This window comes from Ictalurus punctatus, chromosome 23 (assembly GCF_001660625.3).
Source record: "Ictalurus punctatus breed USDA103 chromosome 23, Coco_2.0, whole genome shotgun sequence".
Lineage (NCBI taxonomy): Eukaryota > Metazoa > Chordata > Actinopteri > Siluriformes > Ictaluridae > Ictalurus > Ictalurus punctatus.
The window spans coordinates 14,250,503-14,322,591 of record NC_030438.2 but is presented as its reverse complement, the minus strand read 5'-3'; the positions used below and the strand labels follow the sequence as shown (position 1 = coordinate 14,322,591).

Sequence of the window (72,089 nt, the reverse complement as noted above, 5' to 3'; positions counted from 1 at the left end):
ACTACAGGTGCACATTGAGACTAGGATTCTGTCGGACATGAAGTCGTGTGAGCGAGAGGTTTTTATTTTCATGCAAGCTTGTGCTATGAAGCTCACAGGACAAACAAAAACCATGTTCATTAACATTAACATGAATGTGTGACATGAAGATTCCTGCTTTGGCCATACCCACTTCAGGTTTAAATCAATCAGATACAGATATGAATATTTGGAGCACTAAACAGATACAAATACAGACATTTATAAAGGCAGTGGTGGATCCCAAGCATTTACTGTATATCAGCCATTGAACAAATATTAATCTTCACAAAATCAACTCCATGGATTTTAAATTCTGTTGAAATACTAATTACCTCCTTTGTGTGATCAATGATTTTTGTTTAATTGCTATTTGACAGATATAAGCCAATTCCATTGATTTGCTTGCCTTTCTAGATAATGCACAATCGTGGGGCAGCACACACTTCCCCATTTATATTACATAGAGTTGTCATGCTACCTAGTGATCAACATGAGAACTGCAATAAGTGCTAATAGAGGCCCACTGAGGCAGGAATCACACTGTCCTATGCTCCGAGCAGCAGTGGACAGGACAGTTAATCAGTCCCTCCAAGATTTAGCAATTTTGCGATCACATAGGTTAATGCAAAATGAAGCAAACTCCTCAGTATTCAGAGGAGCTTGCAATTTTTAAAAATTACCTCAAATTTTCCACATATTTGGGACAAGACGTGTCATGTGACAAGACAACACGCATTCGGCGAAAGCCATATTTGATTCATGTGCATCACACACAAGTACAACTAAAAGGTCTCATTTACCAACAAGCATCACTGGATAGACCAGGCAAAACAATTTTGTGCAATTGCAATTTTGCCAATTCAAGTAGGGTTTCTTGCAGGAAAAGCACAAAAATCGCCACAAATTTTGAAAACATCTACAGCAAAACCAAACATTTTTGGCTGTAACAATCACAAAAACATTCTGCAAAGTCTTGTACATAGAGTTGTGAGATTGGGCTAATTTAAAAATACAGCATAACCACCAAAATTTTGTTTTATAGAAAATAATTTTAATTAAATTTATTGCAGTCATGTGTCTATGATGAATAAAACCAGATCTTTTGTCAGATATGTTGCATAACTTGTAAGAAGGAAATGGGAAAGTAGTATTATGGAGTGGTTAACGTCTGTACATCAGAAATGCGTGTGTACCATTTTGACCTTTTTTCCCACGCAAGAAGCTATAGAAGACAAAATGAAAAATGTGTCTCCCTTTTCCACTGGTGAATTTTTTTGGGGTAGTTTCAAGTCTTTTGGTGTGGATTTTGCGATGTACTCAGGCTTGAAACTACATCCATTATTGAACACAGTTGAACAAAGGTGCATCTAAAAATGCTCAAAATAAGACTCTATGCTGGATGACTGTGTTATCGACTCTCAACTGCCTGTTACAAGGTTACTCTAAAAATTCACTAGATAGTAGCCTATAGTCAAGTGTGATAGTCTCTCTTAGGCAAGTTTAGAAAGTAAATAAAAAACATTACTGAATTGTTGAAATATATTTGTTTCCTGAATTTTGATCAAATGCTGTTTTCTTCATTTTCATCTTTTTCCCTGCCAGAATTCACCCTCTGTGACAAATGGCAGGCTTTCCCAGACTGCCAAACAATTTCCAAGTGTAACAGAAATATTCTGCATGATTTGTATGACAGATTTATCATACTTTAATAAATAACTAAATATGCTAGGATTTTTTTAAAATTCTCCTACATTCTCTGAGGAGACGTTGAATGTTTTTAGGTGTAAGTAGACACCACAGTACATCAAAAAAACTGTTTATTCTGTATTGTACTGTACAGAACTGTAGTGTACACTGATTATGCAATATTTCATAACATTCCACCCCTAGTACAAATACATGTTGGTGTTAATGGTGAATAAAAAGTGTAATAGCTTTACTGTACGTGTCCACACATACACGCACACACGCGCACACACACACACACACACACACACACACACACACACACACACACACACACAACACACACACATCAGGTGCAGCAAAGTAAGGTCTATTATCATAAACATTCATATTGAATCTAGTTGTCATAAGTCCACATTGTGTAGTTTAATATAATTTTGCAGCAAATCTTAAGTGGAATGAATCTCATTAATGGTAATGCTTAATGCATTTGTATTAGTTATATCTTTGGTCCTCTCATGTATTGTATGTACATTCTTGTTTTTCTTGATTTGCAGCCACACAGGCACATGCACATGAACATTTTTTTTCTCTTTTCTCTAATTTTTCTGGTGTCTGCTATTTAATTTACTGTATTTCCTTGTCATGTCTCTGCTCTTATATACTGTACATACTTACCTGTTATTTTCGGTAACAAGTTATAAATTGTAAAGTAAAATTATTTCATTTCTTGATATTCTGTTATTAACATAAAGGGAAATTATTTTTATTGAGATTTGACATACAAAGGTTTTTGAGTGTGTTTATGCAATTAGGCCACCTTCTGTGTGGAAAAATCTTTTATTTGATGTACAAAAATGTTTTTTATCCTCGCACCTCCAGAGTTGGGGGTTCGATACCCATCTCTACCCTTTGTGCGCACAGTTTGCATGTTCTCCCCATGCTTCGGGGGTTTCCTCTGATTTTTCCTTTCTTCCAAGAGTTTTATGCTGCCCTGTCATGGTTAGTTGGCTTCACGTGTCTTGGAGGAAGCACATGTTACCCACATCTTCACCCTCCCTGGTTGGTAGCTCTCGAATAATAGACAAGAGTTGGCTGGTGGGTGGGAATCCAGTTTAGGCCACACAAACGTGTTGGGTCTAAGTCCAAATACTGATACAGATACAAATATTTGGAGCATTAAATAGATATAGATAGGGGCATTTTGTTATACCCTTAAATCACATCAGCAAAATGTACCCAAAAGTAATTCTTCCTTTTATTTGTCACCGGTCTCTGTGTGTGATTATCGTATTATACTCTGTGCAGTCTATGCATATACACCAATATAATACAACAGATTGTACTGACCTTTTACATTCTTCACAATGTTTAAAGAGTATATTCCATACATCATATTTGGTTGAACTTCATATAAAAATCTCACAATAATCAAGAATCAAACACTGAATTACTGCACATTAATTGACAAAACATTAATCCTTAAATGCCTGCTTAGAGCATCATGCATTAACCAGCAAGTTTACTTTGGTATTTGCACTGCTCAGCTTCTGTATTTAGGGTATTTGTTTGCTGTAACTTTTGTTCTGGTATGATCTGTGGAGGTAAAGGTCACAGTCTAGCGTTATGCTTCACACAAACACACAATGCATTCCTGGGAGACAAGTTAAGCTGGTGGATAATTGGCTCATTTCCTGGGTCTTGTGCTTCTTTCGGTGATCGATTGGCCCCCAAAACCCGAGACAATGAGCAAATCCAGCTGTAGTTCCTTGACACATACACTCACACCCCACCCCCCACCCCCCAAACACACACACACACACACACACACACACATACACACACACACACACACACACACACACACACACACACACACACACACACACACACACACACATACAGACAGAAAAAGATTAAACAGATCATCTGCAGTAGGAAAAGCAATATGAGATCAGTTTTAGAAATAAAAGCTATATAAATCTTAGGAAGCACGGATGTTGGAACAACTCTAAGATTACTTATAGAAATAGTCATATGGAGGAAAAAATCATTTTGAAATTTTAAAAATGAGGCTTTTGCCAGAATGAAGAAAAGGATCTCAGGTGTAGTCACCTACATACTGACTGATATGTGTTTTTTCATATCCTTAAAGTGCCGTAAGAAAATCACTGGCAGATCAAAATAGCAGTCCTTGGAGCCTCTCTTTCTCACACCTTGTGTAACTTTGTCATTTGATATAAACATGTCCAATTTGATCAGTTTACATTTGACTGATTATACATGTTTGCTTGTGTTGCTTGTGTGTACACTCTGTCAATAGTATTTCCACACTAATACATCACAATGAAGGTGCTCTTCAGAAATCTTAATTTAATTTTACATTCTAATATGTACTGGGATGCCTGGTGATAAATAATCGAGTATTGTTTAAAGAATATTGCCTCAATATTTATGGTTTGAAATGAAATCTGGTCAGATAATGACTCTTATCTTGAATCTCTTCAAAGATTCCGTTTGTGAAGATTTCATCTTACCATTGAGAGGTCTCCTAAGGGGCATTAAAAATTCCTAGCATAACGTTAATTCTTAAAGCTTATTCATAGAGCTGCTGAGAGGGACTTTTACTAAGAATTTCCTAAGTTAACGGTGATGGTGTTGTTAAGACCGTTGCTACAGATGATGGCATGTTCCATGAATGAATATCAACGGTAATTGGCTGAAGCGGTAGCGGCATACATGGTAAACATTAGATTCTCAGAGATCTTATATACTGGGGTGTAGAGACTAGGCCAAGACAGGGAACAGACATAACTTAAGAACAAGCCTAAACTAAGAGCGAGGACAAATACATAAAAACATTTATATTTCAATTTACATTTAATTTACAATAACAATATAAGCATTTTTAAATATTTTTTTCATGTAGTATGAAATCAGTAACACTTCCATATTAGAATCTTCTTCTTCTTCTTCTTCTTCTTCTTCTTCTTCTTCTTCTTCTTCTTCTTCTTCTTCCTCTTCTTCTTCTTCTTCATTATGGGATGACATCCCATAATGCAGACCTCTACAGCAGCCAGTTACTGGCTGCGTCCGAAATCACGTACTACCCTACTACACAGTAGGGTACACCAGAGGGGTAATATGTCTGAATTCTAAGTAGGCGAGAAACAGTAGGCGAGAAATACCCGGATGGTGTACTGCTTCCGGTGAGATTTTGCAGTATGCAACTGATGGACACTACATGAGTCAAAAATCCCATAACTAGTCTGGACGAGCTAAAAAAAAAATCACGGAAGACAGCACATCGGCTCTTTTTAAGTATTAAACCTTGGTTAAACAGGACGTGTTTAACAATACCTGAATAAATCGTTAACTTGTTGAAGGTTTAAACAAGAAAACAGTCACAACATTTGAAACCTTTTTTGTGATCTCCATCATGCCTTAGTCGGCCAAGCTAATGGCAAGGAATTTACTTCAGCCTGTTAACACTGCCCACATTAAATTAAACTAATTCAATTAACTTTCCTGATGTGCACTTTGCCATTAGTGTGGTTGCTTTATTCTGGTGGTCCCTGTAAGATTTTTGTGTCTTTGTGTGACGATGTCAAAGGTCACATGACAAAGGTAACATGGCGGATGTAGTATGTCCAGGATTGTATTCATACTATACACACATACTGTTTAGTGCATACTGTTTCAACGGCCATGCAGTAGGTATAGCATTAAATGCCACAGCCACTGTCAATTTTCAGTTCTGACAAATTCTGTAGTATTGATTCAAATTCAATTGTTAAAGAGGGCATAATTTTTTGATGTCAAATATCATGGATAATATTTGTTGAGTAATCGATCACCAGTAGTACTACATTATTTAGCAGGTGATTGAAATACTCATCCAACTCAAAAGGATATCAATTTAAAGCTTATTTTCATTAAATATATAAATTGCCATGATTTTTTATATGGTTCTCTTCAGAGTTTTGTACAGGTTTAGAACCTGATTTTAGTGGTAAAATGTTTTGTGAATTACTCTTAGACTGAAGTTTCTGCTAGATCAGCCATTTATTAATTAATTTTAGCCTTAGGATTCTTTGTGAGTAAGGCCCTGGGTTTTTATTTGTTGGTGAAGGAATCTGTGGAGGTAAAGGTCACAGACTTCCACCATGTACTCCTGGGAGACAACTTAAGCTGGGGATAATTGGCTCATTTCCTGGATATTGCACTTCCTTCTGTGATCGATTGGCCCTCAAATACTGAGACATTGAGCACATCCAGCTATAGGTACAATACAATACAATTAAATTTTATTTGTAGAGCCCTTTTAACAATAGACATTGTCACAAATCATCTTTACATTAATCCGGATATAGATTTCCTGCTTGTAGTTTGAAACAGTAGTAAGTGTGTTGAAAGTGTGTTGGTCCAAAAGTCCAAAGGTTACGTCAATATTTATGTTTGGGAAAGTTATACATATTCAGAGTTTGGTTACGCAGCTGTTTAAGTACATTTTTGGGGGTTCTACATTCAGATTATGCAAATCACCTGCATGTAGTTCACACCTCCGAGGTTGCCAAATAGGTTTTTTTTTTTAAATAGAAGCCCCGGAGATAGGGGTTTTAAATAGCACTTGTCTTTAAGCATAAAAAAAAAAAAAAAAAAAAAAAAAATCAGCGACCGAAGTAGGAAATACTTACTATCAAATGTACTACGATGTAACAAAAGCAAGATACAGTTTTAAAAAACTGTTTTTGGGAGGTGCAGATGTGGGACCATCCAGAGCAGCAGAAAGTGAGTCAGAAGAGCAGAAGCTCTAAGCAGAAGGATGAATCAGGGTGAGAGGAGCCACAGCAGGAGACGTCTGTCAGGTTTTATGAGATAACAGATTATTAGGTTTGCTCTTATCTTACAGTGTTAACCATGCGAGGTGCCTCTCTGGTTAATACATTATGTATAACATTTAATATCAACTTTCACTCAGTGTGTCTCTGTGTCCAAACGACTAAGTGCGTGTTTGTGTCTGACAGGTGTTGCCCCATCTGGGTGTGTGTTAATGCTGTAGTCATCAGCTTGTCCATAGCTGAGACCAGATGGCTTGGCTCTTCAACCCAGTGAGAAAGATAAACAACATCACAGAGGACACATATGGGCCAAACACACTGCCATGCCATTCTTACACGGCTCTCTCTTACTTTCTGTAATGAACTTTCTCACTCTAACTCTATCTGAAAGTAAGTTTGTAGTATCAGAAGTTAGGCAAACTCTGCATCAGCTATGTGATAAGCACATACTACATGGATTAAATGAATTTACAGTTATGCATTTATTCTTTCTAATATATTTGGTGCATTCTTCTCTTTTATAGCAAATATCACTGAGCTAATTATGCAGAAGGCATGAATACAGTTTACCAGTGCACAATGTCAATCAAGTTGTGTAATGAAAAATATGAGCCAATAAAAAATACCAGTCGCTGTGAAATAATGCAAACACTGAGGTATCAAAACACCTGGGGGCAGAGAGGTAATGCAAATCAGTCATTAAGTAATACATGTACTAATGACGTGAGTAAAGATGGATTAGGGATCCATCAATCGATATGTTATAATCGATTAACTATGCTCTAATCGATAAAAAAGCTCTAATATCAACATCTGATACATGATATGTGATGTAAATCTGATACCATGATACTACAGTATGTGATGTAAGTCTAGTCACATTGTCACACTAATAAACAGACAACAAGACGTGACAGTGATGTGGGTGTGATTAATGATGGCAAACAAAGCAAAGCCGACTACAAACTGTACTCTGAGAAAACATCTTCCTACAATACAAGTAACCTGACAAAATATCTTATGATGTTAAAACCATTATCTTTATTAGAGAGATGGCAGGCAATCTGAGCACACACAGAGCAGTATCAGCGAGTCTGATCAATAAAAATAGTCACAAGATGCATGATGTGAATTATGAACACAAAAAAGTATGGCGTAGAAAGTGAGGGTACAGAGTAATGGTCTCACATGAGATCACTTCATTTCTGTAAGACAATATATCTGTAACACAGACACATTTCCTTTCCCCTTGCTTGCCAGAGTCTACACCCTTTTGCATTGACTTCCTGGTTTTTGCAAAATGTTATTTAAAATGCCTTTTTTTATGTGAAGGAGAACTTTGCATATGCCATGTACACTGTGCTAAAGTTAGAAAGGCTGTTAAACCATTTTTGTACATCAAATACAAGGTTTATCCACACAGAAGGTGGCCTAATTGCATAAACACACTCAAAAAGCTTTGTATGTCAAACCCAATGAGTCTAAATGCACTTTCACACCTATTAGTCTGTTTGCTGAGTACAAATTGATACTCTTGGTTTTTTGCCATTTGGTTTAGTTGTGATTCACACTGCACATAATGAAACAAGCCTAAGTGGTATAAAAATGATTTATTCATTGGTCAGAAATACTGTGATGAAAAACTGTACATAAACCTATGCCAAGTGCATGTAGAAATCACAAAATCATCTGGACATGAAGAACACAGATACTGCAAAAAGCTGGCACAAAAAGAAACAAATAAAAGTTCCGCTAAACTGAAAGTTTTAAGTTCAAATCTGACTGTTAGGCTTTTGAGAAAGGCTCTTGACCTTATGATTGTATTTTGTCTACTTTACATATTATAAAGCAAATTAGGGGAGGGTACTTAGCACACCAATAAAAAATAAAGATGAAAACAGAGTAAAAGGGAAAAGTAAAATGAAATAGAAGAGGAAATGAAACAGGCCAGGGAAATTTAATTTCCCTCTGGTTGGGGGATGCCAATAAGCACCACAGAATCCTGTTCCTGCACTGACATGATAGGAATTTAATTTAAGAGCCACAGGGATCTCTCTCTCTCTCTCTCTCTCGCTCTCTCGCTCTCTCAGCTCCATTGGAATGGTGCCCCATCTCTGTTCTGAATGTTTGCACAGGCAGTGAAAAGCAAAGGGAAAATTATTTAAATTCCTGGTCCACTTTAACAAAAAAATCCACATTTGTATTACTATCTGTATGAGGACCTTACATTGACATTATGGTAACACTTTAAAATACAGTTCCTTAATTACTGATACATTAATGTACTGTACTCTTAAAGCGATAGTTCACTCAAAACTGAAAATTTTGTTATCAATTACTCACCCTCATTTCATTCCAGGCCATAAGACTTTTGATCATCTTTGGAACACAAATGAAGACATTTTTAAAGAAAGCTGGAAGATTTCAGTCGACCCCCATTTACAGTCCATGTAACCACAACTTTCAAGCTACAAAACGTTCATAAAGGCATCATAAATGTAATCCATGTGACTCCAGTGGTTTCAAAAATCAAAGTTTTTGAAAAAAAAAAAAAGAACGATTTTCCTAAAAGCTGTCAGATATTCATCTTTGTGTCCCCACCAAAATACAATTTAAAAACATGTCCACACACATTATAATTGGGCTTGGGAACTTTTTGGTGACGTGTTGAACCATGTAGTACTGTGTGCATGTGGATGGAGTGACTTTGTTATTTTAGTGTTTTTGTCAATTCAGGAACAATTTTGATTTGATAACAAAATAATAATAATAAAAAATAACATAGATTAGATTCTTTTGCAAAGACAGATATGTAACCAGTCCTTCACTCAGTACTCAGGTGAACACAGGCTTAATGTCTGTCGATTCAATTCTTAAATAAAAAAAAAAAGAATAATGGTCACATCAGCTCATCTCCCTCTTACTCGTCATCAGTGTTCACAATTCGTGTACATACTGAGGTATCACACTAATTAACGCCACAACAGGTGTGCTGCATTACTAACCATGAACATGTATTAAAATAATTTTTTGGTACAATCTCTGATAGTTCTGTTTTGTGTTTTTAGCTTAATGATGGCCTCCTTCACTTGCATCGACACCTTTTTGAACCACATATTGCCAATTCCCATGAACAACTCCAAATGCAAATTCAACACTTGGAATCAACTCCAGACCTTTTATATCCTTAATTTTTCATGAAATAACGAGAAAACAGGCCACACCTGTCCATGAAACTGTGTATCAGTCAATTGTCCAATTACTTTTGAGACTGTAGAAGTGGAGGGAGCTAAACAGTTAATTCAATATTTTGTTAAACCCCTTGAATCAAAGCTGAAAGTCTACACTTCAATTACATCTTGAACGCTTCAATTCAAATCAACTGTGGTGGTGTACAGAGGCAAAATTAGGAAAATTGTGTAACTGCCCAAAAAACTAATGCACCTGACTGTAGGTTGCAAGCTACAATACTGGATATACAGCTAACTGTCTAAATGTCTGCCACTCTGTCCTTTCTCCCATAATTAAATTATAAATCACTCATAACGAAGGCTGCATAGTGATGGAGCATTGCAATGTTATTAAATAACCCTGGCAACCCTGTCTGTTGGTTATATATTTTCAAGAAACCATGGGGAGATACCAAGATCTAACATCTGTTGTTTGAGCCATGGGGATGTGTTAAAGTGACAAATAGACCTTCATATTCTCCCTCTCCCATACATCTGCAAGTCTAAATTTAGATTTCTGATCAAGTGGAGGAGAGCAGTGAATAGTAGGAGGAAGCAGCTGACATGTTTCATGAAAAGAGGATAAGTGATTAAGCCCTTAGGTCTGCATGTGTGTGTGTGTGCGTGAGTGTCTGTTGGAATATGCATGAAATCACTCAGGTTAATGGTTCAGGGGCACAAATGAAGATTTATTGGCTCTTTACATTAAATCTACTCACATAGACCAGCCCTTGCCGTCAGAATCACAACCATTATTTATGTTTATTTTCTAAGTTGAATCTTACAGAAATATACTTGCTAAAATTACTTTAAAAATACTCCTAACTGTAGACCGTTTGTCTGACAATATACACAGAATTCTGTTAGGTTGCATGATTATGAACTTTGCTATACTATGATTTGCATGAGAATGAATTTTACTAGTACACCAGTTTCTAAGTAATCTTTTCCACAACTAGTGACATAATTAAAGTAAAAAAAGGACCACTATTTTTAACGCAGTTAAATACTGATAAACAAAAGCACACTGCACACTGGCTACAAACTAAATTATGTAACATTTTTGCACTCTTTAAGGACCTACCGATTCTGAAAATGCACTCGTGGACAAGGATGAAATGCGTCCTCCTTATAGCTCAGTGATCGGTTTTATGATATGGATGCTATGTCTACAGCATTATGCAATGTCTACAGCAGCATCTGGCACCAATCTGGATTGGTGTCTGTCAGCTGATACACATCACTCTAAACCAGTCAGTTATCCTGGTCAACGTCGCAGTTGACCAAAAGTTCTAAAACGAAATATGAGAAGCACAAGGGTTCATACTTTATATGTGGAGTGGTGATGAAGTGGAACTACTGCTTGCACTTGAAGTGGAACTGCTGCAAGGTTGCACTTGGGTCTTATCCAGACTCTTCGTTTGCAGTGTGGTTTGTAGCGCCAGAGTACATCATGCACATTGTATTCCTGGACCTCTGCATGAGGGTATACTAATAAAACAAAGTGAAATTAAATTACAAACACATTATCAAATGAGGAATTACTGACCACAAAGTAAAAACATTTTCAGCAGCCATGAAAAGCAGAGCCCTTGCACATTCATATGCTATTCATTGGTGCTGTGACACTGTTTATGTGTGGATGGGAGGCCAAAATGCAGAGAAAGTACTATATTTTAGTTTTTAAATATATGTATCAACAGGGCCAGAGATCAGCATTTTAACAAGTGTGTGTGTGAGTGTGTGTGTGTGTGTGTAGTATGTGCATGAGCTCCCATATGTGTTTAATTTGAAATTCTTCTCTTGTTGATTAAACATAGCATTGTCTTTGTTTATATGTGCAAAATTGAATCAGGTGTAACAGCAAAGACTCTCTTAACCTATCAAGCCTGTATATGTGTGGTGAAAATAGTTGCATCTTGGCTTTCCTCAACCTTCAGTCCTCAATTCTTCAATCTGACCTTGTTGTCATAGGAACTGCATTGAAGTTCTCTATGCTGAAAATGGAGCTCTGTGTGTTTGAGCTCAAAGTGTTGCATTGATAATAACAGACTATGACCCACTGACCTCGAGAGTCTCTTTTTAAAAATGCAATCATTATAGGAACTGTCAACTTTTTATTCCATTAATGTTAGTAAAGCATATTATTCATATACTTTCAACTCTCTCTCTCTCTCTCTCTCTCTCTCTCTCTCTCTCTCTCAACAGGACTATGCTCAAAAGGAGAAAGCCATAACCAAAGCTCTGGAAAACCTGAAGGCCAACTTCTATTGCGAGCTTTGTGACAAACAGTACCACAAGCATCACGAGTTTGACAACCACATCAACTCATATGACCATGCACACAAACAGGTAAGCCCAACATGACTGAGGAATTCAAAGGAAAATACCACACGGAAATACATTATATACGCTTTATGACCAAAAGTATGTGGACACCTGACCATCACACCCATACTGTATGTGGGCTTTCTCAAAACTGTTGCTACAAAGTTGTATGCAAACAAATGTCTAGTCTTTGTATGCTATAGACTTAAGATTTGGCACCAGTGAACATCATGTTAATGATAAAGATTAATATGCAAGTCATTCAAGCTGGATTTTCCCTTTAAAGTAGGAAAATGAAAACCCTGGGTCACAGCTTATTAATTTCCGAAGACCTAACCCACTTCTAACAGAATCTAGCTCTAAATATATATTTTTTGCAAGTAAAATCTTGGATATTGTTGTTGTATAACAGCTTTAACGGAAGGTATGAAGTGTGGACTTTTATACTCAACAGGGTTTTTTTTTTTCTTGGATATGCAAGTGTGCTCTGTTTCTGTCAAAGGTTTTGTTCTATATCATAGGATTGGTGTTGATTTCCAGCAGTACCAACAAGACTATTACTGGAGTTTGCTCTCACTGACATCAAATTGTAAATTAGTATTGTTCTATTTGTAAGATTTTAACATTCATAGTTTACGGGAATGCTTTATGAGTAATAATTGTAGAGCTTCTGATTGATATTATTTATCCTGCATCAGATTTTGTGTTTGTGTCTCTTCGCAGTTGGTTCTGGGCAATAGGTAAAAATTTAATGTTGTGGCAGTCTTGTGAAATAGAGAATGTAGACAAAATAAATAGAGACAGAAGACATGTGAATTGTAAAAATGAAAGTAGAGCAAGAGCTACAAATTCAAATATGTACTGTATTCAATGCAGTGCATATAAAATCCCATAGAAATCCCAATGTGTATAAAATGTGTTCCTGTCAGCAGGAACATTAACTTTAGAAATATGAATTGACACATTGGTGTGTCACATTTCTTATATCTCACAGGAAGTAGGTCTGTTGAGTCACTGCATTATGAATTAAAAGTTATATAAGCACAACGTTAATGTGACATGTGGTATTTTAGCTACTGGTGACTGAATGACACACACACACACACACACACACGAGAGAGAGAGAGAGAGTGACAACTAAAAAGTAAGTGGGGGAGAGAAGTGGAGAGAAGTGGGGAGAGATGTTCGAAAGTTTGAAAGGAGAGAAAGAGGAGGAGAGTGCTCATTACAGATGGCTGCCTTTACTTGTTCCCTGTGGGTTCAGACACATAGATGCATTTTCCTAAAAATAACTGCTATTAAAATTATCATCACCTCAAATTAATATTTGGTGAAGCTCCTCTGAAGAGAATAAATGCCTCCTGAGCCTCCGCAATTTTATGTTTGGACTTCTTAGTTTATGCTACAGGATCAACATGTTTAAAATTTGTAGGCTGAGATGCCCATTGCAAGACATTGATTTTGTCTTCCTGCAACTATTTCTGTGTTGATTTAAATGAGTTGTAATTGTATTGAACTGTCTATTTATAACCAAGTTGTAACCTCCTGTCAGAGGCAACCACAGTTTAGATTGAAATCTCCTGGTACATAAGAATATTCATGATACAATCTATCTTTACAAAAGCCCCTAGATCAGTAGCTGCACAACACTGTGTTTTTAAACAGTATGCTTTTCCCAATTTTTGCTAAACATGGTAATAATCAGTGGCCAAAATCTTTGATTTTGATCTCATTTGACAGGGAAAAGGTGATGTTAAGTCATGTTGTATACAGTTATACACATTTGGCAATAAAATCATAATTGATGAACGTGGTAGGAGGAGGGTTTCTGTTATCTTGCCTTGGTTGGTTTATACTACACTCAGGTAAAATATTAAAACTATAGTAGGTCTTCGGTTTGTCCCTTTGGGGTAACCCTTAAGGTTTTTATGTAGAATTTTACAACACAGTGTTCCGCATTGTTGGTAGTGGAAGAGAGAAGTAGAATCTGTTTAGGAAACAGAGTGATAAACCCTTTGTTGTGTATCATTATGTAAGGTATTTAAGTACCTGTAATATTTTTTTAATTAAACTGTAATTTAAAAAAAAGTATTTCCCATTAAATCATTTTATTTTAATTTCTCTTAAATATATATAATATAATATTATAGTATAATAGTAATTTTAATTTTTACCTACTAAATTACTTTAATTCGCTAACACTAAATCCACTAACTTAAACTTAAAACCCCCCAAAATTAATAGTACACAACTTATAGCCTTTGGGAAAATCTACTCAAAAGATCAGAGTGTGTTAATCTCAAACACTAATGGAAACCTACTTAATATAATTACTAGATTAAAAATTTAAGATGTAAAATATGAAAATTAATAAACATTGTGCCTTTTCAAAGGCATTAGCAATCAGTATCAGAGCATGAAACTATACGGTATAAAATACAATTAAATATATTCACCGTAAACTCTCTTCAACACCAGTCTGAAAACAGGGAGGAAAAACAATCAATATATAACATGTTATTGTTATTATAATATTATAACATGGCATTCTGACATTGCCTTTTCAATGATACTAACAATCATTAGCAGTGTTTGAAAACCCAACTGCATAAATGACACTTGAACATGAGAGTGAAAGATCAGGCTGAACATACTGCTTGGCAGAAAATTTATCTGTACCAATGTACTGACTGTTGTGAACATGTGCATTCAAGCTTGCTGCTTGGTTCAGTCTTTCAACAAATCATTTTTCAAATTCAGTAGGCATGGTTTCAGTGGTTTATTATCATCCAGACACATCAGTATTTTTTGGATAAGGTGAATGTGTGGATGAGTTTCTTTGGATACTCTAAATTGAATGCATAGATCAGGCCAAACAACAATAAGAATGCATCAGGCAACCTGGGAAGATCACTCACAACAATACCCCCCTCAACTACAACAAAGATGCTGTCGAGGCTGAAGATGAATGCACCAGTAGTCAGGAGAGCAACAGGAGTGTCAGTGATATCTGGCTCCTCTTCCTGCTACAAAATACAAACAATCCAATTATGAGGAGAGCTCCAGAAGTTGTTGTACACTGTGTTAAGATAGACTTAAAAAATTAAAAATTATAATATAGTCATTTTCAATATGTAAAATTCTGGAAGATGTATTCAAGTTTACTTTATGTTTAGTTTATGTTCTTTATGATATGTTTACACTGTATTAATTGATAACACATAGGGCTGGACGATATAGACTAAAACTCATATCTCAATATTTTTGGGCTGAATGGTGATATACAGTATCTCACAAAAGTGAGTACACCCCTCACATTTTTGTAAATATTTGATTATACCTTTTCATGTGACAACACTGAAGAAATGACACTTTGCTTCAAAGTAAAGTAGTGAGCGCACAGCTTGTGTAACAGCGTAAATTTGCTGTCCCCTCAAAATAACTCAACACACAGCCATTAATGTCTAAACCGCTGGCAACAAAAGAGAGTACACCCCTAAGTGAAAATGTCCAAATTGGGCTCAATTAGCCATTTTCCCTCCCCGGTGTCATGTGACTTGTTAGTGTTACAACGTCTCAGGTGTGAATGGGGAGCAGGTGTGTTAAATTTGGTGTCATCGCTCTCACATTCCCTCATACTGGTCACTGGAAGTTCAACATGGCACCTCATGTCAAAGAACTCTCCTTGAATCTGAAAAAAATAATTGTTGCTCTACATAAAGATGGCCTAGGCTATAAGAAGATTGCCAAGACCCTGACACTGAGCTGCAGCATGGTGGCCAAAACCATACAGCAGTTTAACAGGACAGGTTCCACTCAGAACAGGCATGTTTCGACCAAAGAAGTTGAGTGCACGTGCTCAGTGTCATATCCAGAGATTGTCTTTGGGAAATAGGGTCTGATGAGACCAAGATAAACTTATTTGGTTCAGATGGTGTCAAGCATGTGTGGCGGCAACAAGGTGAGGAGTACAAAGTCAAGTGTGTCTTGCCTACAGTCAAGTGTGGTGGTGGGAGTATCATGGTCTGGGGCTGCATGAGTGCTGCCAGCACTGGGGAGCTACAGTTCATTGAGGGAACCATGAATGCCAACATGTACTGTGACATACTGAAGCAGAGCATGATCCCAGCATGTGTTCCAGCATGATAACAACCCCAAACACACCTCCAAGACAACCACTGCCTTGCTAAAGTAGCTGAGGGTGAAGGTGATGGACTGGCAAAGCATGTCTCCAGACCTAAAACCTATTGAGCATCTGTGGGGCATCCTCAAACGGAAGGTTGAGGAGCACAAGGTCTCTAACATCCACCAGCTCCGTGATGTCATCATGGAGGAGTGGAAGAGGACTCCTGGGGCAACCTGTGACGCTCTGGTGAACTCCATGCCCAAGAGGGTTAAGGCAGTGCTGGAAAATAATGGTGACCACACAAAATATGAACACTTTGGGCCCAATTTAGACATTTTCACTTAGGACTTAGGGGTGTACTCACTTTTGTTGCCAGCGGTTTAGACATCAATGGCTGTGAGTTGAGTTATTTTGAGGGGACAGCAAATTTACACTGTTATACAAGCTGTACACTCACTACTTTACGTTGTTGCAAAGTGTCATTTCTTCAGTGTTGTCACAATAAAATGTATAATCAAATATTTTCAAAAATGTGAGGGGAGTACTCACTTTTGTGAGATACTGTACATCTCAAAATTGGTTATGTGGGTTAAATGCTCAGTTGTAAGCCAACTACATGTGAGGTGTCACAAACACCTTTATTTAAAATTCAAAATAAAGTGCAAATACAGGCTTCCTCTTCCTGTTTGAGAATACACACAGCTGTGTTAATATAAAAATGTAAATAAAATATTACATAAACATATACAACAAAAATAGTCACATTTCAAAACTCCTTCAGTTGTTAACACAATAGCAGACTAATTGAAAACAAAGTAAACATACAGTTGTCCTTTCCTGCTGAACAAGATAAAAGCTTTGAAATACCAAATGTAAATTTAAAAAATCTTTATAAAATATAGTAAATAAAAATATGCACATCTCTGAGAATACCTCTTCCGTTGTTTAACATACTTTAGCAATGTGGTAGGCTACTGCTGTCATGTCAAGCCAAACTAGCGACTCCATTTCCCAGAATGCACTGTGAATTATAAACATGGCCGATGACTACAACTCCCAGTGTAACACATAGACACTTGTCACCTTTTCATAAGGAATAATCACACACACCTGTTCCTGATCACAATCAACATCACACCACACTATAATAGAGACTGTTCAGGCACTAGGCTTTTGCAAAGTATTACGTTCAGTTGATATTTTCTCTGTCGTTTACCAAGCCTTGAGCTCATGTTGTTAGTCTGGTTGTTATTCTGGTTTTGACTCTGTTTCTAGTTTCTCATTTCATGCTTTGCCTTGCCTATTCATGCCTGTTTGCTGATCGCATGACCTTTGCCTGTATTTGTTTATGCCTTTTGCCTTGCCCTTTGGATTACCTGTTCTTAATAAAACTCTAACAGCACTTGCATCCGTCTCAGCCTCCTTTACATAACAACCGCCTCCGTTATATCTCACCATTTGGCACTATTCTTTTCATAGGGCACACCCTTAGTACAGAAGCTTGTAAAGAGCTTTGTTTTGTGGCAGAAGGTTTTCCAGTCTAGCTTGCAACAGCACAGCCTCCATGAAGTTTAATACATTCTTCTTACTGTAGTTTATGTCTCTGTTGTAAATTGTGAAAGAGGTTTGTAGTTTTTCCAGCACATGTTGCGACATGTTTATTGCGCTCTCTACATATTACGTTGTTCTGATGCTCATCCGACCTTTTAAACCCAAACCATTTCCAAATGATTGAGCCATTGTTTTTCTTCTTACAAGCCAGCTCACTGTTGCTATCTTGCCTTGTGGCTGTGTCGTCCTCCAGGTTGCGCCAGAAAATGTGAGCGAGAGGGGGCAGGGTTAGGTGCAGAGTGTGAGAGCGGAGAGACGCAAAAAGTTGAATAAGCTTAAGTAAGTTTTAATGCAACATACATCTATCTATATCTTAATGTTTACAATATTGCCTTGTCCTCTATCGCTTTTGAAAATATATCGATATATCTCCAAAATGAAAAAATGAAAATCTGCACCCATACCAGTCCTTTGCAGATAAGATTGCCTGCGCTGTTCTACACTGATATAAACAGTATCACACATTAAAACACAGGCATTAAAATATGTGTGGGTGGGATTTTGTAATAAATGTTTAAGGATGGGCAGACTAATAAGAGTACAGTCATTACCTGTGTCTCCATTTGTCGGGCTGGCCAGCTCTTCAAAAAGTCCCTCACCAGTAGATATCCCTTAACAATATCTTGTTGGCTAAGAGCAAAGTTTGTCTGCATGATAACTAGTTCTCTCAGTATTTTCAAATTCTTGTACGATTTGGAGTAGCCTGCTTCTCTCCTCTTGGAAAACTGGGATGGAAGTTAATTTCAGAACGTCTGGCTCTTTTACTGTTGGAATGGGGGTGCTCACTCTCACGGTTGTTTTTGCTCCTCCTCTCTGCATTGACAGATACCTCTGCACACCCAGATCTTGCAACTTTGTACGATAATTCCCCATCTTAAACTTTAAACTGACTTTCCATCCATACCATCCACTGTCACTTCCAAGCTCTCTGAGGCATGGGTGTGCTTAGAGCTTCAGCTGCCTTTGCCACTTCCCTGTCATTTGGGTATGGTTTGAGGCTGTGCATTTTTTTCAGTCATATTGTTAGAAAATCTTTTGAGGATGTAGAAAATATCAAATATAAACTTGATGAGGATGGGAATAAAATGTGTCTTCACACTGCCACAGCTATGTCCTGTTTCAAGCACTCGGGAGAGTTGCCACAAGACATCCACATTGACACACGATCAGATAGCAAAGTCTCTCAGTTTATTAAAAAAGACAAGAGTTTATATATCAGACAATCAGACAGTCAGGTGCCTCAGCAACAGTGTGATCATCGTTCAAGGTAAAAACAACAGGCCATAGGTACATCCCATACTAGGTGCAAGAGAAGAGAAATTAGGAGAGAGTGACACATACCTCATTGTACCCATGGGTTGTCGAGGAAACAAGAAAAAGGTCACAGTGTTCTCGAGAGAGAGAACGCACACAAACTCGTAAGCTAAAGTAAGACAGTGTGCCATATTAATATTTCTCAATGCCCTCTTAGGTCCCAACAGGACCTGTGCACGCTCTCTGGTGAAAGGCAGCTTAAAGTCTCCACAGAATTAGTCCTTCCCTCACAAAGGAATATCAACATATGCATAATTAGTAAAAGAGGAAAGAGCCCTGTGCGTTAACAGAGATACACGAAAGACTATACATGGAGCAAATATAAGAGCAGGTTATTTAACAGAAATGAAGCCCATGATGATGACATATGATGACAGATCCAACCAGGTCCATTGTGTACATCTGAAAGGTTGTGAGCGATTTCTAATGAAAGAGAGCAAGCAAGGTTAATATTACAGAGTTGCAGACGGCTCTGTGTTTGTTCTTGAGTCGGCAATGAAAGTACCGGAAGACACACTGTTCGCATGATACTGAGTGTCCAAAAGGAGTATTGTAATGATATGATTTATAATAAACGAGTAACACTTACAAGTGACTTATTCATACAGAAAAGAATGTGAATATGCTCATACACAGAAACCTATATGTGTATGTGTTAAGATAAGATGAGCAGAGGCCCCCTAAGGGCATTTTGATTGTGAATGTTCCCCTTTCTCAACTGTTGAGGATGGGATACTGATATCGCTTCAGTCGACTGGTGTGGATCCACTGAGGCTGTGAATTTGCAAGCTCGGTGGTTAGTGTGACTGCTATCACCTTCAGTGATGGTTCAGACTTTTTACTAGTACTGAGTCACCTGGGAGGAAATGATGAGAAGGTTTCTTTGTAGGTAAAGGGAGAGAAGCAGAGACATTATCATGCACACTGTTCAATTTTTCAATCAGAGCTTGAGTATAATCGCCGACAATCATGTCCAGGTCTCCTGTATAAGAAATGCCAGGGTTACCTTTAGTCCAAGGGGTTGGAAATGTCCTGACCATTAAGATCTCGAAAAAGTTGTGATTTAGGATGTGGTGTCATTCTGATTTCACAGAGAACTGCTGTGAGCAGATCTACCAAATTTGACATGAATAAAATTAGAATAATATTAAAAACCCCTCTTTGTGCGACCTGTGCAACACCGTGAAAATGGCACACAAGAAATGGTAATACTGAACTGGGCAACGCAACGCGTCCATTGGAGCAACTAATAATACCATCTGAGGCAGAATCCTAATGCCAACATCATGAGGTGACCACGCATACGTGAACAGGGAAAAAGACAGTGTTATGCTCAATGTAAGGTGACGATGAGCCCTCTTTGGCAGCCCATTTAGCCACGTCATATGTAATTGGTAAAATAGTTAGGTAGTGAGTGGCACAGGGAATAGTCGCATAGCTAGAACAATGCTGTGCGGTCATGTGTTGTGTTTGGATGTTAATAACAATAGAGATTAACTGGGTTTGCACATGTAAGGTAAGCAGATATGAGAGAACGAACTTTTCAACATCAGAGTCGAGCAGAGCAGAGGATGCTCCTGAGCGCAAGCACGCCAGAATGCCCTGAACCACAGGTTCAAGGGTCTTGGACAGATAAGGTAATGCTCCTGGACCAGGACCCCCGTGGCCATGTGAAAAGGATACTGATAGTCCGGCAGACCTAGAGCTGGAACTGAACTCAGAGACGGCTTGAGATAACAAAATGAATGCATCATCTCTTTAGTCCATGTAATGATGTCAGGTTGATCTGTGAGACAACATTGCCTGAGCACCTTGTCATGATGTGAACAGTCAGGAACGTACTGATGACAATACTTTATTAGTTCAAGGAAACTGAGCATACCTCATTTCATTGATGGAGGTGAAACATCAAGAATAATTCTCAGACGATCCGCAGAGAGATGACATTTGCCTTTGCTGATGAGAAAGCCCAGATAACGCACCATGGTGAGGCAGAACTGGAGCTTTGAGAGAGAAGCTTTGAACCCGCATTGTGCCAGGTGTGTGAGGAGCTTCACTGAGCCATTTTGACATGTGTCAGTGTTAACAGCTGATAATAGTATGTCTTCTGCTTACTGCAAGAGGGTTCACCCTTCTGGGAGAACTAGTGAAGAGAGAGCTGCATGCACATTGGCAGAGAAGATGGCCGGAGAATCAATGATCCCCTGAGGAAGGTGCGTCCAGATGTATTGTTGCTTCTTAAATGTAAAGGCAAAAATAAGCTGCGTCTGCTTGCTCACTGGGACACAAAAAAAGGCACTACAAAGATCAATAACAGTAAAATGGTCATGATTGCAATAATAACATTTTCCAGGCTTTTTTGTTTGCCTGAGTGACGATGATTGGGATTTAGAGCAAAAACGAACATGGGCTTAGCTTTGCTCTTACCACCATCAGCGAAAGCGCCTGCAGATTCCAGATTGGCTGAATATTATTCAGGCAGGTGTTAATGAGCAAAACAGAGCGCATCACAGATAGTTTTAATCTCTAACAAGTTGGGAGGTTGGACGCGCACATCTCTTTCTGATGGTATGAACAGAAAGGTGAAGTTAAACAGTGGTGTAGTAATTCCGTGTTAGGAGGGGCCTGGCTAGGGCCATGACTCTGGGAAGTACTTCTGGTGTTGATTTCAGTTTGAGTCTGGCTAAGAAAACCTTTAACTTCCTGATACAGAGACGGAGCTCCGTCAGACTGCGACAAGATTGCGAAAGCTTTTTTTTAGATGCCTTTTGCTCGTGTGGAGGAAAATCTGAGGATGATGTTACCGCGGGGCAGAGGACAAGGATGCCTTTATCGGTTTTCTTAGGTTTTGAGTCGCTCTGTTTCTTAAATACATTAAACCACATATCCGTCATCTCTATCCATTTTTTTCTTTTATATATATATATATATATATATATATATATATATATATATATATATATATATATATATATATATATATATATAAAATGTCATAATACGAATAATGTCATATAATCACAGTCCCACTTGGGATCATCATATTTGTCAAAAACCATAAGTTTGGCCATATTTAAATCATTTTCAGTAAAAGAACAAAAGGTTGCACAAAAATCTCTGATTGTACGTCCTATCGTTTGGGGTGTTTTTGGACTAGCCACTCCCACCCATGTCTAATAATTTACATACAGAACTACCAACACGCAAAGTTACTTCAAAACATAAAATAAAAAGAAAATCAAGAATGCCATGTCAGTGTGAGTTTCAATGAAATTACTGAGTTACAAGATCACAAGGGTTAAGTGCACAGTTGTTGAAATCTGACCAACCTCTCACTGATCAGTGAGGAATATGAGAATATTCCGCGCATGGCTGGCAAAATCCCACAAACCTCTCACTGAGACATTTTGTTGAATCACATGGTAACAGAATCTTTTTCAAGACCTGTGTCCACGGAAGCACCGTAGACAGCGTGATATTTCAACCTACAGAGTTTTTGGAATCACATATGCACAGCATCTTTAAGACAGACTGTGTTCACGGAAACACCGTGAGCCAAAACGTGATATTTCAACCGATAAGGATCAGTGAGGAATGAATAACCACAGTTTCTTTTAATTGCTCCTTATGTTAGTCATGTGTCAATAATTCACATTAGAATTATCCCTATAGAAATATTATAGGCAAGGTTATGACAGCCGTAATCACAATTGAGATGACTAGAATTCCCACATGGAGGCAAACCTTTCTATATAATTAAAGAAAATATTCTTACCTCCACCTGGGAATCCCATTTCATGACACCAGTAAATTGTTGGAAAATCTTTTGTGGATGTAGAAAATATAAAATATGAAATTGATAAGGATGAGAATAAAAGGCGCTGCCACACTACCACAGCTATGTCCTGTTTCGAGCGCTCGGGAGAGTTGCCATAAGACACACACACACACACAAAAACACACACATACACACACACACACAAGGTCAGATAGCAAAGTCTCTCAGTTTATCCAAAAAGACAAGTGTTTCTATATCAGACGATCAGACAATCAGACAGTCAGGTGCCTCAGCAACAGTGTGCTCATTGTTCAAGGTAAAAACAACAAGCCATTGGTATATCCCATACCAGGTGCAAGAGAAGAGAATCTAGGAGAGAATGACACATTCCTGTGATATGGGTTGTTGAGGAGACAAGAAAAAGGTCACAGTGTTCTCAAGGGAGAGAGTATTCACATAAACTCATAAGCTAGAGTAAGACAGCGTGCCATATTAATATTTATCACAAATTTTCCAGGATGTTGTGCTTTTGGGATCTTGTCAATTTCAGTGTCTTTCCAGAGCTCTCAAAAACTCAGTTTTCTTCTTCAAGTACATGTTCCACTTCAAAAGAAAAAGTGTGCACAGGAAAAGAATCTGTCCAATTCTTCTGAAGCTGTTAAAGGTACATGCGTATGTCTGTGTCAGAACTTGCAGTTGAAGAATCATCACGTTCTGATCTCATTACTTTCAATGTGTCCTTCTCCGGCAATTCCTCAATGTCCACAAGGATGCTAAGCTGCCAATCAAAGTTAAATTTATAGATGGAAAAACTTGGACATGAAATCTATGGACGAAGAAAAAGAGCTATACTAGGTGTGTCTCGTCCAATAGGCATTATCTTCTATTAATCATGTAAGCTACCAATGGGAATATGTTATAAGAAGTAATCTACTTTTCAGGGGAGTAATATGTATTGTTCTGTCTTATGAGCAGTCGTCCTTGTGTGTTGTATGCAGAGAGAGGTGATGCATCATTGAGTGCTGATATGGTGTGAACTGTCAAATTCCCAGATAAAAGTTCATAGGATCGCAGGTGTTCAATGTAGTATGATGTGTTCTCGACAAAGAAAAATGACCTGGTTGTTTACAAGAAAAATCTGTTCAATTTTGCAAAACTGAGGCAGTTCTCACTCATGTCCCACAGACACAAACATTCCTACATCATAATCGGTTCCATCAATGTTGACCCTTGATGTGCTATAAATCATTTTGCTGTCGGTTTTTTTGTGCAATGTATGCCTTTGCGTTATCAGGAATTATTGAAACCATCACAGAGGACACATTATGTCTACTGGTGAGGTTTAAAGAATGATGGGGCACTGAGATAGTATGCCACTATGTACTGATGTCTGCTTGCTAATATTTTTAGCACATTCTTAAAGTTTTGTGTGTCACAAACAACACGCTTAAAAAAAAGCTATGTTTGCCCTCAAATCTCATTGTCCAATGGTAGACAAGTGGCCCAAAGCAGTATATAATTTCAGGGTAATGTTCAATGTAGTAATGTTTAGGACGGAGTGTGAAATGAGGAAAAACCTCCTGCAGCATTTGTCTATGGTCCTGTAAAAGTTGAGGACAGCACCAACTCAACTACCTCTTTCAAATCCATGAGTACTGCCCATGCACCATCTCCCTCTGAAATTCTATCACCAATGATCAAAGGGAGCGGTCTAAGCAATTTTCATGACCATTGCCATGAATTGTGTTCGGTCCAGCATGTCTTTGGGATAGGCTGGCATTTGTCAACCTTGTCTGTGTGCTGGTATGGAAATGACACAATTCTTTTGTTTAAATACTCAAGAGAAAAGTATTTGCAACAGATCATCTCCCCAATACCAGCTCTAAAGGCACAATGTCCTCAAAAAGTTCATGTAGGGCATCAGGTTGGAAACCAGTGACTGTATGAAAATACTCTAAACTCTGGTTAAGGATGCAATCTCCTTGAACACCACACTGCCCCTGATCCTCCCCATGCATCACAGCATGCACGTCACAGTCATGGCTGGCTTTTGTCCTAAGACTAAATTCACACTTCCAACTACATAAAACTAAATTTGGTCTGCACAAATATTTGCCTCTGAAAGACTTTGTAAAACATGCTAACGCATGGGCTGAAAGATAATCAGACACACACATGATGGTACCCTTAACTGCCTTACCAATGGACTCAATGACTACACTACCTTGTTCAAGAGTACAAATGTCTTGTAACATAGGACTTGTGCTCTTTCATAGCCAAACCTCTGAGTGTCTGAAACTTTACACATGCTGCTAACTGAACCACATGCAAGGCTGATCTGTATTTACTAAAGAGATCAGCAGATACCCAGTACACTGCACTTAGCTTGTAGATTTACGTTGACGTGCAAAGCGGATTTGCATTTCAAGATCATCGGTGTACTAAATGAGAGGTAGTCTTAGCTCCTCTGAAGAAGATAATTCATTATCTTTAAAATACGAGCCATCTTGTTGGCTCACATACTGACCTTTTTGTGCTGTCTTTATTTCTTAAATTTTGTCAGTATGTCTGAACATTTGCTGGATCATCTCAAGAATGGAAATGTGCACTGCCATATGTCCTGGCTCTAGCACATATTGTACAGGCATTACTACAAGGTAATTTTTCTAGATGAAAGTTTTCCATCTCTTGGTCGGAGATAGCGTTTTGCCTTTAGCTGTTGCACTGGCAAAAATGTTACTGTTCATAACAGCACTGACTACCTCATCTAGAGTTGTTTCAGTAGCAAAAATGTCATGACTCTGTAAGGCTTCTTTAATAGTCTTCTTGATCAGGGGTTGGGTCAGTGAAAATATTTGAGTCAAATACTCTACTATTTCCTGATTTTCCATGTCAGATATGTGAAGAACAGTTTGCATCTTTAGAAATAATGATGCTAAGTTATGTTGCAACTGGGCCCTCAAATTTTCAGTGTCACATTGACTGTCAACCTCAGAAAGATCATAGAAGTCTGTGCTCTCATATTGAGCATGTCCTTCATCAACACAGTTAGCAGAAGATGTTAGTGGAGCACTGTCATTCTCTGCTGACACAAAATTATCATCAAAGTCTGAACTACCTAACATACATGTTTTCTATTTTTGTGTGTGTTAAATGATGAGTATACATTTGTGCGGTAATTACAGTTCTTGAATGGACATGCTACCATCTCATGCTTTCATAAATTACTTCTTTTGCCCGGGTATCTAAGTTTACAGAACACAACTTGCACTTCCACCCCACTGAATCATCTGCACTGAAATTTAAATAACACTTTTTTTAGAGTAAGCGGCATTCAGTTCAACATTAGCACTGCACCGATAAATTCAACCCACTGTTCATTACAACAGTGTTCGTAAAAACTGGCTTAATTTTCAGCAGGGTGTTGCATTGTCCCTTCAAATGTGTGCAAGCACACATATCTGCTAAGATTTCTTTGCAAACAATGGAGTTAAATTTGCTTAACATAAATAACTCTTTAGAAAATCTGCCACAACTTATGATTAGTTTAAACCGTAATATGGGCCAAAATATCTACCCTTTCATGTGAAAAATGCATCTATTATGACATTTTAATGGCTCCTAATCTTGCAATGTAGTATTTTTTTTTAAATCTCAAGTGTGTCTAGTATTATTGATTTGACTTAGTATAATTTTGATTTGCAAGCCGATTCATATTAGCCTCTCATATGAGGCAACCAGTCTCTGCAATAGGAGGCCAAGGGAAACCTTAGGTACATCACTAATAAAATCAAGCATTCTATTACCAGCAGTATTTAAAAATACATCATACTTTTTTTTTTTTTTTTAAGATTGAGGAAATTCCACTCCACTGAATATCCACTTGAGTCTAAAAGATGGAACAGTTACAACAAATATAATTTATCTATGGAAGCTTGTTTCGGCCACAGAGGAAAAAATAAATTAATAAACTAATTGCAACTTTATATCTCAGAATTGTCTAAATCTCAGAAATTTAGACATGTAGTTGACATTTAGTAAGTTATAAAGAAGTTAGTCACATTTTAGGTACTGCATCAAGTAGATTTCTAAATTGTAAGTAAAATGTCAGTATTGTGAGATATAAACTCAAAATTGCAAGAAATAAAGTCAGAATTGCGAGATTTAAACTGATAATTCTAAGAAAAAAAAGCAGTTGTGAGATATAAACTTGCAATTGTGAAAAATAAAGTTAAAATGACCTTTCTCCCCTCTATGGCAGAAATAAATTTCCAAATTTATCACAAATGAAAGACTTACCACGCAACAGGTTAAATAACACCTCGATTGTGAATGTATTTCCTGAATCCCCAAATACTCTTCTAACAAGCTGAATTAAAAAAAAAAGAATCCCACCTTGAACGTGAAAAAAAAAGAGATTTTTTTAATCTGTTTCTCGGCTAGTCTCTGTTTTTCTCGAGAAAAATGCCTGTTTTGAAATATTTGATATTTCATATTTTTGATATTTCATATTTTTGATATTTCATATTTTTGATAATAAACTGTTTTGAACACTGAAATGGATTAAAAATCTCCTTACATCCTCCAGAAAAAAATAATTTTATCCAGCTTGTTAGAAGACTCTTGATGGACGCTGCCTTACCAATTGGCACACATGCTCATTTACTCTCACTTATTATGAAATAAGTTATAAACCGATGCAAACTGAAGGCTAACTTTACCTCAACAACTTACCCAGATAATTAATTAGCCATACCATTTCATTACTGTGGCTGCCAAAAGAAGGTGAGCTAAATGTTAACAGTAAAAATTGAAAACCATTTTACTTACTAGAGGAGAACGCTTATTAAAAGCAGAAGTGCCAGACTTTGGAAAATAATGACTGTTGACGGCTGAAAGGTAAAGTCTGCAGTTATTTCAAAATTCATCCCACCTGCTAAAGGGTAGTCATCTTGATCTTTTGGAATTTGGATAACGTAATGCCCAGAAATGCAAAACATAAATACGCTGGTGATGTCACGCCGCGTGAATTTGGACACATAAAATTATTATGTAATTGGCAATGTTACTCAAAGAAATATACTCAAATAAAATTAAAACATCATTACTTGTTAGGAAAACACAGAATTTTGTTGTTGGGTTAACTAAATAATTGGTTTTGATTGCTACACAATAGTGTTTATAAGTTAGTAGTATTGTTCGGGATTACAGTGTAGGTGCTGAATTGAGATTGCTAACCTACACTATAGAATTTACACATACTGTGGAAGTGGAAATGATAGAAGCAGATACAAGGCAAACTGGAAATAAATAAGTGTTCATGAAACCTATAGACTATGGGCTGTCAACTGATGGACTACAGTCCAGCAAGGTATTTCAGTGGGTCAAACTGAGGCACTTCTGTCTGTAGTTCAGGGATTCTAGTTTTCTATACATGAAGCAGCTTAGCTTCTGTAGCAGATGTTGTGGTTTATCAAATCACATGCATTTACATAAATTATTTATCCTGAGGCAGCTCATTGGACCAGAGACTAGCTACAAGGACAGAGACATTAGTTCAGAAATGGGACTTTTACATACTTATTCATAGATTTTTCATATAGCTGATAGCATGCTTGTTTTATTAAAAATGTTTTGATGGAAGAGGAATAGGAGTGTTTAATCTCCCTATTTCAAAATCAAAATAGATGTCTCTACTTTTTTTCTGTGTGTGCTAGTCAAAAGTTCTAACATGAAGCTCCACTATGCAACAAAATATGACCACTTCAAATTGTTTTATTTATAGTCATATACTACCTGTTAATGGTAGAAGTATTAAAAGGAAGAATGGTTGTCATTCATTCATGTTAGTTGCTTATCCTGACCTTTGTAAACTGGACCTTTACCAATTTTATTTACCTCTACTCTAGAAAATTCAAAATTACTTGGATAAATTAAAGCCAAATTGTTCAAGTAGAATGGTATACTATATTTAAAGAGCATCTATTATGGTTTTTAAATGTGCCTAATTTTGTTTCAAAGGTCTCATACATTAGGATTGCATGCAAGGTCAAAACACACTTAAATTTTCTCATAATTTACATTGCAGCATTACCTGTTTTACTCGTTCAAGGATCCTTTCACCCTAAACTCCTCCTTTCAGAGCGGCTACTCAGCTGTACCAGTCTGTTGTGATTGGTCTACAGCTGACAGCACGTACTGGAAAGGAACGCCCACCACCATATCCGAGTTAACCATAGCCGCGATAATGTAATTTTACCTTACCAATTTGAGCCCAAGTCCAATAATGATGCATCGGAAGATAAACCCGAACCACCATCGCAAGCGTGACGAGAACAGGGCATTTCTCAGGGGTAAGTTTATATGTAGTTTGGCAATAACGTGATTTAGCTGGTTAGCAGAGGCTAACAGCTAACAGGCTAACAGCTGTGCACTGGCTGTACACGTATACAACAGTATAAATTTGAGCCCGAGTCTGATAGTGATATATCGGAAGATCAGCCCAAACCACCATCGCAAGCACGACGAGAACAGGATGTTTCTCAGTGGTAAGTTTACATGTAGATTGTCAATAACATGTGTTACCCGGTTAGCAGAGGCTAACAGGCTAATAGCCGTGCACTGGCTGTACAACACAAAACCACGGATTTGGAACACACAGTAGAAAATATATACAAAAGTAATTAATCATACTTACAGGTTGTGATCCAGAGGCGCAAGATGGTCCAAATAAAGCAAATACTGCGTTGACTTCAGACAGATTTGAGAAGCAGTTGTCGGTGAAATGACGGGAACACAAACGAAGGTCGGAGTTGAAATGCTGTGGTACATTTTTTCCCCCTCATCCTGATGTTTGATGTGAACATTATCTGAAGCTCTTGACCTATATCTACATGATTTAATGATTTACACTGCTGTCTGATTGGATAATAACATGAATGAGCAGGTCTTCTTACTAAAGTGGCCATTGAGTGTATTTTATATGTTAAAAAATGGTGCCGTTTAACATGTATAATAAGTTTAATAAATATCAGATGGACCTATAGCAGAATTGAAGAAGAGCTACTGGAGCATGAAAAAAAAAAAATGAGGCTAACTTTTTGAGGCCCTTTACTTGTCTCTGTATCAGGAAACAGTTAAGAGAAATGTAATAATGTGGGTGATAATGTTGCTATATTTTCTAATGCTGTGTAGCATCTGTAATTTGAAGGCCTCTATTTTTAAAACTGTCTTGTTTATAGGAACATCTCCAGATTTAGAATGTGACTTTCTGAACTTGCTTTCAATATCAGAAAACATCTGGTTTGTGTGGGTAGTACAAAATAATAATGATTTTAATTGAGACACATTGCATCAGCCTGCCTATGCAAACCCAATCTATATTAATTGTATTATGTATAGTTTATTATACATGTAAACCTACCATATAGACCACTTTGTAATATGCAGTACACTTTAGCTACAATAACTGTAGCTCAGTGATGGCTGGCCATTCTATTATAGCAATAACAGCAAGGGTTAAGCAATTCATTATATCACAAGCTCTCATTGATGGTATGATATGAAACTGAAAACTACACTACACATACACTTAAAGGTAGCTGAATTCATAAGTTCTATCTATTGTATAATTTCCACCACCAAAAAGCAACACAACTTCATGAACATACAGAAACATATCTTTGCCCACACAGTGCTGTCATCTAAAAAACTATTCACGCAGTATACTAGCTTATACTTTTTTTAATGACTATAAGTCTTGAAGTTGAAGTTTGAAACATTTTGCAACACAGCTGGCAGGAAGCTATTTTGTCCCAGCCTCACTACCAAAAGGACAAACCAAAAACAAAAAGTCGAATGACAGGCAAAGTATCAGTTGGTCAACAGACAGATTTAACTATGTTAGGCAGAACTCAATAAAAAATCAGACAGGGTTAATACCGGAAAAGCATGTGCACAAACAAAAGGCTCAGTAACATCATTAATGAAATGTTCAGAGAGAGATTTTGCAAAGATTTAATTACTGTCTCGGTTGTTTATGGGGATTGTGCTAATCGGGAACAGGTGGTTGTGATAAGAAGTCTGGGAAATTAGAATGAGATAGTGGATCGTATGATGGGTCATGTGACTGGGTCTGTAGTTCATTAGTAGGCTGAGGATTGTAGGAAATTGAGTTTATGTTTTTGTGTGGAGCATACAGGTCTCTGGGTTTACATTGGATTTAAAGGAACTTAAAACAGTTTTACAATAAAATGGGTGAAAATGTTTTTCTTCATCACCTAAGATACTGTTTATTATGAACACTATGTATGTGGGTTGACATAGATTTGTTGCAACCACTTACACCCCCCTCCCCTTTGCTCTGTCTATCACACCCCATCTATCTTCTAGCCTAAAGCTTGCAGATCCTCAATCTGCAGAACAGGAGATAGTGTGGAGGTTAACAAACATCTCTGGGTGACACACTGCATACGGCAGAGGGCCTCAATCCTAAATTATTCAGCCTGTCAACATCACTGAACACAATTGATGCTTCTCTGGTGCTAGCTGTCCTCCTGGATCAAAGCCTTTGAGAAAAGCTGCTCAGTGCACCATGCTGCAATCTCTAAATCTCCTCAAAACACACTCTCTCACTCTCTCTCTCTCTCTCTCTCTCTCTCTCTCTCACACACACACACACACACACACACACACACACACACACACACACAAACACACACCTGCTTCAAATATTCTCACGTCATTATCCTCTTAGGCCCTAACGCACAAATGCATTAAAGCACAAACAAGCCTCCCACAAGGAGGCAAAAGAGGTGAAACACTTAACCTGACAGGCTGTCATTTCCCAAAGTGAGTACTCTATAGGCATGTGAGTCTGTGTTCCTTTAGGATAAGGCAGAGGTGGAAAAGGGAAGTGTTTCATGTGGATGTACCTATCCTTGCAGCAGCAGATTGGGTTTAGGATAATCCTCATGTTGGCGTTTTGCTTCTGGAAAGAAGAAAAGTGACACTGGCAGGTTTAGTGTACAATCAGCATTAAGTAGAAGGAAGGCTGAGAAACCTGGTTTGGGGACTGAATGAAATGGATTTTTAACCACCCATTTAGCTAAAAGCTTTTGAGAATCACATTTAGTTCTACGTGGTATTTGGTAATCTTGGGTGTAAATCCTAAAATGGAGCCTAATGTTGTGAAGTAATGTATAAATCCATCACGTATGTCCGCGTTATGCTGTAATCCCTAATACTGGCTTTAATCTGTCTGACTCTGTGTCCCTCTTGTAAGGGTGTAAACCTCACGCCTCCACATGATATTATGCTTAATCAAAAGATATTTTTGATTCTTAAGTCAATGATTTGATACATGATGATACCACTGACTCTTCTACAGTACGATACAATATGATACAATTCGATTCATAAGGCAATGATTCAATATTTAAAAATACCACTAAATCAGCTATGATACAATATGACATGATTCAAATTAGTAACCTCCGATTCCGATTTATTCACAAATGATAATGATAAAAGAGATGGCCTATTTTAAGTATTAGAGATATGGGCAAATCACCTTGCAACCTATTTACACACCAGTTTAAAAAATCGGAATGTATTTACACACAAGTTGTCTGTCCTTTTTTGAGTCATTGATTTATAGTCAATTGTAATAATCATCAATTATAGTCAATAATAATAATAATAACAATAATGTATTATAATAATCAGTTTATGATGCTGCCTCAATTCATTTTAGTTGTTGCCTTTTAAATCAATACATTGTTCCAAATCATGTGATGGATACACCCCTAGCACCGTGCTGTTTTTCTTTTATTGAATGTCAGATACGGATAGGTAGCTGTGTTCACAATTTCCCATTCATCCACAGCACTCTTTGCTCATTTCTAGATGTAAGTTTTATTTGAACTTGAACAAGCAAATCAAAGCTGCAGATCTGAAATCTAAGTTCCAAGTTCCACCCAACACATCCACTAATCATTCAAGGACTGTGAATAAGATAGGGGCGGACTGGCAACAAAAAGCAGCCCGGGAATTTGCTGTCAAGCGACCCCAATTTGATACACCAAATTCGACCTGATACAACCTGTTTCTTGATCAACGAATCATTAATTAAAAAAAAAAAAAAAAAAAAAATCTGTTCATTTGTATTGTTTGTGTTGAGCTAATATGTAAAACAATGAAACAATTTTTTAAAAGGTTTTCCTTCCCATGTTTGTGTGTACAGAAAGCAAAAATTAAAAGTTGAATTAATGTAATTATCACCTGACACCTAATTTGACTTAATAGCCTGCTTTTATTATCAGAATTATTTATAATATTGCAAATCAGTCAACAGTGTTTAAACACAGAACCAAATTAGAACCAGCAGACTCTATCCAAAGGAGCACACTGTGGAAATGCTCAAACCTACAGTGCTGTGGGACTCTTACATAAGCATTGAAACCCCAAGGTTAACAAAAACATTTTGGTCTTTAGTTAGTTCATTAACTGGTTCACAGCAAATACCATGTAAGTATGACAAAGCATCTGCTCCCTGCTCACTCCACTTTGATGTTTCAGCCTCTGCGTCACTCTCCTCATCAGTACCTGCAGAATGCTTAAATAAATCCGTTATTTTAGCACACTTTGCAGTGTCAGCCAGCAAAGCCTTTTTCTTTTTTTGGCGTACCTTCTCTGCACCCCCGGCCACGGATTTTCTCTTTCTATCCATGTTTCGGCAACAAGTGCAAGATACTTTCAACGATTGCTAGATTCTAACTGTTTTTACTAACTCTTACTTTCTGTCTTTAGAAACATAAACATAAAACTTTACCTCTGACTGTTACAAAGTGCTGACAATTGAGACCTCTTCCAAAAATCCAAATAAACATCTCTTCATAGATAACCTCACCATATTTCTGAAAGCTGTTTATGTGGAGCATCCCTGTATAAGTTGTTATTATAGAAAGATAACCTATTAGAACAGAGATATATAAACCTGCAATTTACCTTGCAGCCGGAATTATTGTCAGGGCTGCTGTTATAGGAAATTAATCTTCTGATCAAACAGAATTCAAAATCACCCAATAGTTTTATAAAAATCTATTTTTTTAAATGACTGATTTAATTAATTAATCACACATTTCTAGGTATTTTACTTTTAAATATTAACTTTAAAAAATTGAAGTTAGAGTTATTTGCACCTTCCTAAAGTTGTCTTAAAATGGTTCAAAATAATTATATAAAAAAAATGTAAACATTAGGAATACAAGAAACTGCTAAGGTTTCTGTAGACATTTTCTTGTTTTGCTTTTTTAATTAGCCTCGTAGTGATTCTGTGCTGCTGTTTTAAAGTTATCTTGCTGTTTAGAATGTTATTTTTCTGCGAGCATTGAACATTGCTGTGTTTTGATGTGTGTGTGTGTGTGTGTGTGTGTGTGTGTGTGTGTGTGTGTGTGTGTGTGTGTGTGTGTGTGTGTGTGTGTGTGTGTGTGTGTGTGTGTGTGTGTGTGTGTGTGTGTGTGTGTGTGTGAGAAAGGGAACATTATCTTTGCTGCCAAAATTAAAATATGAGACTTTGGCTTGTGGTTTTTCCTGCTGTGAAACTTAAATTCTTGTGTGTTGCAATTTTTGAAGCTGCTGCCCTGGGCTTAAATCTAAAATGGGTAGCAGGAATCATGATTGCATGCCTAATATACATGATCATTACTCAAAAACTGGTGGATGCATTGAACGTTTTAAGAGGACTGACTGACAGAGACAGAATGGTGAGAGCGATTGGTTATAATCATTTTGCATGAGGGTGGAATAAATACTAGTGTTCTTTTAGTGAGTACAGTGAATGTCAGCAAGTGGTGGTGAATCCCAAGCACTCTGAGAATTCTGAAACTCAGAAGTCACAATGCAAACAAAAAAGGAAAAACAACAACAACAACAACAGCAACAACAACAGGTAATTGGGAACGTGAATGGAGAAAAAAGGCCAAAAATCAAGACAAAGTACTCTACAAAACCAATGGTTGAATTCAAACAAATATCAGAATTAAACTCTAACATAGCCTGCTGTATAGCTTCCACTAACACCTGTATGTCATGATGATGAAGGATTGTATATGCTGCATTAACTACCATTGCTTGGAAGATAGAAAATGAACTGCCTTTCTGTTATAAGAACGGCAACAGGTACCAATACTGATTCAGAACTTATTCAAGCTGCAATATGGTATGAGCCTGAGTTTCCTGAAATCCTTCCATAACATAAACATAACATAAATCGTGTAACAGTTTAAATAAACATGGATTGTATTTTAAAATGGTGGATGATAAATGTACTGCAAGTGTAATCAACAATTTAAAACAGAAATTACATTTGCTTCTGAAGGAGATAGAACAAGTTATATTATTTTCAGTGTTGTCACATATCGGGAAGCTCTGGACTCCACTTCCCATCAGCCACTGCACTGCACTAGTTGTCACATGACCACCTGCACCTGATTCATGTTTTGGTTAATGAGCACTCATGTGTATATATAGTCCGTGTCTGCACTGTTTGCTTGTCTTTTGTTGTCTTAGACCGCTGCGTTCTATGTTTCGTGATCTTGTTAGTTTATGTTTAGTGTTGCCACAGTAGTATGCCAAGTAGTCCTAGATTCATGTTTATGACTCAGTGTTTTGTTTCATGCCACAGTGTTATTTCAAGTTGTCTTAGAGTCTTTGTTTCTTAGTACGTTGCTTCAATAAAAGTCATTATCTGCACCTGCTTCTGGCTCGACCATGACTTGTGACAAGTGTTTTGTGGCAGTCACGTAGAGAAAAAAAATAACAAAAAGGAGATGGCATTGCACCAAAAATGCATATGGAGCTCTCAAAGTAAAAAAAAAAAAAAGATTTCCACAAAATGGTAACAACTAGATATATCGCTTCATAGATAGATAGAGTTTGTCTATGCTAACACTTCTCATTTGTTATATTTTAAGACACCCAGTGTTTTTCTTTTTATTTAAACCCTATACAAGCCAGTATAGGTTTTACACATGGACTCTGTGCATGTCATGTGCCCGGGTCCTTGAAGGTACTGTTTATACTGAAGACGGAGTAAGTTTAAGCTTTTAATTTTGGTCTTTAAGTACACACCTGAGGCTTATTGATGCCTCCTACCTCCAAGAATGTCATTCTGGGATGAGATTTGGTCTGATTGGAGCACATTACAAGTCTTGTTACAAAAGTGTCTTTAGGATACATAATGGATTTTTTGAAAATCTGCTGGGGCGGGGGGGATGACGGAACCTGCTGACACTCTACTTGCATTGTCATTAAGTACAGCAGAACAGGGGTGTCACTGCAGGCTGTAAGCACCATTTGTCAAAATGATCCCATAAGAATAGTCAGGAAGAGCTACAGTCAGCACAGTGTGTTTCTTTTTTTCTTTCTTTTTTTATTTCTCTCAGTGCAAGCTCTCAATGCAATTTCAAATGCATTGTTTGTATTTGAATACATTGATCTAAATAAATACTAGCATTAAGATTACCTTATGCTTATGATTTCAAAGTCACACCAAGACCCCCTTTTACAATCTCAAAACTGACACTCACAAATAAAGACACACATTTATCTTTGCAACAGGATAGTGTGTGTTTTCTTTATAGTAGCATAACCTGCAGCGGTTGTGTAGGCCTGTTATTTTGGCTGCTAAGGTTGAAAGAGCATTGACAATGCTGGTGTTCAGCTGTTTCCTGTAGGTTTTTCTCTACACCAACCATTGTGCATTTGGCAATATATCTATGCTTTCACAAGTCTTACCTTTCTCTGAACTTCCTTCTCTCTTACCTACATGAAAGATTTGAATGTCTTCAGGGACATCAAAGAGGCATTCTCTACTGACAGATGTTAATGTCATTAAGCTGATAGAAATATTTAACATTGGACAAATTAGGGGCTACAATGGATCAGTCCAGATATCTCAGAAGCACAAAGCATTAGAGTAATTCCATGATTGAGGTGCCATTTGTGACCCACTGTTTCATTTACAAATACACTCACAGTCATTAACATTTTATTAGAAACATCTTTACACCTGCTCATTCATGCAGTTATCCAGTCAGCCAATCATGTGGCAGCAGCACAGTAGAGTCTGGCTCCTCTCAAAGTTTCTTCCCCTTGCCCTCTCAGGGAGTTTTTCCTTGTCACTGTTGCCTCTGGCTTGCTCATTAGGGATAAGTTTAAAAAAAATATTTACATTTTATATATATCTGGATTTCTGTAAAGCTGCTTTTTGACAATGCCCATTGTTAAAAGTGCTATATATATATATATATATATATATATGTATATATATATATATATGTATATATGTATATATATATATATGAACTGAATTGAATTGTTGCACTTTGAACTTCAAACATCAAAATGGGTACAGAAATATGATCTCAGTGACTTTGACCATGGCATGTTGTGCCAGAGAGACTTGTTTAAGTAGTTCAGCAACTGCTGATCTCTTGAGATTTCCATGCACAACAAAAGTTTCTCGAGCTTACACAGAAACAACAACAACAACAACAACAACAATAAAACATCCAGTGATCGGCAGGTCTGAGAGTAGAAATGCCTTGTTGATAAGAGAGGTCAGAGGAGAATGGCCAGACTGGTTTGAGCTGCCAGGAAGTCTAAAATAACTCAAATAAGCACTCTATACAAGGACGGTGAGTAGAAAAGTATCTCAGAATGCACAACACACTGAACCTTGTGTGTTTTGGACCACATTGGTTTCCACTTCTGTCAGCCAAGTACAGGAATATGAGTTTACAGTGGGCACAGACTCACCAAAACTTAACAGTTGAAGACTGGAAAAACATCAGTTGGTCTTTTTCCAATCCTCAAAAGAGATTAGTAAAGTTGGCAATGAATAAAATTCTTAAAATACATTTTAAACATGGGTAAAGTACTTGTGTTTATATTTCAGACTTAGCTTAAAGCATTAATAAAACCTATCTAAAGCACTTAGAAACTGCAATTCTGCCCCACTTTCAGCTGGTTTAAAAAGCTATAATTTGTCACATTGCATCATATAGCATGCAGTGCTGTAGTGGTTCAGAAGCAGCACAGTTACTGCTATAGGATTTAGTTTTACTGTTTACTGTTTAGGATTTACTGTTTACTCTTTGCATTAAATTGCTTCCTTTTGCACTGACTGAACCCTCAGGGTAATTAAGGAGACCTACTTTTACAGCATTAGTTGTGCACATATTGGGCAATTCACTGACTGTTTTGATTATTGTAAAACAAAATGTTTTGCTGCTTAACAAAGAAAAAATATCTTTTTCTGTTAGGAGGAATTTATATACCGTCTACAGTGCTAATACTAGTGCTCCACTAATATTGGCACCCTTGGTAAATATGAGCAAAGAAGGCTGATGTCACAGTTCTAAGGTAGAGATGGAAGCAATCGCAGATTTCAAACATTTAATAAACAAACAGATAAAAAACAAAGACACAATAACACAAGGCAAAATACTGTGGCAAAACTAAACATCGAAGTGTGGACAAAGGCATGGATTGACAGAGCGTAAGACCAAAAATGAACAGATGAACATGAAATACCTGGGCTTCACTCTGCCACCTATGTTCGTGGAGAACTACGCTACGCTATGCCAACAGGAGGAGGAGTACCAAGCTGCGCTACGTAAGCAGCAGGAAGACATGGAGGAGTCCCAGTACAAGTGGGAGCCTGTTCACTGGGCTGGTACCATCTCCCACCCTCCCTCCCCCCTTATGGATCTAGTCCAGCAAACGGAGTGAGCGGAGAACATAAGTCAGCCTCCCTGCTCGTTTGAGGATGCTGCTCAGCCTTTCGGATAAGCTGAGGATGTCGCTCAGTCGCCCTGGTTGGCTGAAGATGTTGCTCCGTGTCCTGACATACCCAACTGCTCCCCTCTGTTCGCCAACCCCACGCACAAAGCCGCTGTGCTTGCCTGCTCCGCTGAGGAACTCGCCCTGCTGTTCTGCTCCTGCTTCACTGAGGACATTGCTCTGCCTCCATGTTCCCCTGAAGATGTCGTTCCTCTTCTTTGCTGCGCGCCGTACGTCACTCCCCCTTCTTGCTCCATGGAGGGCATCGTTTCCCCCTTTGGCCTCGCGGAGAACCTTGCTCCCCTCTCTGGTCTCGCGGAGAACCTCGCTCCCCTCACCTGTCCTGCTGAGGAAGTTGTCCCGCTGTCCTGCCCCACAGAGGACGTCGCTCAGAGCTCCAGCCCTGCTGAGGATATCGCTCTGCTTACCTGTTCAGCTGAGGATGCCGCTCTGCTGACCTGTTCCGCTGAGGACGTCGCTCTGCTTACCTGTTCCACTTTGCGTTGCTTTCTTGCTCCGCTGAGAACGCCGCTCAGTCTCCTGGTTCAGCTGGGGACATTTTGCCCAGGGGGCCAGGACAGCCAGAGGAGGGGAGTGCATTTTTGGTGCTCCAGGAGAAGTGCCCTGGGGGGGGAGGGGGGGGGTTATGGTGATCTGTAATATATCATGGAGGGAACTCTGGACTTCATTTCCCAGCAGCCACTGCACCATAATACATCATTGTCTATCTTGACATTTGTCCCTGTACCACGTTTTGTTTCATAGTTTATGTTTCGCCTTGGCCACAGTATTCTGCTTAGTTGTCTTAGTGTCTTTGTTTTGTTGTTTGTTTGTTTATTAAATGCTTGAAGATCTGCGATTGCTTCTGTCTCTATCTTTGAACCGTGACACAGCTGTGAAAAAGTGTCTTTATTGTTTAACCTTTTGATCTTTTGTTAGAAATAAATCACAGAAATACTCTGCTCGCACAGGTTTATCCAAAATTCTTCAACCTCATTAGGCATTATAGAAAAAGACTCAGAGCTGTTATCTTGGCTAAGGGAGATAGCCAAAATAACACAAAGTATTGACTAAAGGTGTGCCAATAATTGTTGCACACCTATATTTAACAAAGATATATATATTTTTTTTATAAACCTGTGTTTTGTTTGAAATTGTTTGATATCCATGAGAGCAGAGTATTTTTATGTGATTTTTTAAAAACAAAATATCAAAACTAAACAATAAAGACATTTTTTCACAGACTTCCAAGGCTGCCAATATTAGTGGAGGGCACTATATGGAATGAGTCTGTGCTTACTTGAGTCACATGATAAGGTAACTTGGTAACATGATAAGCTGCATATTTTTTTTGACTTATTAACTTTGAGAGAGAATACAGGAAAGGCTGGTGAATTAATAACTGTTTATAACTGCTATAACATGATTTAACAGGAAATGATCACAGGAATTAACTTGACTCACAGATGAGCCATAACATTAAATGAGAAAATGGTAAAAAGAAAATGGTTAAATTAAAAATATATTATTATTATTATTATTATTATTATTATTATTATTATTATTATTATCATCATCATCTCAGGTTGGAAAATAACAGCATCCTTTTGCAGTAGATTGTAATTCCCCACAGACACTATAGATAATTGTAAGAACTATTTTAAATATAAGTTGTCAAAGATCAAAATAGGATTAGGAAATAGTTGAGAAACATTGATTATGATTTGAAAATGAGAGACAGAGAGGGAGAGAGAGAGAGAGAGAGAGAGAGAGAGAGAGAGAGAGAGAGAGAGAGAGAGAGAGAGCCCTTCTATACTAGCTCTGACTCTGAAGAGCTTCTTGTTGTCTTCTGGTCTTGTCAAACGCCGCGAGTTCTCCAGAGCATCAGTAGCCCAGCTGAGCCTCTCCATTTATCTGCACCTGCCAGAGCCTGGCAAAAGGACAAGAGAGTGTGGCGTTTAAAAAAAGAAAGTCAGACAGGGAAAGAGAGAAAGAGATGACTCATTGCAAGACTCTCAAAGGATCAGCCGTACCTTGGGGAACCGTGTTAAGACACCTTACACACATACAAACACACACATTCACTCTCTCTTTCACACACAAGATACCTTTATTCAATTTCCTTGGTCCGTTGGGTAAAAACATTCCTTTCAGTGGTTCTTTTAGTCTGTTGTTGTGGATAGTGGATCTGCCTGAAAAATGAAAATTATATTCTTTAATAGTGTAAAATTTATCGTATTTATTAAAAATGTGAATTTTGAACGAGATTTAAAACGGAAGCTGTCCTCTTCTGATTTACACTGGATTTTCACCACTAAGAAAATATGTGATTAAAAAAGAACTGATTTTATACACTGCATGGTTTGCCTGTTGTGTTGTGTTGGTACACTAACATTCTGAAGTTTAACTGCATTATTTGTCCTATTTTAGTGCTTTGTCACATTTGATATTTTGCAGTACAGAATGTGTTTTATGACATGACTACAAATTACTGCCCAAAATAGTGCACTATATAATAAATAGGTCGTAATTTCAAATATAGAGCAGGGTCGTGGAACACTGCATTAGAAGTCCCATCTGTTGATTGAGTGAGGTTGGGTCGAGGAGGTCAGCCGAGGGAATTTCTGCACCTGAGCTTTTGTGGCTTAGATTTAAAGCAACCTGTCACAGTGGCGTATGATAAAACAGAAGAACTAGAGCATGTGTAATTACACACACACACACACACACACACACACACACACACACACACACACACACACGCACACACACACACACACACAAACTGAAAATGAATACATTATTCTGAATGAACAGCTAATGTGCTCTCGACAGATATAAATACAGATACAAAGAAAAGGGGAAAAGAAAGGGGGAATTGTTGTTGTTTTTTTTTGTTTGTTTGTTTTGTTTTTTGCTGTTATTGTTCTTTTGTTTTGTTCTGTTTATTTAGAAAGATTGCCAGAAAGGTTCACAGGGTATCTGGTTGAGACTAGAGTTGTGCATTGGGACTGGGATCTGGTGGGGTGCAACTAAAAATTTGCCTGAGTTGGACGTTATTATTTTCATGTGAGTGCGAGAGAAGGGAAAACAAAAATAACCTTCATTAACATGCAAGGATATACAGTGTTCAGTCATCCTAAACAAAATTGTAGCCTAATTTAAACCAACACAACCCTGACCAGGCAGGTCAGGGTTGTGTTGGTTTAAATTAGGCTACAATTTTGTTTCAATGTTGTGAAATTGAACCAACTAAATTAGTTAGAAAAGGCAGGCAGGTACAAACACAAACAATAATTGTGCAAGCGGAATTAAAAAAACAGTCCAGCACATATCAGTCTCTTAAGTGTAACTGGGTAGAGCAACTAGGGTTCATTTAACTCTGACATCAAGAAAAGCTAACTGCATTTAAAATACTTGAATGATTATTATACTACACCATATTTAAAGAATAAACCCTGATACGTTCAGTTAACACAAATAACCTGCCAGCAATGCATGGCACTGAAGATGACATCTGATGCACAGACCTTGAATAAGAATCCAGATCTGTATCTTTTTATATTGTGAGGCATGTATGTGGGTGACACCACCTATCCAGAGTCATTTTCGCTGATTAGTATTGTGCCTGTTCTCATCCTGGAGCTAATGTGTTAGAAAAAGCTCCTGATGTCTTCTGAAAGGCAGAGGTCATGGTTATTTTCCACTGTCAGATGACATTTCACACTGACCTGCCCTTGTGTGTGGCCATATGTAGAATTGTATACTCCGTGCTGATTACTAACAACAAGGGCTTAGCATTAGCCATACAGTCGTAATGTGTTCTAGAGTTGTAATTTAAAAAATATATATAAACAGAATGCACCTATTTGATTCAACTGGTTCATAATAATAATAATAAAAAAATAGTACTGTAAGCATTGCTATGACACTATACAATTCAAATTGTAACATTTTAAGACACAAATTTATATAATCCTGTATGTGTTGTGCATTTTCATCACTACTGTTGGTTTGGCAAGTAGTAATAATAATAATAAAAAATTCTGCTCCATTTTTCTAGTAGAGTTGCCAAGTCTTTTCAGAGGAAAGTAGCTGAATTTTTTTTTTCAAAAAGATGCTACAGTAGAAGTCAGATAATGTCACATAATAATTTGCATATTCACTGAATCATCATTATCGTTTGTATATCAAAACACGTTACATGAAAAAGGAATATCTAAAGAACAGAAAAGAATACAACTTATTTCTTATTTAAAAAAAGTATTTGGTCATGCCACTAATGATCGTCATGGGAACGGTGATGAGCAGTGATTGGTTGCTGTGAAAAAAATGGTGACTAATCAGTGATTAGTCATGGAGAAACAATGATGATGGTCAATAATTAGTTGTGGGGACACAATGACTACGTTTACATGGACAGCATTAATCTAATTATTAACCTTACTCTGATTAAGATAATAATGTGATTAAGGTGTTTACATGAGTCGCTTTTAGAACACTCCTGTCATGTTCCCGATTTACATGTTATAGAACATAATTAGATTAACAGCCCGTGTCATTACGTCACCGCGCCACGCCATCCACCGTCCCTCCACAATTTCACGTATCAACATACAGTTCGTCTTCGTTATGGTACCGTATACAGTTTTGGGTGTTTTTATTCAAATTTTTTACGGACGCTTTAAGTGCAATTAATTATTTATCGTGCTATACGTGCAAATAGACAACAGCTTGAAGCCATGGGCTGCGTCCCAAATCGCGTAATTACCGTCTATATAGTAGCCGAGATACATGTATTTTTCCCCACTACAGGCCTATAGTAGGCAAGTATGCGATTTGGGACGCAGCCGAACTCTCTTGTTCGCCATAAAACGTAAAACTGCCGTGTGTGATCGTGTCCTGTTGCAAAATGCGGTGAAAACTCTCACATGACTTTCATAATGTGATTAAGGTGTTTACATGTCTGTAATACACGTCCATAATGCGACTAAAACAGGAGTACTCCAAATGTCTTAATTAGATTATTGCTTACTTCGATTATGACCTTAATTAGATTAAGGTAAGTAAAAATTGCTGTTTACATGGTAGTTTCTTAATCAAAGTATGGTCTTAATCGGATTAAGAGTGGATTATTGTTGTCCATGTAAACGCAGCTAATGATGAATAGTGATTTGTTGTTGGGGAAACGATGGTGATCAGTAATTGGTTGTTGGGAAACAATGGTGATCATTGATCGGTCATGGAGAAACAGTGGTGACCAGTGATCGGTTGTTGGGAAACAGTGGTGATCTGTGATCGGTTGTTGGGAATCAATGGTAATTAGTGATTGGCTGTTGGGAAACAAGTGGTTGTTGGGGAAACAATGGTGATCAGTGATTGGTTATTCAGAAACAATGGTGTTGCTAGGACAGTTGCTAAGCTCATTTATGAAATAAATTCAATAAAAGGACCTAAAAAGTCACCAAATTCAGGCACAAAGCCGCTAAACTGGACCGTCCTATCGTATGTGGACCTACCTATCCTACATGATTAAATTTGGTTATGAAAGCTGAGAAAATTCCTGTTAGAACATCTATATTTGATATATGCTGTGTTGCTCATTCATCATCCACTTTTTAAAATGTAGGGCAGCCAAGAGGAACATAACACAATAAGATACACAAATAAAATGAACAGAATTAATAAATACCCCTGCAAAAAAAAAAACCCTAAAAAAAAAACCCTAAAAAAAAACCCTAAAAAAATCCCTGCAATTTATGTCTATCACAAGCAGAGCTGGCAGACTGAACAGTGATCCCAAAGGTGTACTGTATGTTAAATGCAATAGAGAGTGTAATAAACATGAATATGAACATGAAGTTGGATTGCTTGCTCAAGAATTTCTCAGGAACTGGGTGTTCATATACATGCCTCACAAAAAGCACATTCAGGGCGGTGTTGCACATAAATATCCAAGTGCGCACAGCTTGTGGCACATGACAGCTGACAGAGGTCGATCCAGATTTGTCTTTGGGCGCTTCTGAGGCTGGAGCTGAAGACAGTGATTCAACTTCTTAGTCATTATAAGCCTCAACACTGCTCCCAGACACAATTGCAGAGCCTAGTAAGGCTGGTGATTGAACTGGGCTCTGTTGACGAATATGAGCTTCTACTGTATGGTGTGTGTTCTCAGTTCCAGATTCAGTGATTTCAGCTGAGCCACCAGGTCACCCACATGAGTTCATTTTAAGAATCGTTATATACAGTGGAATATGACAGATATTTATTATTTAATACATTTATTGCTTTTATGTATTTATTTTTGTCAATGCCTAAAAATGCAATGAAGCTGCAAATGAAATTTGTGGCCTGTGTATGGCTGTTAATTAAAGTGCAGTATGAAGTGTTCTTTGCTGTTTTTTTTATCGGCATTTAAATACATGAATAAAATAGCCTAAAAATAGCGATGACCTGAATCAGTTTTTTTTTTTTTTTTAACTAAATAACCTTTACTCATCAATTATTTTTAACTGCTAAATCTAACTGTCTTGCAACAGTATTGCAGTGATTTGGGACATTTTTTCTAGTAATTAATGCTGTGACTTGCTTTTAATGCTTTTTTGCTCATGTGCTGCTTTTTCTTGAACTTTTTATTTTTAATGCATTGTGGCTTTGTGTTGTTTTTCCAGTATCCTTGGACTGAGCACCTCTGGACTGCCACATAAAATCCTCAGTAGAAATACCATATAGGTCTTTCTCACCATGTAACTCACATGGAAATAAACCTTTATCTCAGACTTTAGCACAAAATAGGATTTCTTATAAAGATGAACATCCATCCATCTTTTATACCACTTATCCTTCAGGGTCACAGGGAACCTGGAGCCTATCCCAAGGCAGAGTACACCCTGGACAGGGTGCCAATCCATCACAGGGCACAATCACATACACATTCACACACTACAGACAATTTGGATATGCCAGTCAGCCTACCATGCATGTCTTTGTACTGGGGGAGGAAACTGGAGTACACACGCAGCACAGGGAGAACATGGAAACTCCACACACACAGGGCAGTGGCAGGAATAGAACCCACAACCCTGGTGGTGTGAGGCAAACGTGCTAATCGCTAAGCCACCAGGCACGCTTTAAAGATGAACATGACAAAGGTAAAGAGTGAAGCAACAGCAAGTTTGCTCTTTAACGTCACTTAGTAGGTGTTTTAGATACTTATATCAGAGCTTATTCAAGGAGGACCCCTGGTGTAAGAACAATTATCAGCCACACTGAGTATGAAATGGACAGATGTCCTTTACAGGTATATGTAGAGTACAGCTATATTTTTGAAATTCAAAGGCTTCCTGGTTTCCTGTTCCAATACCTTTATCAGTTTATTTTGTTTTGTTATGAAAAAAGAGCAAAAAGTATGTGGTAAATCAGTGCCTTTGAGTTTTCAAGACATCATATTTTATGCTGAACAGTTCAAACTGTTCTGTAAATCTGTCAATTATTCATGAGGCAGCTGTTTCAATGACATTTAAAATTGTCTTTCAAGGGCAAAATCCAAAATCATGAATATGACAGTGTTCTGAAATAATTACACATATTGCTTTTATGTTTGCTCATCAGAATCGGAAATGGAGGGACCAAAGTTATGTCAAGCATCAGTGAGAGAAAAGTAGAATTAATTTGACTTTAGATCAAAACTGTGAAAAAAGAAGCAGGAAAAGAGTGGCACTGAGAAAAAAACGAGAGGAATTGGCACAACTATCATTCACATAATTTAAAGCTTTTTTTTTAATGGTGGAAACTTAATGATAACAATTGTTACAAAACACACTGTTGACATTTGTGACCTTTCTCAATACAAATCAATCAATGCTTCAGGGAATTCTTTGCCATGGCTTTTTAATAGTAAGCAGGAATGGGTTGTAATGAAATACCGATGTTACATATTCAGAATACAAAACAGAACTGTGCTGGCTGGTTGTGATCCTGGATGAGGAGATTTATTAATAGCTCAACAATGAAACAATTAGGGTTAAGCAATGCATTATATGTGCATATGGTCTATTAACTATTACACTTAGAGGGAGTTGCATTCATGATTTCAAATTTTTTAAACATTTAAAGTCCATAATGCTCTCCTGGGTTCATTCCATGTTTCCTCCATATACCAAATATGGTCAGAAGAATAGTTGTAACCCCTTCATTCAATCAAATCACAGTCAATCACATTCAATCATTACAAATGCATACATTGGTTTCACATGATTGAATTGAGTTACACTAACACAATTGGTTGTTACACATCTAACATGATTGGTTAGGTATCTCTAAAGCCCTGAATAAACTTGAACTCCACCCATTCACCCAAACTGAGAACTGAACCCATGTCACTGCCATTCTGCAAAAGCCATTTTGCAATATCCATTACTACTGCACTGTTACTACTGCACTATTCTACCACATATTTTAATTGTGTTAATAAAATTCTATAGTTATAGTACCTATAAATGCCATCATCCCAGCAAGATTTCATAATGTAATTGGTTTATGTTAACATAATTATAATTATAACTATAAATATAATATAATATAATATAATATAATATAATATAATATAATATAATATAGCTTATTATAATATAATATAATACAACATAATATAATATAACTAAACCATGGTGGCTCATGGTTAAAGCTCTGGGTTACTGATCAAAAGGTTGGTCGTTCAAGCCCCAGCACCGCCAAACTGCCACCATTGGGCCCTTGGGCAAGGCCCTTAACCCTCCAGGGGTGTTGTATCATGGCTGACCCTGTGCTCAGACCCCAACTTCCTAACAAGCTGGGATATGTGAAGAAAATAATTTCACTATGCTGTAATGTATACATTGGGGGAAATAAGTATTGAATGTATCAACATTTGTTTCAGTAAATATATTTCCAATGAGGCTATTCACATGAAATTTTCACCAGACTTTGGTATTAACTCAAGAAATCCACATATATAAAGAAATACAAACATTATGGTCTATAAAGGAAGTTATGTGTAATAAAGAGGAATGACACAGGAAAAAGTATTGAACATGCTAACTGGAATTTTATTTAATACTTAGTGGAGAACCCTTTGTTTGTAATGACAGCTTCAAGAGGCTTCCTGTAAGAAGAAATTAATCGGCCGCAGTATTCAGGTGTGATTTTGGCCCATTCTTTTAAACATATTGTCTTTAAATTTTGTTAAATTGGATTCATGTGAGGTGATTGACTGGGCCATTCTAACACCTTGATTCTTTTTTCTGAAACCAATTGAGAGTTTCCTTTGCTGTATGCTTTGGATCGTTGTCCTGCTGGAAGGTCTACCCATGTCTCATCTTCATCATCCTGGTGGATGGCAGCAGATTCTTCTCAAGAATCTCCCGGTAAAGGGCTCCATTCATCGTTCCTTCAATTATATGAAGTTTGCCAGTACCATGCGATGAAAAACAGCCTCACACCATGATGCTTCCACCTCCAAACTTCACTCTTGTGACTACTCTTCTGAGTCCCTGTCAAAAATCATGCAAGGAGCTCCTGTGTGTGACCGGTTGATGACAGAGTGATGTTGCTTCTACTTGCAGATAACGGCCCCAATGGTGCTTACTGGAAGATTCAGAAGTTTTGAAATACATCTGTATCCAATTCCATTAATATGTTTCATAACAATAAGGTTGTGAAGGTCTTGGGAGAGCTCTTTGCTTTTACCCATCATAAGATGTTTCTTGTGTGACACCTTGGTAATGAAAAGCCTTTTTTATAGACCATCAATGTACTAACCCAGCTGATATTAATTTGCACTGATAGGAGCTATAATTACTTTCTAACTACTTATGGATTTCAGCTGGTTCCTTGCCTTACCTTGCCTTGCAGAGCTGCTTTTTCTTAGCGTGTTCAGTACTTTTTTCCAGACTATAAGTTGGAGAGTGTTTTTTTCCAGCTAGTAAGTATAGAGTAATTACAGTTGTTAAAAGTTGTAAAAAGTATGTGAATGGATTTACTCTCTAAAAATACATACAGAAATTAGATCCAAGCATGTTTTGGGTGAAGTATCTTTTTAATTCTTTCTCTTGAATCCTTAATTCTTTCTCTTGAAACATATAATTTAGAATTTGGGGTACAATTGCAAGATGTCTGAAATTGCAATAGTTTTTCTTACTTTGAATAGGAAAAAAATGTAAATTAGAGAATCCATATGTCTTTTTTGCTATGTAGGCCTGTTTTAATTCATGAATACACATGGTAAATGGTCTGCACTTATATGCACTTTACACTGTGTCTCATTCACCCATTCACACACCAATGGTAGCAGAGCTACCATGCAAGGTGCTAACTTGCCATCGGGAGCAGCTTAGGGTTCAGTGTCTTGCCCAAGGACAATTCCACTTGTGGAGTCACATGGGCCAGGAATCAAACCACCAACCCTACGATTACTGGACAACCCGCTCTACCACCTGAGCCACATACCACAGTTCCATTATCATGTGCTAGAACATCTATATTTGATATATGCTGTGTTGCTCATTCATCATCCACTTTTTAAAATGTAGGGCAGCCAAGAGGAACATAACACAATAAGATACACAAATAAAATGAACAGAATTAATAAAGACCCCTGCAAAAAAAAAAAACCCTAAAAAAAACCCCTAAAAAAAATCCCTGCAATTTATGTCTATCACAAGCAGAGCTGGCAGACTGAACAGTGATCCCAAAGGTGTCACTACGATTACTGGACAACCCGCTCTACCACCTGAGCCACATACCACAGTTCCATTATCATATGCTGTTGCTATATGGTAACAATTACATTTTACTATTTAACAAAAATATATAAACTTAGCTCAGATATTGTTTAAAATTTTTCCTTTAAGTAGTTTTGCCTAAATATTGAAAAATTAATTAAGCCCTCTGAGGACGACCTCCATGAAATTTGATTGCAGAAAATGAACTTTTTTTTGTTATGTCAAAGTTAAAGCCTTCAGTTTTCCAATTACATAGGAGAAAGAGCTGTGTTGTATTATTGCCTATCAAAAAAAATTGGCAATAAATTAATTGATGCCATATGGCAACACCATGCAGTAAAGGGTTAAATTAAGTTTTGCATAAGCACTGAAATATTTTTTTGATGAGAAAATTAAGATTTTCATATAAACTACACATGATATTTTTATATTCCATTTTATTCAGGGTGCTTTAATTGGATGTGTGCTTAGTCTATTTACTTTTAATTTGTGATATCACAGCCAGTTCAAGAGAGCAAATTGTGCTCTTTGGGTGAGAGGGATGGCATGCTACCTCTCTACCTCCGTCAATCACAGCAACACTACCCAATCATGGATGAGCTCATGTATATGGAAGTGGGTAGTTAGTGCTTTCCTCCAAGTTTGTTCAGCTGCCCTGTGACATAATTGAACAACAGTCCAAAAAAATGTGATGGGTGGCTTCATGTGTCTCATAGGAAGCAAATGGTACCCTTCACCCTCCCCTGTTGGTAAATACCTTGTGATAGGAGAGAGCTGGCTAGTGATTGAGAATTGGAAAAGAACAAAAAAAGAAAGAAAAAAAAGAAAAAATGGGGGAAAAAAGCACAACAGTGTAGTAGAGTTTTCATCTGTCTCTTTGGGATGTTTTCTAAATATATTCTGAATAAGTTCCTTTTTATGTATTGTACCTGTATTGTGAGTATGCAGCAGAAGCAAGCCTGCAGATTTCATTATTGAAAAATGGTAATTAAGACCATTATTATTGAAGTACAATGTATTGTAAGGAAGAATGAAAGAGATTTGGATTGACAAGAAAAAGCAAATAAGTGGCCCTGAAAAGAAAAGAGTGCTGGAGTGCTATTTATTCTTTTGTTGCATTTCCTAAGTCTAATAAAATAGTCAAATTTCTTTATTTCCCTGCTGTATAAATTCACTGCATCTGACATCTCCCCAGTGCTGACTTTATATCTGCCAGATGCTGCTGATATTTTTATTGGTTTCTGATTGGGTTTAGGCTTTGTTGATATCTTATTTATTTTGTTTTGATTCATTTTTCCTAGAAAAAGAAATTAATAACCAGACTGACATCCATCTATTTTCCTGTTTTGTTAGAAAAATTTCAACAATACATTCTTTTGGTCATTTTGGAATTACCTTTTTCTGACATTGCTAACTGCCTATGTGTAATTTATCCCTCTTGTGTTTGTCTTGGCAGAGACTGAAGGAGCTTAAGCAAAGAGAATTTGCACGCAATGTCTCATCTAAGAGCTGGAAGGATGAAAGGAAGCAAGAGAAAGCACTGAAACGCCTCCATCAAATTGCCCTACTCAAGCAGCAAAGGGATGGGTGAGACACTGTGTTTGCAAATAGAATGGTTCTCAAAGCCCTTAAAGAAAAAAAGGTTTATAATACAATGCTTCAGTTCACTTCACTTGGATATACACTTTTTTAAAAACTTTAACCACTGAGCCATCATTGCTGTACAGTCATGTGGAAAAATAAGCATACCCCATGGAAATTGTTTACTTTTTTGACATATTTGGCCAAGCAAACATTTGATCCTCTTTGAAACAGTGCCTATTAATAGAGTAAAACACTCTATAAAATAACACATAAAATAGATATTTTGTAGTAATTTTTGTAATTGTTAATTTAAATTAACAAAAAAACATATCAATCACTTGGAAAAAGTAAGCACACCCCTACATTTTCACACCTTCAAATCCATAAATTAGAATCAGGTGTTCAAGATTTGGTGCCAGTGATTAGAACCTGCTTAGGGAGTGTAGGTGGAACCTGTCTTATTTAAACCTCTCTAGTGTCTAGTGTTCCCTTTGCTATTGATGTGTGTGGTGTCATCATGCCAAAATCTAAGGACTTCTGTAAGGCCTTCAGAAAAAAGGGTGTGGATACCTATGAGTCTGGAAAGGGATTTAAAAAGATCTACAAATTATTTGCCATACATCATTCCACTGTTAGGAAAATCTACAAATGGTGCAGATTTCAAATGACTGCCATTTTGTCCAGGACTGGTTGAAAATTCAGCCCAAGAGCTGACCATCTGAAGCAAAAAGAAGTCTCCAAGAACCCCAAAATTTAATCACAGGATCTGCTAGTAAACTGTTGGTGTCAAAGTGCATGCATCTATAATCAGAAAGAGAATCAAATTTGAACTGCATGGGAGGCGTGCCAGGAAAAAACCTTTGCAAGAATACAGTTTGCCAATGAGCATATAGGCAAAGACCAGGCCTTTTGGAATTCTGTGATTTGGACAGACAAATCAAATATAATGTAGTTTGGCCACAGTAACAACAGACATATTTGGCATAGACCAGCAACAGCCTTTCAGGAGAAGCACCACATACCAACTGTGAAGCACGGTGGTGTTGATTTTATGGTTTGGGTTTTCTTTGCTGGCTCAGGGGCTGGACAGCTTGCATTCGTTGATTCAACTTTGAATTCTGCATCATATCAAAGAGTGCTTGACGATAATGTGAGGCCATCTGTCTGAAAGTTGAAGTTGAACTGAAAGTGGACCTTTCAACAGGATAATGGCCCTAAGCCCACTAGCAAATCCACCAAGGAATGGCCCAAAAAGAAGAAATGGAGGGTTATGGAATGACCTAGTCAAAACCCGGATTTGAATCCCGTTGAAATGTTGTGGAGGAATTTGAAATGGGCAATACATGCAAGAAAACTTTCAAACATCTTGCAACTGAAAGAATATTGCATGGAAGAGTGGTCACAAATTCCATCAAGCCTGGTGGACAATTATGCAAAACGCCTACAAAAAGTTATTTCTGCTAAAGGGGGTAAGACTAGCTTCTGAGGTGTACATACTTTTTCCACAGAAGAATCACATTTTTTGATATTTCTATCTATATCACATATATTGATATTTTTGCTGAATAAATGATTGAAAATACTATTTTTCCATGTGGTTTTGTTCAAGTATATCAACTTTATTAATAGGCACTGTTTCAAAGATGATCAAATGTTTTCTTGTCCAAATATGTCAAAAACGTCAACAGTTTCCATGGGGTGTACTTATTTTTTCACATGACTGTATTTATTTCTATACAATATAACACAAATATATTATATTTCTATAAATAATATATTCTGTAAATAACAATACACAATATATTGTTATAAATATTACAAATAGTGTCTCCACATTTGCTGGTTTTATTACATACTGTATATATCTGATGAAGAACCCAGGAAATAACAGAAGTGTGTTTCAGTAAGGATGGATGAAGTAACAATTAAGTGTAGTACACAGAGGATAAAAGAGGATAGAGGACTAGAAAAATGTCCCCCATCAATAAAGCAAGCAAGTGCTTCTGAGGCTGTAGGAAGTGAAACAGCTACATATACTTATGAAGTCAATACGTAAGGTTCTATAATTGCTTTGTACATGTCCTTATTTTGACAGTGACAAGGCAAAGAAGTCAAAGTTAACAGCTGCAGCCCGAGACCAGCAGCAAGAGAAAATAAAAGTAAATACCAGTGACAAACCAGGATCCAAGAACATCCTATGCCAAGGTCAGAATTGCAGCTCTCCCTCCCCAGACTCAACCACCAGAATCCCTCCATCTGCACCAGCGCTTACAAATCAGTGCTCTCTTCGGGTTAAGTGTTCCTCACTGATGGCTCAGACCCCAAAAGGTCACCAACATGCTAAGGCAGGAATCTCATTCTGTTTCGCCAAACGGGCTCACCTGAAGCTGGACTCCTGTGCATCAGTGTTCACTGATGGCTTGGATGAAACAAGTGACCACCAGGAAGTCCAGAGACAGCAGCAGAAGCTGGCCTTGCAAGCTCTCTTGTCCCGATCTCCCTCCCCCAAACAGGATGACCACCATGTCCCTCTGGATCCAATGCCACTGAACGCCTCCCCACAGAGGGATCGACAAACAGATCAGCCCAATCAGGAAGGTAGTCTGGAGATGCAGGTGATGTACTGCACCATTGAGCCACAAAGTTGTCCTGATACAAATGGTCCAGAAGTTGGTAGACAGCCAGCCAGTTCAAAAGATAGGACAGCTAATAATGCCCAGAAATCCAGGCAAGAAAGGGCCTATGAGGGATTGATGGAGAGCAGCAGCCTGAAGAACCCAAGTCCTACTGCTCACATAGATGTACATAACAATATGGCTCAACTTAATGCACAATACTCAAAACAAGACTTACAAGGAAAAAGCAAACAGGGTATTTTGATGACTGAAAACTGTTTAGCTGTGAGTGAACTAAGCAGCAAAACTTTCTTAAATGTCCTTGGAAAAGATGGGACTAAGCTAAAATGGCCTTGTGAGCTTGTGCAATACACCTCCGATGAACCCCGTGTGTCCTACAGCTGCAATCCACTCTTTTTGAATTTCAAATGCATAGAAGGCAAAGAGAAAAGCACAGGAACAGAGAAGACAGATGTGTGCACCATCTCAGATCAACCCAACCGAACCGAGGAGGAGACCCCAAATATGACTAAAGATAACTTAGGCATTATAAAACCAAAGAAACACAAACATCAGCGGAGAGGAAGAATTCATATGTGTAAAATAGATGCTGTTAGGAGACACCGAGTGGCCTGTACACTCAGCAATTTTTCCCAGTCACCTGCTGAAGGACAATTTGAATTCAACAGCACCCCGGCCAGCAAGCTGCGTATCAAGCAAAACTGCACTGAGAAGAGTCACAAACTCAGGAACAGAAAGAGATCACAGGATAAAACACAAAAACTAAACCTAAAAAGTATAATTGTAAATGCTTTTTCTGCCCCACAACGCCGAAGAAGGAAGCGTCAGAGGTTGCCTTCTGCTCTCCGGCTAGCGAAACGCAAGACTCTTTGGCATGCTTCCATACAGTCTCCAGTTGGGAACGGGGATAATTACCAGTGGTGTGGCAACCTCTACAAATCTAAACAGGATGCTAATGTGACCCCACTCAAGAACAGCTCATGGGGTGTCTTGTCAGAATTGAAATCTGATGGGGAATGGCCTTCTTGCCAATGGGAAAGACATTGTACTTCTCCTGCATCAGCATCCTCCTATCATAGGAGGAGAGGATATAGCCAGCCTTGCTCTTACATCAGAAAATCTAGTTACAGCTACCCATGCAATGGGTACAGGCACATGTCAGACAGTCCAGACAAATATACTGAACCCAGAGAGGAATACTGTGATTACAGAGACTCAGAACTCTACAAGGAGAGGAACTGCTATGGGGTTTGTGACAGACGCTGTATTATAAAGCAGAGATATGGTATAAGAAAGAATAAAAGGCACCTAAGGGAGAACAGAAATAGAGATTGCCATAACTCTACCACAAAAAGAATTTGTTTTTATAGAGTCTATGAGGATGGTGATGATCCACATGACACTGAGCAAAACTGGTGGTGTGAGAGACCAAGCCCTGATTTTCGGAGGCATAAACGAAGAAACAGGTTCTGGTTAAGATCGGTGGTGAATCATGAGAGGGGGAATGAGCAGTCCAGTCCTACGTTCAGACATAGTCCTGCTTCCTCTACTATTACCAGCATTTCAAACATTAGTGAAGACTGCAGTTCTTATATTAAGCAATCCTATTCTGGGCAAAATGACTTAAAATGCCCAGCAGAGAGATCTGCCAAGACCAAGCATCCTCATTCAAGAGAACACACACCAAGAGAAAAGAGTCCATCACCAACATCAACATCTATTAATGGATCAGATGCAGTGCAATCAGACACCCAATCTTGTATTTCTGATTTCAGAGGAAAGCTGGAACCTGTCGCACAAATCTCCAAATCCAGTGATTTGACAAAGCAGCACACATCAACTGATAAAAAAGTGCCAAATAGCAGAATATGTAATCTTTCGCTCCCCTTGATTGGCAAACTCCCCTCAATAAAGAAAGGAATAAGACAGGCAGGAATGCACAAAGAGAAGGGTAGCAGTAGCAGTTGTGGTAACCAAGTAAAAACATTTCTAAATGATCAGTCAAAACCTGAAAGCCAAGCAGTATTTGAAACTGTAAATATAGCCACACAAAATTCAACCGTGTTGCAAGCTTGTCCATCTTTAATTGATCAGAGAACTGCAGAACCTTGTGCAAGCTCAGAAACACAGAAAGATAGCTCCATGACTCATGAAAACATCATCAGAGTTCTGGAAAAGACGTCAGACAAAACATCAGATAATCTGCCACAGAGTTGCTCGATCCCTCCCTTAACAGAGAAACCTATAACATTCACAGAGGAAGAGATTGACAAGTACAGACTTCTTCAACTTCAGGCCCAGCAGCATATGCAGCAGAAACATCTCCAAGAGCAACATGATATGCCAAGAAATTCATTTGTTCCTCAAATGAACCAACCACCTATTCCTGGTCCTGAGCCTTCAAATCAGACTGTTCCAGCTCCCTGTCTCTCATACACTATACATCAGCATGGGGTACTATCAGCTTTCTCTTCCTTCATCTCCTGTCCTTCAGCCTGTTTGGCATCCCGTAGTTCCCCATCTGCCCACCCTCCTCTCCATCCCACACTTCCACAGCCCCACTTCACCCCTCTTCCATTTCAAACTGTGTTCTATCAAGCTTCTCCTACAGTAATGCTGGCAACTCACCCTCTCCACCTTATTTCAACAACCCCCCTCCACCATGCACATACCCATTCTCACATTGCTGGCCTAACGCTTCACCCCCCAGCACATGACTCATTGCTCCCCTCTGTGCTTACCCCAGCAGCCATGGTAGCTGGCAGGAGTCTGCGAATGCACCCTACACCACAGCCTCTGTTCCCTCATCAAGATCTTCAGCACCACTCTGGCATTGCTAGCTAGGCTTGGTGAAGAAAAGAACAAAAACAACATCTGAAAGGGAAAGAAGTTATAAAGTGACAAAATAGTGAAAGTAATGGGTCTATTCTTGATTCTCATAAGTGCTATTGGACCATGTTCTATTGATGTCTGTTTTTGACTTGGCCAAAGGTTTTAGTGTCTTGCTTTTCTCCTCATTTATTTCATACTATGATTGTTTGAATGTGTGTCAATATTTATGTAAATGGCAGTGCAGTTAAGCGTTGTCCTCCTTCAAAAGGCTTATCCTCCATAACTGTAACTACCTTAAGTTCAAATTATGGGAAAATGTTTTTACCTGGCTTTATCTGAAATAGACCTTTTGGTCTAAAAGTAATTTGACTTAAGTCCCTTTCTATTAGTGCACTGCAAACTTTATTTGCATGTCATACTGCAGGATAGATTTTTTTTTTTTTTTTTTATCTACGTCTGCACATCAGAGGAGATGTCAGAGTGCCAAAACAAATGTATAGATTTGGCCATGTATGGAAATGAAAGGAGTGATATACAGTATATGGAAGTCTAAGCTGCAAATGATTTGTTGTGTCCTAAGACTAAAGCATATTTTATTCTATATTCCAGTACAGTTAAGTGAGGTGAAAGACTGACTTAATAGACTATTATACAGAGTTGTAATAATGCAATAATACAGTTTTCAATCTATTCAAAGGTCTAAAACCTATAATAGTATTTATGTACTGTACTTTCTAATGTAAAATACATATAAAAAAATACATTTTAACAACACAAGGTATGTACAACCTGCAGTTGTCTGAATTATATATGTTCCAGAGACTTTGTATTTACTCTTATTTTGTAGAGCCAAACAATTTGTGACCTGTAAGATAATGTCATAATAATAAATTTAACATAATCTTGTAAAATCTGTATCTTGTCATTGCTGCTGTTTGATCAAAAGTAGGACACAATTATTGTATCACATGATTTCCAGTGTACACCTTAATAAATAAATAGTTTAATAAAATGTTTGTTATGATGGTCCAACATGTCATTTGGCCAAATACCACAGGCATGAAATAAATTTGTTTACTGGTGGAGTATAGACATAGGCAATTTATATACAAACCTATCACATTAATAAGATATCATCAGTCAATGGGGCTTTCAAAGTTAGTTTCTTAAATGACAAATATGCTATGGTGTCCTCCTCCAGAATCAGTGACTACATCCATCCATCTCCAATAACCACTTTATCCTGTTCAGGGTCATGATGAATTTGGAAATACACCAGTTCATAGCAGGGCACCTTGCATACACTCTTTCACACCAAGGGGCATTAGAGCAATCTTAAAGTAGCCAATTGACCTACTGGCATGTTTTAGGAAGGTTAGAAAAAACCCATACATACATGGGAAGAACATATAAAACTGACTGTCACACAGACATGCAAACTCAGGCTTGAACCAGAGACCAGTGAGCTGTGAGGCAGCAACATCAACCATTTTCCCTTGCTCAGCCCTTTGTATATGTCACCAGGTGGTATTGCTTTAGAGAATTTTGTCAGCACTCTTTTAGTGAATTCATAATCTATTCACACAAAACTCCAGTTCTTTGGGACAGTTACTGGAACTGGAATTTCCCTTAGGCACATGTTTTGTTTGCCAACATTTTTTCTCACAACTCTGAATAAGAGTCACACAGCTCTTTGTCTCCTTTGAGCAGGCACTCAGGTTTCTGTGCTTTATATGTTTTTGACAGTACTTCTTAGCCAATCTATAATCTAAATAATAGTCACATATTTTAGCAAATGAAAATCTATTCCATCACTGAAGAAGCACTCAGCACTAAGATCCACATCTATTTATGAAAGTGCAGTACAAAATGTGTTCAGTGTTAACGTTCAATTTACTAAGAACGAAGCTCATCACTCAAACTGCGCCTGGGACTACATAGTGAGAAGTGAAGTATGAAGTGATCAAAATGGCCATCCTTAGAGCCACCAGAAAGCTGACGAGAAAATGTGAACTGAATAACTAAAATATACATATGTTAACAAATGAAGTTTTATTAAGTAAAGACTCAGAAGTTAATTGGAACAACTAAACAACATGAGGTGCATTCATATGTCTGACATACCACTAGATTCACAGTTGGTTTTACCCTAATGGGAAAACAAAGTACAGATTAACATGTGGTGGCCTGGAAAAACCATTCATATTTTCAAATTCTGACACTTTAGTACATAGCTCTGAAAATTACAGGCTTTTATCCCCAAACATGAAAAGATTTAAAGATTTCATTCTAACTCCACTGAAAGACACCCTGCCTACCTCTACATATACAATCATATACAATATAATAAAACAGATACAAAATAATTATTTATGGAACAAAACATTTTTATTTATACATTTTAAAGTACTATGTTTACAATGAGAAATGACCAAGCACTTTGAAGCATTTTGAATCATCCAGATAAGTCTCTGTCTCATCACTTAACTTATTTAAACACAAGCCTCACCATCATCTCTTCACTCCACTTATCTCTGCTCATTCTAACATTAGTGGGGAAATAATTGAGTATAATAGTGATAACAAAGTATAATGTCATAATACTCAATTTTGTTTTTCCAGAATTTAACCACAATTACAGTATATACATTATATGGGCAAAAGTTTGTAGACACCTGACAATCACACCCATATGTGGACCTTCCTCAAACAGCTCACACAAAGTTGAAAGCATAGAATCATCTAGAGTGTATTTGTATGTAGTAGCATTAAGATTTACTTTTACTGGTACTAAGGGGCCCAAACCATTTCTAGCACGGCAATGCCCCAGTACTCAAAAAATGCATAGGTACAACTTGTGTTGCCTGCACAGAACCCTGACGTCGATTCCACTAAACACTTGGAATGCCGACTGCACCCCAGGCCTTCTTGTCTGACGTCAATGACTGACTTCACTAATACTCTTGTGACTGGATGGGCACAAATGACCACAGCCATGTTTCAAAATCTAGTGGAAAGCCCAGAAGTACAAAGGGAGACTAAATCTTGAATGGCATGTTCAACAAGCACATATGGGTATGATTGGTCAGGTGTCCTTACTTTTGGTTATATAATGCATGACAGGGTTTCCCAGATTGTGATGCATTTGTCAAATTAAAAGTGTACAATTAAACTGTATTCTTTTATTCTCTTTTAGTGTATTTAGTCTGTTGAATTTCTTTCTTAGAAGAAATTGATGGATGTGTTCCTGATTGATGCGTCTACTGCGACTAGGTGCCAAATGGGCGACAAACACAGCGCAATGGCCAAGCTGTATTGAAACACCATTTTTGTCATACATTTGATTTTGGGAATTGGACTAACTCATACAAATCGCACCTTTTTGTGTGATTTTCTCTCAAATGTATTTTGAGGAGAAGACTCACACCATGGTATGTTCATGACTTATGCATTACTGTGAGGATTAAAGAGCAAATGTCTCCTCTTGCTCCCTCCAACTTATATGCAGAGGTCAACAACACACTTTTACTATACAATAAAACGATAATGTTATCTTACTAATTGAACTTACGAATGAACTTACGAATTAAAATACTTGTTTATTCAGTTCATTCATCTAATTCCATCACAGCATCACATTTTTTTTAACACAGATATACAGTCAGGCTTGTGCTATTGCTGAATTTTTGCTGCTCAGTTCAGCTCAGCATGTTGTGCAGTTCATTCAACTCAGTCCCAGCCACATATTGTGATTTCCAGTTTTTCTTCACTCTTCAGTCCTAAGATTATAACCAGTCCTAAGGCATGACAGGTTGACTGGCAGCTTGTTCAATAAAGCAGCAGCCTCTTTAGTGCTGAGTTTTCTGGCTAAGTGTGGAGCTTGAGCTGCTTTTTTTCTGCTGCTTTGTAATTCTGTAAAGAATTTATGTAATGAAAAGTTTTTAAATATTAACAAAAGTGCATTAAAGTACATTTTCTGAGGTACATTAAAGTACATTTTCTGAGGTACATTAAAGTACATTTTATTAGGTATATTGTCATGCAGTTATATATACTGTGACTGTGAATGTGTACACGAGTGGATGATCCATAGGATGGTGACTGTAAGCGTGACTGTGAGTTTGTGGTGTTGGATGTAGTATAATGCTGAATCTGGCATTGACATGACACTACTGACACTAATGCAACATGCATGAACATCTAAGACTTTAAATTGAGACTGGACTACTACAACTCACTCCTGGTAGGTATGCCTCTGAGTGCAAATCCACCTCTGCAACTGATCCAGAATGGAGATGCTTGACTTGTTTTCAACCTTCCTAAGATCTCCCACACCACCCCATTGCTATGCTCCCTCCACTGGCTTCGTCTAGCTGCCCTAATCAGTCTTTAAACTCTGATGCTTGCCTACAAATCACTTATCTACCCACTTACCTGAAGTCATTTATCACATCCCGCACTGCACCATGCTCCCTCCAAATCTTTAGCACTGCTAGACTGGTGCCACCGTCTCTCAGGGTACAAGGAAAGCATGCATCAAGACTCTTCTCTGTTCTGGCACCTGAGTGGTGGAATGAACTTACCCTAGATGTCCAAACGGCTGATTCACTGGTGGTCTTCAAATGACGTCTAAAGACCTACCTGTTCTTAAAGTACTTAAATTAGCACTTTTCATAAAAAAAAATATATTGTTGTATGTGTGTTTTTCTTACTATATTGCCTCCCAACAGAGTTATAAGACTGATAGTATTCTTAGTCCATGACCTAGTGAACCAGTATCAGGATGTATTTATTGATAGAGAATTTAAAGCAGTTCTATAAGTTGTTCTGCATAAGGGCATCTGCCAAATGCCATAAATGTAAATGTAAATGTAAATAATAGTACTCAAGACTGTTTCACAGTACTATACAAATTTATGGGGTATTAAAATTGGAGTAGTAATGCTGGTAATGACATGATAGCTGAAATTACATATAGCTTTTGGACAAAATGCTCTTCACACTTGATTGCGTTCCTATAGAAAAATACAAAAAAGAAAATGAGGTCTCCTTGACATCTATATAGTTTCTTATAGATATCACTGTTATGTAATAAATAAATAAATAAATAAATAAATAAATAAATAAATAAATAAATAAATAAATAATCTGTACTTTTAAGTCTCCTGCTTGTCAACCAATGCCATATCATTAACTCAGAGCATGATAGACAACTATCTGCAGTACTTGTCTTTTAAATTTCATTTGATTTTGACTCAATAGTCAAAACCCAAGTTTTTTTCTTCTTTAATTAATTTTGCACAAGCATCAGTGACAAAGATACATCTCTTGAATCATCAAAGCACAGCCTTTCTGCAGTAGAATTCTTCACATGGGCTGCTTTGTTGATGCGTCTTTCTTTGAATAAGTACAAATGGAAAACAAAACAGAAATCTGCAGTATTCATTGTGCAGAATGTTATAAAAGAAGCGTCTTCAGACTACAAGTTCTGAAATGCATGATTTTACATGACCAACATATCATGAGAAACATTTCTGAAGCACTGTGTTTAAATGTTTTTCTAGAAGAGTAGTTCTCCTTGTTCTACATTGCGCATTTTCATGGTTTCTGTGCTCTAGCATACCTAATTAATAGGCCATTCATTAAGTGAACACGGCATATAAGCAGCTAAAAGATGTAGTGGAGGGTCTCACAAGACCTAGACTAAAATCTACTACTTTGCTATGAAAATAAACTTATTGTTTTGTGGGTGTTTATTCAGTTTCTGAATGTTACAGCAGTAGATTAAAATTTAAAGAAAACATCCACTTTGAAGAGCTTTCACCAACAGGTTAGTCCCCACATTGCTGTTGACTACATGCTGATAGTGTCAAAACTGGGAATTCATCTCTGCTCAGAGAGACTGATGCAGCATCGTTTAGTACATCAGACTATCCAGCTCTCTCACCTCCTCATCTGTACACTCTTCTCAAAAGATCAGGTTTAAAAGCTTCATATTTCATGGCAGATTTGTTATCAACACTGTTGTGCTTGTCATATCAAGCACAGATTGTTAATTAGCCAAGCCAAGTCTCTTTGTTGTCTACTGTACACTAATGCTATATTGGGATGTAGCTGGAAAATATGGGAAAGTAAATGGGAAAGGAATCTTTTGCTCTTTTTTTAAGAGCGTATAATGAAATCTGACTGTTATCCCTTTGAAATCTTTTATCCTGTTAAATGGTATTGCAACTGAACTAGTAATGTCCCACAGTGATGTCCCTCAATATGACACACAGGCACTAGCCTCACAGGGAAATTAGAGGAAGCAGCCTTTATTCTGTCATATATAAATTACAACATAGTGAAATTCTTTTCTTTGCTTGTTAGGAAGCTGGGATAAGATATGATACAGTGCCCCTGGCACAGAGAGGGTTAAGGGCCTTGCTCAAGGGCCCAACAGTAGCAGCTTGGCAATGCTGGAGCTTGAACCCCTGACCTTCGGATCAGTAACCCAGAGCCTACGATAGGCTCTATATATCTAATACGATATTACTAATATTTCAATTTAAACATATCTAATGTGTTTCACAATAGAGTTTTCCCAAATCATCCCAAATCACTAAATATCTTTCTTGCCAGCCCATATTTTTAATAATGATCGCATATTTCGATGCTCATACTGTTCAGTTAACTCAGTCTGTCTCTCACATGAAAGCACACACATACTTCTTAATTCACCTCATTTGTCAAGTCAGATTTTCCCAGCAGCCATTTGGTTCAGATCCATTTGTAGCACCAGAAATATATTTTATACAATTAAAATTTCAATGTGACAAACAAAATGGTGCAAACTCCAGCACTTTTCTGTGGAGAGAGTACAGGGAAATGCTATTAGACACCAGTCTTCTTTCTCTTGACTCTTTTTTGACAAAGTGCCACATACCCAACTTCAGTTCTGCATCATTAAACCTCAGAAGCAATTTACTGCCAAAAGTGCCTAATCACAGGAATGGGCTTTTCGCTGCGACATAAATCACACATCATGTAGGCACATCCATTTCTCACTAGTCCCCCTTTCATCTTCTTTCCTCCGATTTTTGATCCCTCCTTGCATTTCTTACTGATATTTATGTTTGTTTGTTTGTTTGTTTGTTTGTTTGTTTTTCTTCTTCATGCCTTTTCTCTGTACAAAATCTTATTCATACTGTTATACCCATTTTATCACTTGTTGGTTTGCAGTCTCTTTACCTTTTGCTGTTGTGTTTCCTGTCATGTTTAGTTGACTTGCTGTCACTCTTCACACTTCTCATTCACCAGCTCACATGCTTGCTTGCTCACTTTTTTCCTGTCTGGCTATAGCAGACAGGAAAGCAAGTGTGAAAGGGAAGAAAAAGACCCGGACAAAGGAAGATGAGCGGAACATTTAAATGCTAGAGAGATAAAGAAATGAGAAGGAGGAAAGTTGGATAGGTTGAGGGATAGGGGCGTAAGGGGCAGAGGGAGAGATAAATTGTGCTGTCACTGTGTTTCCTGCTGCCTGTAGATGACTGATTAAATCAAAGTTGGAAACACCACAATAGGCCTCTCAGCACAAGTGCCATCTATTCACTGCATACTTATGATCCTCTGCATAGCATCTTGTGCTTTTCATGTGTATGATTGGGTGGATTTGATCCTTGGCACCTAAATCGATTTTTTCACTCATCACAAAGCCTGAGAAAATCAAAGATGAGGTCCGGAATCATATTAGCTTTGTTCACCTTCTGGATGATCAATCTTAGAAAGAAGCTGCAGGCATTTTTTTTATTACTATTATTTAAAAAACAAACAAACAAAAAAATAACTTTATGAGAAAACTGCTATTACTTTTGCTCTTATTCTGGGTCTGGGCTTATGTGAATGGCTTTGTCATTAAATGCTATGATATGCAAGCACCATTATGTACCTGAATCAAACCTACATGGATGACATTATTATTTAAAGCTATTTTAGTTAGGATACCATGAACACCTGATGTCTTTCTTGTTCTAAATTGTGCAAATACACTTACCGTTTCAAATGTGCCAACATTGCTAACATGAAAATTCTAGCAAAGAATAATTATAATAATAATTGTAAAACACACACACACACACACACACACACACACACACACACACACAAGTATTTTAACACAAATTTCTTCAGAATAATTTCATACAGCACAATCTACTCTGTGTTTACCAACAAAAGAGACTGCATCTCCAATCTCTTGTTTCCTACTGCTTAATAAAACAGAGGTTTACAAATTCAAAAACAAAGTCACAGATAAAGTCACTGCAAAGTGGTAGTAACCACTGCTAAAGAAAGAAAATGTGCATCTGTAATGTCAAGATCCTTTCCTTTTCAGTGAATTGGCTTGTCCAATAGGAGAGTTTGATTCAAATTTGGTCTGAGAGCTGCTTTATCTGAAAGCAGAATACCCTACTTTCCAGGGTTTACATGTATTATAATAGCAAAGGGTAAAAAAATTAAATGCTACAGGTAAACCAAAGATGTTGGTACCCCAGTTATTCTTTATAAATCTATATATATTTTTCACCCTAACACATTCTCCCACAATATGTGAATCTATGGTTTACACACAAAAACATGGACAGATGGGCACACACACACACACACACACACACACACACACACACACACACACACACACACACACACACACACACACACACACACACAGTACTTTTTAGTCTTGACAGATGATCAGGCAGGCTCTAACCGAGAACTGATTTAGTGTATCTACTGCCATCAATGGCATAAAAATGACATGATTGCCTTACCTGCTACAGCTCCCTCCAAAGGAAATGTGAGTGTTCAGCCATTGCAAAGTGTGTGCTCTGTGTGCTAATAATGGTTGTGGGTGTATTTTTGACTCATCTGACATGCAGCAAAAGGCTTTGACAAGTGTCCAAGGAACAGTAGGATGCGGGATTGTTGTTTCCAGAAATCAGTTGCCAGTTGGACATGTATCCTTCTGATACTGGTTCCATATAACCATGGAATTTGGAAACTTTAATGTGCTATATTATATTATATACTGCTAATTAAATTTGTAATTGTGGTCCAATGAAACCCAGATAACCTGCAGAGATGGCAAGAATCACTTGGATACCTTATTGTTTGCAGGGGCATACATTCTGAAACCTTCCTATAAAGTTACAAAGTGTCATACCGTAAGATGCAGTATTTGCTAAGTTACAGCCAAGTCTGGACTGGTATTGAATGATAAGGAACCCTATAATTATCCAGATTATGTATGCCACAATGTCAAGAGGAACTGACATATCTTAGACTGGCTGCAAAGTTAAGATGTTAAGATGTTAAAAGTTTGTGAAAATATGTTCAAAAAGCACACCTATATGTGCTTTTTGAACATCCCATTCCAGATTTAGTCTCCCCTTTGAGGCATAATAAACTCCACTCTTCTGGGAATGTTTTTCACTAGATATTGGAACAAGGATATTAGGGATTTTGCCTGTTCAGCCACAAGCGTATTAGTGAGGTCAGGCAACAGTTTGAGGAAGGCTCACATATGATTGTGAGTGTCCACAAATTGTTGGTTATACAGTGTATGACTTTGGGGAAAAAATTGGTTTAGTCAAAAGATCACACTGGAGTCATCTGGAAAACATTTTATCAGAGCAAAAACTCCCCCTTACATTTTTGTTGAAATGATCTATAGCAAAAAGGAAGATTTTAGAGATATCTATTTCAGTTTGGCATCTTGCACAGGCTTTTAAGGAGGGGACTCAAGAGAGTTCTGCACAAAGGGGGAGATCCCATGCTTGGGGAATTTTTGAAAATTGAGGCTTCTTGGCCCTTTCAGAAAAGTCAGAATGAGTTTACAAGCCCATAGAGAGATGCTGTCCATAGTGCTGTAATATCCTGCAAGAGCTGGCGCATACACATTTATTGTAGATGGGAACTGGTTCCTATCCAGCAGTCCCTGATGAAATCAACAATGCACTCATTCACAGTACAGCTTCCACGTAAGGGCATACAAGGCCATTGTACTAGGGGCTCTTGCGTCCAGGAGTGCTTCCTGAGCTGCTAGGTCACAGTACCAAGTCTGTCTTCATTCAGAAGGACCAAACCCACTGACAGAGTTAATTTGGCTAGAAATGATAAATCTTTACATTCATTTGGGATAGTAGATCTGCTTGGGGAGGAACCTGCATTACCTCATCTTGATTGACAATATGTTATTTAAAAACTAAGGCTCTGATATTTGACCAATGTTTTATATAGAAATGTTACAGTGACAGTAATTTTATAATTTCATTGAACAGTAATGGAAGCTAGCTGGTACGCAACTCCCCTGGCCTCAAGAGATGCACTAGCGACCTATAGTATGCTATAGGTTGTACCCTTTAGAGTTTTATTTAGTGAGCCTGCCTCCCATACCGGTTGACGCTGATTTAAGTCCCGCTCAGAGCAGGCGGACCAGCTACAAGAGCATGTTACGACTTTGAGGTCATACTATTTTGAGAATAAAGTCGTAGCATTATGAGAATTCATAATATTTTGAGAATAAAGTCATAGCATTATGAAAACAAAGTATCATTTTGAGAATAATTGTTGGAATTATATGAATGAATGACAATTGCTTATTTATCGCCAATTACTTTTGCATGTGAGTAAGTGAGCATATACATTTTACATTTACATTTACGTTTATTCATTTAGCATACGTTTTTATCCAAAGCGACTTACAAATGAGAAAATACAAGCAAAGCGATATATCTAGCAGAGAACAATACAAGTAGTGCTACAATACAAGATCCATTAATTGAGTTACAGAAGAAGCAAAGTGTGCAGTGTAGAGGTGTAAGTGCCAGAGTATTTATTTATTTATTTATTTATGGGTTGGTTAGGTGTTCACGGAAGAGGTGGGTCTTTAGCTGTTTTTTGAAGATGGTGAGAGATTCTGCGGTATGGATTGAGGTTGGAAGTTCATTCCACCACAGAGGGACAGTTAGTTTGAATGTTCTTGAAAGGGACCTTGAACCAAGCTGAGTAGGTTCTACTAAGCGTCGGTCGTTGATTGATCGCAGATTGCGTGAAGGAACGTAAGCCTTCAGGAGAGAGTTGAGGTAGGAGGGTGCTGTTCCAGACAAGGTCTTGTAGGTGAGCATCAAGGCCTTGAATTTGATGCGGGCGGCTACAGGAAGCCACTGGAGGGAGATGAAGAGGGGTGTGACATGAATTTTCTTGGGCTGGTTGAAGACGAGGCATGCTGCTGCATTCTGAATCATTCGAAGGGGATTGCTGGAGCTGGCCAGGAGGCCCGATAGTAGTGAGTTGCAGTACTCCAGTTTTGAGATAACAAGAGCCTGGACTAGTAACTGTGTAGCCTGTTCAGTGAGGTAGGGTCTGATTTTCTTGATGTTGTACTCACTGGATTGCCCAATAAAACAAACTGCATTTCTTTTCTAAAAAAAAGTTTTTAAAAAGTTAGTGATACTTTTTTTCTTGGTCACACGCTGGTGGGACAGTAAAAATAAGTCAGTAAGAAATGATCAGTCGCTCAATAAGACCCATTATAAAATTGCAAACAATATAGTAACATATTTTTTTCCCATAGCGTGTACTTTAAAAAGGACATACAAATGAGGGCCATCACAAGCAATTTATCATAAGAGCTAACAATATTCCTTCAATGTTCTGAAGATGAAAATGTCAAGCTGCATTTGAAATAGTGATTTCTGCCATTGTAAAATAATGTTAAAAAGCATTCTTTTATTTTTTTGATCTACAGTTAAATAAAAGTTAAAAGTTGTTTTTTAGTGACATTATAACAGCCACTGACAACATCACCAGCCAGAATGATGAACTGACTTCAGGTTCTGTGGAAAAAACTTCCATGAAGCACTGAGAATGATGTAATCAAGTCTGTGTTCCTATACACTCAAACTACTTAACTATTATATACCTTAATATTTTGCAATAAACATAAACTATATTGTTTCTATATTTATAGGCAGTTATTTTTATTTTTATTTGACTGCATCTTTCGCAATTTTATTGTAGTTCATTCCCACATTGAGGATATAATCACATAGCTCAATTGGTAATGCAGTTCATTATCACCTGCAAATAGTGGGGATGTATAAGAGTCAGTTGGGCAAACATAGCAGCACCCTGAAGTCTCTGGCAATCTCAAAGGACCCATTGCACTGAAGGTGCAAGAACTTTGACTTGTAATGCTTAGCCTTGGAAGGCAAACTTCAAAAAGCATCTGTGTTCTAGGCTGACAAGAATGTGATCCGGTCCTGTTGCTGCAGAAATATATTACATGATTTGTTAGAGTAGGAACCAGTTCAGATCTGTAAAATCTGGGATCTGCTGGAACCATGAGTTGTTCTTTTAAATAATAAATTATGTTTCTTTGTTTAAACTATTCAAGGAAATGTGCAGTGTGTCCAATTTGGCAGTGATATAAAATGTTTGAGGGGCAATTGAGAAAGAAAGTGAGAGAAAAAATGCTCTAGTAATGTTCTAGTTGACAAAATAGAAAAGCAGACAATATAACATGAGCTGAAGACAAAATGAAGACAGAATGAATAGTAATGAGTTATCATCTTTAAATAACACTGACACTGATGACAGCATGTTGTAATTTGTTCCAGAAACTATAAAATTCTTACACTTTTCAGTGCTCTAGTATCATTAAACATCAATATAACTTAAAATATAAATCTGACCCACTCTGGAGCGGTTTGAACATTGCCTTGGTGATAGCTTGAGGATATTAGGAGTAAAATAGGACCACTTTTTGGATCATCTGCTTTTTTTAGGGACTCTTGTGTATAGTGTGTGATTTAATCCTGTCAGTATTGTAGCACTCCCACTAGGTGATGATCTATTTGCACACTGCCATGTAATAGGTAGATTCAGCTCAAGTTCCCTTAACACAACGTTCCTGCAATGATGAATGAACATAATCTGCTTTTTTGTGGTGTTGTTTTTCTGATAACAAGCAAAGTGAATATTCCAATTTGCATAAAGCTATCACATGGATTATCACAACCTACAAAGAAAGCAACACAAGCAACTAGAAAACTTGAATACCATTCAAATATATATATATATACATACATACACACACACACACACACACACACACACACACACACACACACACACACACACACATATTTACAGTATATATATATATATATATATATATATATATATATATATATATATATATATATATAGATAGATAGATAGATAGATAGATAGATAGATAGATAGATAGATAGATATATTGTGTAAAATTTTTAGGTGCATGCAAAGAAATGGTGAAGAGCAAAGATACCTTCCAAATAATGTAATTAAATGTTTCTACATTTAAAAAATGTGCAAAGAGCAGTAAGCAGTAGTAAATGAAACAAAGTCAATGTCTGGTGTGTCAAAAAAATAAAAATAGTAGTCTCCGGTACAATTTGTGCAGTTTTATAAGGAAATTAGCTGGTAAGTTTTATTTAAGAAACTTTTTATCTTGCAGAACCAGCCACAGTTCCTCTGGAGACTTTGACTGTTGCACTTGCTTCTTATTTATGCAGCAAAACCCAGCAGCCTTCATTATGTTTTTTGTCTGAAAAGTAGTCTCTTATGTAATATGCTGCTTTCTTTAATGACATACAAACATTTCATTTTGTGCTAGAAAACTAATGTTTGGGAATCGAAAATGTTTTTTTGTACTGACTTCATAATATAGAAGTCATAAAATAAAAAAATTTAAAAATCATTTATACATTTGTACTAAACAAAATAGGTTGCCTAAAACTTTTGCACAATACTGTATATAATTGTTATTATATGCCAGTGGTAAGACCTTTTCTTCTAGGAGTGTACTATGCAATATATAGAATCAAGATAAAAATTAAATAAGAAGCTCAAAGACAGGGCTTGCAGTACAATTGTATCTTAGCATAGGGCCTGCATCAAGCTGTACAACAAACATAATTGGTAACTAATTTACACTGACAGATCACTGTAAGTTGCTTGCAGATCATTTGTAAGTCGCTTTGGATAAAAGCATCTGCTAAATGAATAAATGTAAATGTAAATGTACTTCTGTAAGGGCTCTGGCCCAAGGTCAATCCCATCTTCATGTCATATGTTAGGACCCTCACACAACCACATTGTATATCTCACTGTATATTGATTGCCAGTAGTCATTTGTTCTCACAATGGGCACCTTAGCTGCCCCCACCCACTCTGCCAACCCACTTCTGCTCCTTTTAATGACAGTTCAGTTTTAACGTCTAAATTGAGATCAATAAATTCTAAATGAGAAAAATTATGGCATCTCATATGGGAGCAATGCTCAGAGAGGAAGAGGTCCTAAAACCAGCGGAAATATAGAACCTGTTTTAGAAACTGAATCAAAAACATTTCCTAACTGTGGCTAATTGTTTTTAGAATATTGGAATAATGTATGTTAAATAGTGTATGAAGAATAATTAACTCATTTTATAGCACAGCAATGCTGGATATTTAATTCTGAAATATAATAAGGTGTTAATTAACTGTCTAATGCAGTATGGCCTGGACAGTTACAACGGTTTATATAAATGTGTTATATTATGTTAACGTTTCTATATTAAAAACACAAACATGGATTTGTATGTGTGTAATTGTTGATATGGTGATTTTTGTGAAGAGGTCAGTGCTGTTCCTTTACATTTTCCAACATGGGAAATGTCACGACAGAGGAGTTTTATGTTTCGTAGTAATGTAAAAAAATAAAAATAAAAATAAAAAATAAAAAATAAAAAAATAAAAACTTTTTGTGTGTGATTAACTTCAAGAGTGGGAATAAAGGAGAGGCTGTTAAGGGAATGACTGTTTATAACTGTTATAACATAAGTAATAACAAGAACTAACTTGAATTTCCAGAACATTACATTTACAGTAAATATAAATTCATTTACATAAATGTATGTCATGGTGTTCTGTAATTAATAAAAATGAAATTGTTGGAAAATTGCTGCAGTATAAGAGCCAAAAAAAATTAATAAAAAAATACCCCAAACACTTCAGCATGTGCTGTTCAGGGTGGTAATGCTATTCTCCTATAGCAGCACACCCTGTCATGTTTTATTCCTTACTATATTTATATTGACAAATATAAATAACAAAAGTTAAAGAGCCTTATTTGGGTCAATAGTGGATTAATTAATTGTCAAAAAGGTTACCCATCATTGATTAAAATTTTAATTGCATATTAATATAAAATTGGAAAAAAAAATATTCATGGAAATGCAGTTCTAAAGATATCACATTAATATTTGAGCCCCTGACAAAAAAAACATGTAGAACTCAGGTGTGTATAACCTCCTACCCTACTGAAGAGACTTTTGAACTTATTTCAAATAGTAGCCATTAGAAAAAGTTTTGCCTTATTATACCTCAGACTAAATTAAAATCAGGCACCACTGTAATGTCGAAGATTGTAGCT

At 37.4% G+C, this 72,089-nt stretch overlaps 1 protein-coding gene across 1 annotated transcript; it reads left to right on the top strand.

Moving 5' to 3' along the window:
- The first annotated feature begins 29,030 nt into the window (after positions 1 to 29,030).
- LOC108256717 (G patch domain-containing protein 8) lies at positions 29,031 to 57,586 on the top strand. Its single transcript, XM_047150133.2, has 4 exons — positions 29,031 to 29,288; positions 47,910 to 48,185; positions 50,998 to 51,128; positions 53,221 to 57,586. The coding sequence occupies exons 2-4, from the start codon at positions 48,093 to 48,095 to the stop codon at positions 56,603 to 56,605; spliced, it is 3,609 nt and encodes a 1,202-aa protein (XP_047006089.1). The 5' UTR covers positions 29,031 to 29,288; positions 47,910 to 48,092; the 3' UTR covers positions 56,606 to 57,586.
- The last annotated feature ends 14,503 nt before the right edge of the window (positions 57,587 to 72,089 follow it).

What these genes read in the sequence shown, in the direction of transcription:
- LOC108256717 (XM_047150133.2), top strand. Translation starts at nt 48,093, where the DNA reads ATGCTTTGGATCGTTGTCCTGCTGGAAGGTCTACCCATGTCTCATCTT. An exon ending in TTCTTCTCAAGAATCTCCCG is followed by an intron (nt 48,186 to 50,997) that starts GTAAAGGGCTCC and finishes TTGTCTTGGCAG; the next exon opens with AGACTGAAGGAGCTTAAGCA. An exon ending in CTCAAGCAGCAAAGGGATGG is followed by an intron (nt 51,129 to 53,220) that starts GTGAGACACTGT and finishes TTATTTTGACAG; the next exon opens with TGACAAGGCAAAGAAGTCAA.